The 68,320-nt window shown below is 48.1% G+C and overlaps 11 protein-coding genes, 1 non-coding gene and 1 pseudogene across 14 annotated transcripts in view; 7 read left to right on the forward strand and 6 right to left on the reverse strand.

The window, feature by feature from the left end:
* The first annotated feature begins 12,355 nt into the window (after positions 1–12,355).
* LOC125521260 (uncharacterized) lies at positions 12,356–14,807 on the forward strand. Of its 2 annotated transcripts, XR_007289129.2 has the most exons (3): positions 12,356–12,588; positions 12,695–14,288; positions 14,390–14,807. XR_007289129.2 is itself a non-coding variant. In XM_048686328.2 (2 exons), the coding sequence occupies exons 1-2, from the start codon at positions 12,474–12,476 to the stop codon at positions 13,144–13,146; spliced, it is 567 nt and encodes a 188-aa protein (XP_048542285.1). In that variant the 5' UTR covers positions 12,356–12,473; the 3' UTR covers positions 13,147–14,807. The 2 variants fall into 2 exon arrangements, 1 of the variants encoding a protein (XP_048542285.1); XM_048686328.2 differs by having other exon boundaries at positions 12,695–14,807.
* A 1,221-nt stretch (positions 14,808–16,028) lies between these two features.
* Positions 16,029–18,007, reverse strand: LOC147991850 (uncharacterized). Its single transcript, XM_087526501.1, has one exon. The coding sequence runs from the start codon at positions 17,331–17,333 to the stop codon at positions 16,221–16,223; it is 1,113 nt and encodes a 370-aa protein (XP_087382627.1). The 5' UTR covers positions 17,334–18,007; the 3' UTR covers positions 16,029–16,220.
* Positions 18,008–18,243: 236 nt separating this feature from the next.
* LOC147991851 (uncharacterized) lies at positions 18,244–19,456 on the forward strand. Its single transcript, XM_087538842.1, has 2 exons — positions 18,244–18,359; positions 18,808–19,456. Exons 1-2 carry the CDS (start codon positions 18,244–18,246, stop codon positions 19,454–19,456), a joined length of 765 nt encoding a protein of 254 aa, XP_087394968.1.
* Positions 19,457–21,875: 2,419 nt separating this feature from the next.
* LOC125536121 (uncharacterized) lies at positions 21,876–25,981 on the forward strand. Its single transcript, XM_048699274.2, has 3 exons — positions 21,876–23,143; positions 24,516–24,632; positions 25,277–25,981. Exons 1-2 carry the CDS (start codon positions 21,961–21,963, stop codon positions 24,605–24,607), a joined length of 1,275 nt encoding a protein of 424 aa, XP_048555231.2. The 5' UTR covers positions 21,876–21,960; the 3' UTR covers positions 24,608–24,632; positions 25,277–25,981.
* A 109-nt stretch (positions 25,982–26,090) lies between these two features.
* Positions 26,091–26,962, reverse strand: LOC147991852 (uncharacterized). Its single transcript, XM_087526502.1, has one exon. It carries the CDS (start codon positions 26,868–26,870, stop codon positions 26,307–26,309), a length of 564 nt encoding a protein of 187 aa, XP_087382628.1. The 5' UTR covers positions 26,871–26,962; the 3' UTR covers positions 26,091–26,306.
* Positions 26,963–30,535: 3,573 nt separating this feature from the next.
* Positions 30,536–31,569, reverse strand: LOC147991853 (uncharacterized; annotated as a pseudogene).
* A 2,081-nt stretch (positions 31,570–33,650) lies between these two features.
* LOC147991854 (uncharacterized) lies at positions 33,651–34,455 on the forward strand. The gene has a single exon (XM_087539278.1). The coding sequence runs from the start codon at positions 33,740–33,742 to the stop codon at positions 34,304–34,306; it is 567 nt and encodes a 188-aa protein (XP_087395404.1). The 5' UTR covers positions 33,651–33,739; the 3' UTR covers positions 34,307–34,455.
* A 5,306-nt stretch (positions 34,456–39,761) lies between these two features.
* LOC125532942 (uncharacterized) lies at positions 39,762–45,749 on the reverse strand. Its single transcript, XM_087538843.1, has 4 exons — positions 45,363–45,749; positions 43,108–44,401; positions 41,023–41,139; positions 39,762–40,444 (listed from the first exon to the last, which is right to left on the reverse strand). Exons 1-3 carry the CDS (start codon positions 45,747–45,749, stop codon positions 41,048–41,050), a joined length of 1,773 nt encoding a protein of 590 aa, XP_087394969.1. The 3' UTR covers positions 39,762–40,444; positions 41,023–41,047.
* Positions 45,750–47,301: 1,552 nt separating this feature from the next.
* Positions 47,302–47,407, reverse strand: LOC147991855 (small nucleolar RNA R71). The gene has a single exon (XR_015614450.1). It is a non-coding gene; the product is annotated as a small nucleolar RNA R71 (small nucleolar RNA).
* A 2,777-nt stretch (positions 47,408–50,184) lies between these two features.
* Positions 50,185–53,855, forward strand: LOC125536137 (uncharacterized). The gene is made up of 3 exons (XM_048699286.2): positions 50,185–51,578; positions 52,149–52,258; positions 53,150–53,855. The coding sequence occupies exons 1-2, from the start codon at positions 50,228–50,230 to the stop codon at positions 52,232–52,234; spliced, it is 1,437 nt and encodes a 478-aa protein (XP_048555243.2). The 5' UTR covers positions 50,185–50,227; the 3' UTR covers positions 52,235–52,258; positions 53,150–53,855.
* A 2,035-nt stretch (positions 53,856–55,890) lies between these two features.
* LOC125536148 (uncharacterized) lies at positions 55,891–57,253 on the reverse strand. Its single transcript, XM_048699297.2, has one exon. The coding sequence runs from the start codon at positions 57,221–57,223 to the stop codon at positions 56,159–56,161; it is 1,065 nt and encodes a 354-aa protein (XP_048555254.2). The 5' UTR covers positions 57,224–57,253; the 3' UTR covers positions 55,891–56,158.
* A 6,483-nt stretch (positions 57,254–63,736) lies between these two features.
* Positions 63,737–67,147, forward strand: LOC125531060 (uncharacterized). Its single transcript, XM_087539279.1, has 3 exons — positions 63,737–65,081; positions 65,899–66,004; positions 66,798–67,147. The coding sequence occupies exons 1-2, from the start codon at positions 63,815–63,817 to the stop codon at positions 65,967–65,969; spliced, it is 1,338 nt and encodes a 445-aa protein (XP_087395405.1). The 5' UTR covers positions 63,737–63,814; the 3' UTR covers positions 65,970–66,004; positions 66,798–67,147.
* A 1,050-nt stretch (positions 67,148–68,197) lies between these two features.
* LOC147991856 (uncharacterized) overlaps positions 68,198–68,320 on the forward strand; it is a 3,496-nt gene continuing 3,373 nt past the window's right edge. For both annotated transcript variants that reach the window (XM_087526504.1, XM_087526503.1), the window contains exon 1: positions 68,198–68,320. This exon is cut by the window's right edge and continues 1,281 nt beyond it. In XM_087526504.1, coding sequence (XP_087382630.1) covers positions 68,302–68,320 — 19 coding nt within the window. In that variant the 5' untranslated portion in view covers positions 68,198–68,301.

The following is a 68,320-nucleotide window of genomic DNA, read 5'->3' on the forward strand; positions in this document are numbered from 1 at the left end:
AAGTAAGTCTTGCTTGGGAGTCAAGTAAACCTCTCTATATAAAGAGAGGAGATGTATCAATCTAATCAAGCAAGAATTAAGAAGGAAATCCCTTCCATCTTGCCCGGCCGTGGGCAAAAGGCCCCCGGCAGGCCCTCTCGCGCCCTCCTTCTAGCAGCGCCATAACAATTTGGTATCAGCTAGCTTCGGTTCGATCATGTCTTCACCGCCGCCCAACCCGTCTCTTTCGCTGCCGGTCACGACCGTCGCCCCGCTCCTGCCCGCGCCGGGATCCTCCGTCGCGCCCGCCCCCGTCGTCCTCACCCCGGAGGTGTCCGGGGCGCTGCGGGACCTAACACAGGCGGTCCAGGAGATCCATCTGTTCTTGGCCGGGTCCTATGGGCCGCACCCGGCTGCGCCGCCCATCACCGCCACCGCGCCGCCGTGGCAGCCGCCGCACCAAGCGGCCCCCGCCGCGCTCGCCAGGCTGCTGCAGCAGCCGCTGCAGCTGCCATCCATCGCCCCGTCCTGGCTACGTGGCAGCCACCGCACCAGGCGGCATCCGCCGCGCTCGTCGGGCTGCTGCAGCAGCCGCTGCAACTGCCATCCACCGCCACCACCGCCCTGTCCTGGCTGTCGTGGCAGCCGCCGCACCAGGTGGCCTCCGCCGCGCTCATCAGGCCGCTGTAGCAGCTGCCATCCACCGCCCCGCCCTGGCTGCAGTGGCAGCCACCGCTCCTGGTGACCTCCATCGCACCCGGCGCTCCGCCGCAGCTGCCACTGCAACTGCGGCAGCCATCACCGGTCAGCTCCGGCCCCGCATCGACCGCGCCGACGGGAGTCCCGATCCACCAGATCAAGTTCCCGCCGTCGCCATCACCGCTTCCCCAGGGCGTCCCCATCCAGCAGATCAAGCTTCCGCCGTCGCCGTCACCGCTTCCAGCTTGGATCACTACCCGCCACGTGTCGGCGACGGTGAGGCTGCAGGCTGCTGCACGCGGCCTCCTAGCGCGTCGGCGTGTGCGGGAGTTGCGTGGTCTGCAGCTGCCGCTCCTCCCAGTTGCGCTTCGCTGCGCAAAGGACCTCGATCTCGTCCGCTGCGTCGGGGATCTTGGGCATGCTGTTTTCCCCACGGACAAGGCCCTCAAAGTCTGCGACATCGGCGGTTGGGGAGGCGCACCCCTCCTCGCCATTGTCCATCGACAACCCTCCACTCTTCTATGTGCGGTGCCGACCAACAGCCGTCCGGCGGGGAGAAGGCATGGTGTCACCGACAAGAGCGCACCGCGTAGCACCACTGCATTCCGCCGCCGGCCGCCGCGAGGGCGCCTCTGCTGGTCGCTCTTGCGACCACTTCCAAGTGGCCATACATATGCACTGTTTTTATCCAGATGGTGTCCATGGGATCCAGGTGGCTGTACACGTGCACGTCCGACGTGCGGATGGTATCCACTTTTTGTTAAGAGGTCCAAAATAAATCATCCCAGTCCATTTCAGGTTGAGAGTAATAAAACAAGCCGAGATGTAAAAGGCTTGTTTTTAGGTGTTAGGTTGGTGTTGCCTCGAGTCATGGTTATAAGTTGGTTAGGCTGCAGCTTGAGGACAAGCTGCATGTCCAGGTGGGGTGTAGTGTTAGAGTACGTAATGGGCCTAATGGCCTGGGCTGGCGGTATAGCCAGTTAGTCTTAGGGTTAATTAGAGATAAGGGTCGCTTTCTTAGGGGTCAAGTAAGCCTTGCTTGGGAGTCAAGTAAACCTCTCTATATAAAGAGAGGAGATGTATCAATCTAATCAAGCAAGAATTAAGAAGGAAATCCCTTCCATCTTGCCCGGCCGTGGGCAAAAGGCCCCCGGCAGGCCCTCTCGCGCCCTCCTTCTAGCAGCGCCATAACAATAGTCCGATAGTAGAACTGCATTAAACTTCGGTGTTCATTAGTAAGAATATGTATTAATTTTATGATCCAACCGTGCCTTTACCGAGCCCCGCTCTTGGAACATCAACGCTTCCCGACTCCCGAGTGTGGCTTTCGGTAAAGATATGGCTGCCATCAAACTTCAATCCCACCTCGCCCTAATACAAGCAACAGAACATATTTAAATAGTGGAATAGTCCAGATGCAGTAAGCTTCGGTCTTCATTACACCCCTGTTAAGATGTACCCTCACTTTGAATCTTCACCCGTTTCGGATAGAGAAGATTCAAAGTGATAGGCCATCTTTCCAATGATGGATCCTGGTGCTTTTTATTAATTCAACAACACCATCTCGGAGCTAGTCTCTAGGTATCGAGAGGTTTGTGCAGGAAGTGCAGGTCCTGTTGCTCCGTTGGCCTCGAAACTTCTCGTGCTCTCAAAGGAGGCAATGCATTTTTCAGACACACCTGCAATATTCCGGAAATTTATTGCTCTGATAGGGTTACTGTCGTGGGGGATGCACGATCACCTATGGGGCAGGGCCGCCCCTTTGTGGTTCGGTGAGGGGGGTGGTCATATCGCACAAAGAGCAGAAACGATAGGGCGATACGGCGAGGGACAACTCTCTTTTACCCAGGCTCGGGCCGCTTTGCAGCGTAAAACCCTACTCCTGCTTTGGTGGATTGATCACGAGGAAGACTAAGACACGGAGCGCTCTAGCCCGGCAAGGGTGCCTCGGGAAGAGCAACTGCATGCATACAAGTGTTGGGGGTCAAAATGTTCGAACCCTTTGCTCGGTTGCCTCGGGCCTCCTTTTATAGGTTAAGAGGTGACCATAATGGCAAAACAATCATTTTGGTGTGATTGGATAGCTAACAGTGCTATCATACCTAACTTTAGCAGTTAGGACAAAGTGCATTAAATGCACTGCTAGGTGTCATGCTGAGGTTGAAGCCCGGCATGCCTGCTGCGCCGCTTATACATTTTCTCCTTATTAGTGTGACACGCCATCTGGACAGGTGTCAATAAAGTTAATCTTCTCTCCAGCAGGCTGCCACGTACCTGATAGGATCCACCTAGCCACCTGAGAGCTCGACAGCTCACTGATAAGTGACTGGCGTATGATGAGGTGGAGCTGTGGTGTTCTAGTGAAGGTTTTGCCGATGTGAAGCTTGTCGGTGGTTGCCTTGAGTCTTTGCTTCGACCTTGGTGGACCTCAGAGGCTTCGCAGGGGAGGGCTTGGCCTTGGTCCCATTCCCAGTCTCGACCCGCAGGGCTCGCCAGCCCGGCAGGGGAGACCTTCCTAGAGGATCCTTTGGTCGCCTTTGTCTTCTTGATTCGCTCCTTGACCTCATGAAGAGCGGTCTCTCTGGCTCGCCTTGTATCAAACATTGCTGCTTGTAGTATGATCCGTCGTGCACCTGTGCGCAAGTCCGGGTAGCGAACGCGATCGATCGCTGCACCGACAGTTTCATCGCCAGAAATTGCAGATCAGCAAGGCGCCACATGAAATCATGCCCGATAGCGGAATGGAAATCCTTTGTGATGTCCTTGCAGCATGCCTAGGCCCTGCACAGACGAGAGAGGGGCATTCCTTGCCACCGGGTTACCGAAAGTACCTCGATGGCATGCCTGATGCAACAGTTGAAATCCTCGGGAAATCGTACGATGATGGAATTCCTCGAGAGCTGGCACGGTGTCATCACATGGCCCCTGTAGGGTGTGGTAAAAGTTTGGGCGCGTTTCGAATAAACATCCCCTGAGGCTGCTTGTAAACTTCACCGTCCTCGAGCTAGTCTCTGGGTATCGAGAGGGACGGTGTCCGGTTTGTGCAGGAAGTGTGGGTCCTGTTGCTCTGTTGGGCCTCAAAACTTCTCGTGCTCTCAAAGGAGGCAATCACATGGCACATACCACCACCCCCCCTCCCCCGCCACATTTTTCGGACACGCATGCAATATTCTAAAAATTTATTGTTCTCCTAGGGTTTCATCGCCCGAAATTGCAGATCAGCAAGGCGGCAGATGAAATCATGCCCGGTAGCAGCATGGGAAATCCTTTTTGATGTTCTCGTGGCATGCCTAGGCCCTGCATAAATGAGGGAGGGGCATGCCCTGCCACCGTGTTACCGAAAGTACCTTGGTGGCATGCCTGATGCAACCGTTGAAATCCTCGAAAAATCGTACGATGCCGGAATTCCTCGAGAGCTGGCACGATGCCATCACATGGCCCCTGTAGAGTGTGGTGAAAGTTTGGGCGCGTTTCTAATAAGCACCCCCTGAGGCCGCTTGTCAACTGCACCGTCCCCCGAGCTAGTCTTTAGGTATCGAGAGGGAACATGTCCGGTTTGTGCAGGAAGTGCGGGTCCTCTTGCAAAGATGGCCTCGAAACTTCTCATGCTCTCAAAGGAGGCAATCGCATGGCACGTGCCACCCCACCTCCCCTGCATTTTTCTGACATGCGTGCAATATTTGATAAATTTATTACTCTGCTAGGGTTTCATGGCCGAAAATTACAGATCAGCAAGGTGGCACATGAAATCATGCCCGGTAGCGGCATGGGAAACCTTTGTGATGTCCTTGCGGCATGCCTAGCCCCTGCACAGACAAGAGAGGTGCATGCCCTGCCACCGGGTTACCGAAAGGACCTCGGTGGCATGCCTAATGCAACCGTTGAAATCCTCGGTAAATCGTACGATGCCACAATCATGTCTTCTTCTCTCAAGTGGCTCATCATTCTCAAACCTCTCTCGAGATCATGTCATTTCCATCCTAGCCCATCCTCAAATTCTTATCCCCGGAAATATTTCTTTTTCTATTAAAGGAATAGTCATGTTTGCTCTAGGTTGTAAAGCAACCTATATTTCTGCCTTGCCATAAATTCCCAAATAATTTTCATAAATTCTTTCAGCAGTGCATGCCCGTGCGAATTTTTGGTTAATGTAGGGCTATATCTTCTAGTTGAACATGTGTAACTTGTTCCTAATATATAAAGGTACCACCAATCCACCATGGTAGCTAAAATAGACTAGACACATGACCACTAAGGGACAGTGCCGACGCCCATGGTAGGGTTGGACTAGCCTTGGCATGATGATTGAGATGTTGTATGACGTCCACGGGTTTTGTCTTTAATTATGCCAATTTAATACATAAGAAGAGGCTTCAACAGTCATACTGCGAGAATGTTGGTGTTTATACTTAGAACAATTATTGATGTCGGGCTGCCATTTATTTTGATAAAGGACACTTTTATGACTCATAATGTCGCGTGAAAAGAATACAAACATCATGAGAACACAGTCTGTATTTTTATAAAAAGGCAGAAGACTGCCGTTTTCATTGATAAGAAGAAGAGATTGACCGGTTAATTGTTGGAAAACTGGACATGGAACCCGAACCTACAAAGAAGAAAGACATTCGCCGAGGAGTCACAAGTGTCATCGTCATCACCCGTTGGGGACTCCAACTTCACCATAGAGCTCCATCATCAAAACCAACCCGCAAACATTCGTAGAAGCCACGACGGCACATATCAACGGATGGCCACACGCGAAAGCAACCGACAACTCTGACTTTGACAACGAGCATCGCAAGGGAGGCAGGACTTGTGCCGACCATGCCCTACGCAAACAACCACCGAGTGTCTGACATCGTCGTCACCTAGACTCGCTCCACTGCAGCTCTGACTTCAAAGCAACCAACGGAAGGACACCTCGGACACGTCGGGAAGAACCGACTACAAAGTCCAGCCGCGACCTGAGCTCGCCTCGATGCCATCATCGTTGAGCGCCCCCGCCTCAGCAAAGCACGCGGCGAAGATACCACCATCCACTGGTCTCCCAGTCGTAGCCGGCCCCAAGAAGATGCCCCCAAAAACGAGCAAGACATGAAGACGCCACCATCACTCGATCCAGTTGATCTGAGGTTTCCCTTCAGAGCCAAGGCCGTGGAGATGAGGAGCACACCTCCAAGACACCACTTCCAAAAAAGGTCATGGCACCAGCCGGCGCCACCGGCGCCTGCTCAGACGAAGATCGGAACAAGGATTTTTTCCGAAGTTGCGTCGACCACCTGCCGCCACTGATCGCCACCCACCGACCACCATCCCAGCCGAGGATGATCTCACTCTGGCCGCGGGATCCCATGATCACCGCGCCCAGACACTCATAGGCCCCTGGCCGTAGCCGCCGACCACCACCACAGCACCACCGCAACAACCACCACTGCATTGCGAGGAGCAGCAACCAGATCGGTGCACCAGCGCGCTAGATCCAAATCGAGCCGCTCGAGCGAAGCAGCGAGCACCCGCAACACACCTCGTGCCTAGGGGACGTCACGCCTACCACGCCCGGACAGTCGCGGCGCCCGACACACGGCAGCCGCCGCCGCCGCGGCGCTGGCCAGCATCCCACGTGCGCATACAGAGTCGTCGCGAGCACGCTTGCCGTCCACACCCAGGCCGCGCAGGGAGCTTCCTGGGTCACCACCCCCAACGCACCGACACCGACAAAGACTGCCAACGCCTCAGTCGGGAAGATAACTACCAGATCGGACCCGCCTCCCCACCGAACACCGCACAAACCCACCACGGGAGCAGCCAGCAACGCATCAACAGCAGCTGCACACAACCATGGAGGAGAACGTGGCTGCAAACCACGGCCAGGGAGCGTCATCCCTAGTCGCCACGCGCAGACAAGCGCAACTGTCGCCGCCCCAGCCGCTCCAGCAGGCCGCCGCCGCCCCCAACGGCCCCAGCCACCTTCAGCAGCGAGAGAGTGACGGTGAGGAACATTTTTTTGGGATCTGGGTTCGATCCGGAGCCGCCCTGGGGAGCGACCCGAGAGCTCGCTCCACTTGCTGCTAATTTGTTCTGTATGAATATGATGAAAATAGGTATCAACAATGCTTGAGTTGCGGACATATTTCTGTGGGGGAGATTTTACGGACTCTTGTGTCAAAATATGGTTGGAGAAGATTGGGGAGAAGGGGGGCCGAGCGGTGAAAATCAGGAGGGGGTTGGCGAGCAAGGGGTCCGTAAGATCAGCCCGTATCAGATTTCCGTAAGTGTAGCATTTTGTTTTTGAATACGTATCGCTAACACACATGCACGAAAGGTAGAAGACAAAGGAAAAATCCGACCTCCGAATGTCTTGTCGAAGAGAAGTACAACATGCAGCAACAACCAGTAACTTCAACCACCATTAATTATTGGCAACACCTTGAGTAAGTACAAGAAATGTGCTTAAAACAACGACACGCATGCGCGTCATAGTGAGATCCACTACGATAGACATATTAAGTATCACGCCGAAGAAGAAGTCCAAACAAATTTCAGATAATGCCTCCTCTAAGAGCAACTCCAGCAAACCTCACAAAAAGCCTCGACCCGCAAAATAACCATCAAAATACGGATCGGCGTGGAAAATCCCGCCCGAACAGACCCGGTAAAAGCGGCCGGCCCATAATAAATTTCGAGAGGCGCGGCAAAATCTCAGCCCCAACCCGTGAATACGCGGGTTTCCCCCTCGCCGCTGCGGTGCCCTGCATATAAGAAGCGGTTGGTGCGGGGGACATTTCAGCTCGTGCTTTCCCCACCAACCACCTCCCCTCTCCTCCTCGCCCCGCCTCCCAAGATTCCGGCGGGAGCACGCCGAAAGGCCGCCACACGCACGAGGCCTTCCCTCTCCCCGCCTCCTGCGTCGGCGGGCCGAAAAGTTGCGGATCTGCAGCCCTTCATCGTGGGCCGCCGGATTTGGCCTTTCCGGCCGCCGGTGGCTGCGCCAAGCGATTGAATGGTCGGGAAGTATCTCCCGCAGCCCCGGCAAGGTCGCATCGCCGCATGCAGGTATGGGTTCGTCCTCCCGCCATCGCCGACGGTTTGCGGGCATGGATTCGTCTGACTGTCCACCGGGCTTGGCGCTCGCGTAGCGGCTCTGTGGCTCGCCGGTGCCTCTCATACAGTGCGACGACTGCATGCGGACAGTGCTGCGGCTAACTTGAAATACTACTGTACATGAGATGCCTTGCTGCTGACACCTGGAAAAGTAGGGCTGGTAGGGCGGTTAGAGTGTCAGGGGGGAGTAGCTAGGCACGCACGGGAAAGTTTCAGGTGCTACCAAGGATTAGATGATACCATGATACGGACTCTTGGGAGCCGTTAGATCTCAGATCAAACGGCACATTTTGCAAAAAAGTCATTCAAAAGTCTCAAAATTACACGCTTGTAAAATAGCTTCTCCAATGCCGTTGGATCTGAAATCTAACGATCCAAAATCAGGTATCACGGTAGCATACGAAGTCTGGTAGCACCTGAAACTTCCCCAGGCAGGCACGTCCCAGCCCGCACCCCGCTACAGTAGTGAATCGGCCGACCGGCCGGCTATAAAGCAGAGCGTCGCGCGGCATTGCAGCCTGGTGGAGAAGAGTGAATGGAGACCAAAAGGATGAGAAACCCCAGAAAATAAGGGATCTTCCACCCTCCCCTCGCCTCGCTCCATTCTCTTCTCTTCTCTCCCACCGAATCCCTCCCTTTTGGTGGTCGACTGTGTGCACAGGTGCGTCTGCGTACGTACGTCGTCCAAGTGTGGATCTCGTCTCCCTTCCCTTCTTCCTCTTCTTCTTTTGCAACCTTGGATCCGATTTGACGCTGTGGTTTCAATTCGTCGCTGCAAACTACGCACCTTGACGCTCCATCTGGATGGCCAAAAACCCCCCAAACCTTTTTCTTTTGGCCTTTCTTTCTTGTTTACAATATAATTTTGTCAACCCAAACGCGCGCACCTAGCTTGTTTCCTCTGCACCCGCTCAAGAAAAGAAAAAACTTGTTTCCTGTGCCGTGGTCGTCCAAGCGCTACATGCATGCTGCGGACGGGTGGATCTGCCTCTCGCGTCGCATGTATGCGCCACGGCTGCATGCATGCATGCGCTGGTTTCCCGGAGTTGATTTTCTTGCTAGTGTCGATTGGGCCGACTATTTGTGTGCGAGTGATCTCGATCCAGCCCATCCTGCTCCATTTCGGCCTCATACACAGATCTGCATATATCTTCCCTAAAAAAAACATAGATCTGCATATTGGTTCGCTTGATTTATTACTGCTGGGTTGCTTCTAATTAAGTACAGTAGTATTTCACTTCGTTAATTGCTCTGGAGATACGATTATTAGCAAGCAATTATGCGTGTGTGGTACATGTAGATCTCTTCTCTCCAGTCTCCAGCTGAGAAGAGAAAGGCCACCCGGCCGGCAGAAAAAAAGAAAAAAAGAAGGAAGGAAGAAAAAAGGCTGTGCAAGTACAGACCACGGCCGTATTTCTGATTTACTTAGTATTATTTCTTTGCCTGTTAATGCGATCACTTTTTTTAGGCAAGTTAATGCGATCACTCGATCGGTTGGTGGATCCAATGTGGAAGCGGTTAAGCCCAGCCCTCGTTAAAAATCACGCCATCACTTCCTTAATACTACTACTAGCATATATATCATCCGACGTATTCATATTTTGATTCCTAAAGTAGTAAAGAAAAAAAATTGAAGCATCATGCTTTATACTAGTACATCCTTGGTACATGTGCTATTAATTATTTGTCCAGCCGACCATCTAATTTAGGAAAAAACTTAAAATCAACCGACTGATTTTAAGGCCCGCGTCAGCCGCCTTCTCCGCCGTCTGATTAAGCCGGGTCTGATTACGCATAATGACGAGGCGGGCTGGAGATCACAAACAATATGTGTTGCGTTCACACGTGGGTGCATGCCTTCACGTGGTCCCTGCGCTTATGGTTCACACCAGCACATGGTTAGTTTTGACCAGTGGTCTTTAGAGCATCTCCAGCCGTTGTGCTCTCAGAAGGCGTTTTTTTGGCCTCGAAGGGCCCGGCGAAATTTTTGGTATTGGGGGGGTGCATTTTCCCAGCCGTCCCCGATAGGTGTTCACTTTTTTTTTTCAATTTCAGTGTCTGGTCATTCCAACAAACACCTTTTGGGCATGTCCACCACACCGAACTCGAGCTCGCCGGCGACGACCCCAGTCCACCCCGTCCTTCCTCCTCCGCCATGGCCATCGGTGGCGCCGGCGTTCTGCTATGCATGGAGGCCGCCGCCAGCCGTGCCCGTGCGAGGCAGTACGAGCCTCCACACGAGCTAGCTAGCTCCGCTGGATGGCATGGCATCCCACGCGAGATAGCTATCTAGCTTCGCTGCATGGTGGGTGCCGGCCCGTCCATGGCGCCCCACGCGAGGTAGCAGCGCCCCGCCACGCCCGGCCCGGCCTCAACTCGCCGCGCGCCGCCACGTCCGGCCTTGCCCTGGCCGTGACTCCATGGCGCGCGCCTCTGAGATGCAGCGGCGCGAGCCAGCGTGACGCTGTTCAGCGCGTTGTCGACCCATGCATCCGCAGCGACGAGCGCGCGAATAGGGCATGCCATGCGTGCGCGCCCGGACGGACTCGCCTCGCGCCACGCGCCCGGCATGTGCTGCTGCAGCCGTCGACCTCATGCTCGCGCCCGCGCCCGACATGTGCTGCTGCAGCCGTCGGCCTCGCGCTCGCGCCCACGCCCGGCATGTGCTGCTGCAGCCGTCGGCCTCGCGCTCGCGCCCACGCCCGGCATGTGCTGCTGCAGCCGTCGGCCTCGCGCTCGCGCTTGTGCCTGGCTTGTGCTGCTGCAACCGTCGGCCTCGTTTCCGCGCCTAGGCCGCGCCACCCCGACTCGGCGAGCGGCGACAGGGGCGTGCTCCTAGGGAAGTGCTGGGACGACACGGCGTGGAGCTGGCAGATGAGCGACGCTTGAACTCGAGGATGGCACGCTCAGCGAGCGCTGCCCCGGCGAGCAGGGCGCGGTGGCGTGGGCGTCCGCCTCGGCCACACACAGGCGTGCGCGGGCGAGCTCCGCCAAGGCCACACGCAGACGTCGGCCACGCACAGGCGAGCGTCGGCCACGACGCCTCCCCGTGCAGCTCGGCGTGCAGAGTACGCGGCTCGATGTGTGTGCGTGGGGTAGGCAGAAGGAAAGAGACAAGAAAGGGGAAAGAGATGGTGGTGGGTGGCTGACGTGGGCCAATTGGGTTGGTTAAAACAAAGCGCCGGTGCCCCTAGAAGCCCCCCGGTTGCTTGGGTGTGGGCTGGGCTCGCCGGCTGTAACTTTTGCTTTTATCGGCGAAAAATGAGGTCTTGGGGGCCTGAGTGGGGCGTTTTTTGCCTGCCTGCTCAAAAAGTGGCCTGGGGAGGCTTCTCGGGGGCGCGGCTGGAGATGCTCTTACGCCCGTCGTTCACACCAGCACATGGTTACTTTGGACTTACGACGCAACGCTTGTCGGTGATTCCGGTGCTGCGATGCGGCACTCATTGGTGCACGCCGGCGCTACGATGCCGCTCTTGTTGGTGTTGTCGGCGTTGTGATGCAACACATGTTAGTGATGCCGGCGCTGCAATGCCACACTCATCGGTGGCCGCCGACACTACGATGTGGCGCTCATTGGTGTTGTCGGCGCTACAATGCAACGCTCGTTGGTAATGTCGGTGTTGTGATGTGGCACTCGTCGGTGGACGCCGGCGCTGCGATGCCGCGCTCGTTGGTGTTGTCGGGGCTATGATGCAATGCTCATCGGTGATGCCGCCGTTGCGATGTCGCGCTTGTTGGTGTTGTCGGCACTGTGATGCTACGCTCTTCGGTGATGCTGTCGTTGCGATGCCGAGCTTGCTGGTGTGGCCGGCACTGCGATGCGATGCTTGTCGGTGACTGTTGGTGCTGCGATGCAGCGGTCGTTGGTGGACATCGGCGTTGTGATGCTGCACTCGTTGGTGTTGTCTGCGCTGCGATGCGACGCTCATCAGTGATGGTAGCGTTGTGATGTGACACTCGCCGGTGACTGTCGGTGCTACGACGTCGTGCTCGTCGGTCGACGTCAGCACTGCGATGCCGTGCTCGTGGGTGTTGCCGGAGCTGCTATGCAGCACTCGACGTTGCGAAGGGGCAGATAAACTCGTCATGAAGCCAAGTAGTGTGATCTTTGCTTTGCTGGCTTTGCTTCCTGTTGAAAGCAACCCACAAGGAGCAACTACCTTCATACACCGCATCGCGTACGTGTACATGTGTGCGAAAGCGACATGTGAGAGAAATCGGTTTTGTGTGGTTGATAACACCCCATGCACCCAAGCGACGGAAAAATCGTACGGCTGGCTGGATTGGATCGTACGGTACGCGAGGCGGATGAAAAGGCTTAATTATCATTCGGCTGATCCCTAGTACTACTCGCCATTTAGGATGTTTCTTTTTCTTTTTTTTGAGGAAACCGCATCGGCGGTCCTAGTTCTTTTCCCGCATCGTCAGTTTGGTCCCAATTCTTTAAAACGGAACATCCAAGTCCTAATCTTATTTAGATGCTTCACCGCAGGTCCTAAATAAGTCTGACCCGCGTTGACTCGTGCCACGTCGGACGTGGGGGGCGTGCACAGCTTAACGACCGCTCCGGTGTAACTTTGCAGTTAGCCCCCGATCGACCGGCTCTGTCTTATTTCGCACCGTGGAATCATCGATACCTTTCTGTCTCGCGACACGGGAGGCGACCTGGCGACGGCGCTGCTACTCCGGTGATGACCGGAGGCAATGGAGCAGCTGCGGCCACGGCTGGCATGGAGAACACGAGGAACGAGCCCGCTCGCAAGGGGCCGAAGCTCCGGCGACCAAACGATCCTCCTGCCCGCTATGGTGAGTAATCCCTAACCCTAAATCCCCAATTCGTGCAGCCACATCACGGCGGTTCATTTGTAGGTCGAATTGGCGGCATAATCTGACGATTTTGCGTACTATTTAGGTCCGCTTGAGGAGGAATTCACAGTAGAAATCAATTATAGCGGTTTTTTGTGTGGATTTGGGGCCGCGAAGAGCTATGTTGATGGCAAGCAAGCAAGATTTGATGGCTGTGAAGCAGATACTTGGTCACCTCTGTGGCTGACAGATTTCATGGATCAGCTAGGTTATCGTGATCGGGATAAGTATACTTTGTACCGGCTTCTCCCTGGAAAGGATCTCGGATCAGGACTCCGCATTATAGACCGAGATGTTGACACAATGCATATGATTGCTGTTGTTCCTAAATTTCAATACTTTCAGATTTTTGTGGACCACAAAGATATGAATTTTGATGATGTTGTTGTAATTGATGATGTCGTGATTGGTGGCTCTCCTAGTTCGAGGAAGTACGAGCAGCAAGTAGTGGCAAGTCTCCAGCTAGGCAGCAACAACATAGCAATGGGCATGAGCTGAGAAGAAGTACGAGGAAGCTTGAATTGGAAGAAGAAGCACACAATGGTTCAGATGATGACAGTGATAGTGAATTGGATGAAGACTGGGTTGATTCTGACAATGAGATAGCTGCCGATGATGATGATTTGTTTGAAGAATGGGTAGATGAGAAATTTGAGGCAAAAAAGAAGAAGAAATCCAAATGGAAGCAGGACAGTGATTATGATACAGATGAAGATTTGGAAGAGCTGCAAGATTCAGATGTTGAAGCAGTTGATTCAGCAGAAGAAGTAGAAAGTCGTGGACAAGCAAGGTAGAAAGAAGATGAAGAAGAAAGTGAAGTTGAGAAGGTGGAGGCCAGAGAATATGAGACAAGTGGAATTTAGAATTGGCATGGTGTTTTTGTCAGTGATAGAGCTTAGAGGAGCAATACAAGAATACATTGTGCAGCAAAGGGTAGGTGTACACTACAAGAAGAATGATTTGCAAAGGATTAGGGCTTGCTGTGAGCCAAAATGTCCCTGGTACTTGTATGCTGCACCCGACAGCAGGTCTAAAGCTTGGACTGTGAAGAAATATGCAGGCCATCACAATTGTGAAAGAGATTTCAAGATAAAGCAGTTCACGGCAAGGTATTTAGCAGCTCATTATGTGGAAAAATTCAGATGTGATGACAAGATGTCACTGAAGAACTTTGCTAGGATGATATAACAGGATTTCAACATGACAGCAAGTAGAAGCAAGCTAGAAAGGGCCAGAAGAATTGCACTTAAGCAGATCCATGGGGATGAACTGGCACAGTACAATTTGTTGTGGGATTTTGCAGCTGAGATTAGAAGATCAAATCTAGGAAGTAGAATGTTTGTCAATGCAAATGTTGGAGTGTTTCAGAACTGTTAATGTCACTCGATGCATGCAAGAGGGGCTTTTTGGCAGGTTGTAGGCCCATTATAGGCATTGATGGGTGCCATATTAAGAACAGATTTGGTGGAGTGATGCTAGCAGCTGTGGGTGTTGACCCTAATGATTGTATTTATCCCATTTCAATTGCTATAGTCGAAGTGGAAGATACTGTCACATGGAAATTGTTTCTTAACGCACTAAAAGATGATTTAGGCATAGAAAACACAAGTCCATGGACATTTATGAGTGATAGGCAGAAGGTTGTGTATTTCTCCTTTGTTTGTATTTATCTTTTGTTTGTGCATTTATCAACTGTGGGTGCCGTGCATTTATATTGTCCACTTTTGTTGTACATTTGTAGGGTTTGATCAATGTTGTCAATGCAATATGGCCTGAAGCTCAACACAGATTTTGTGTAAGACATTTGCACCAAAACTTTGCAAGAAATGGGTTTCGAGGTGATATCTTGAAGAACAAGCTGTGGCAAATTGCAAGAGCCACAAGACAGTGTGACTGGCAGATTTACATGGATGAGATGAAAGCATTGGATGTTGCAGCATTTGAGTACTTGGATGCAATTGATCCAAGGCAGTGGTGCAAGGCATTCTTTGAGGAATTGCCCAAATGTGACTTGCTGCTGAACAACATATGTGAAGTGTTCAACATGTTAGTAAATGTGAAATTACTTGCATTTACTTGTTCAACACTAGCTATAGCAGACCAGTTTAGATACACACTACTTGCTCTGAAATTTATTGCAATTGTAGGTACATACTTGATGCTAGAGAACTACCAATAGTTACTAGTCTGAAGAAGATCAAAGATCAGTTTTAAAAACTGAACCGGAAATCGAACCGGAAAGGCTGCTGGTTTAGGTTTTTACCGGTCAGACCGCCGGTTCACCGGTTCGACTGTCGGTTTTTTAAGCAATAAAATAATATATTTTTACTAATAAATACACCAATAAATAGAAGGAACAAAGTGTAATCACCTGACAGAGTAACAAGTAACTAAATGTTAATATGTAATTCATATACATGATACTTTGTAACTCTAATATAGACTATATAGTACTGTACTGTCCTATATCACGTATTCACATCATACATGATTCAAATCTTGTAGCAACAGTAAGCAGAATGACCAGGAAGCAAGCAATGAAGCAACATGCCAAATTGCCAATCAGCAACATAGTACCAAGCCAGCAACATAATTCAGTCTCATAAATCATAAATTCATAATAATGCATAGTCTCTCATAGTTTAGTAGCAACAAGAGGTAAGGTAATAACCAAGGTCTGAAGCTGTCAAACATAGTATCAACCTCCCAAACATAGTCTCAACTCTCAACTCTCACACATCAAATAAAACATAGTCTTTCTCATAGACAAATAGCAACAGCCAACAAGCATGAAGGCAGAATAGGAATTAACGATATTGGAAGTTCCAATCAATCGTACTCGGTCCACGTGGTGCGTCATCATCCATATCATTGTCCTCATCATCATGTCTGTCATTTGCACCCTCGTCGGCTGTTGGGATGTTTGTATGGTCATTTGCACCATCCATGTCATTGTCCTCCTCATCATCCTCAATCACAAGATCATCATCTACACCATAGAAGTTTATGTGCTCAAAATCAGGAATAATGGGTAAATAACAGAAAAATGGCCAAGTGAGTGAATAGAAACATTACCATTCATATTGCAATTTATCTCGCTGTCATTGTCATGTGGTGTACATCCTTTGCGGATTAATTCTATTTCTTCCACACTTAGTACAATGGGATCATCTTCAAGAATCCAATTTTCATCAAACTTGCCAATGTCCTCCAAACTAATTGGGTCATAGTTTCTAGTTTGGGACATACACCTAAACATGCAATGAAATTATAAACCGTGCAACATACAAAAAAGAGAATAAAGTAGGTAGTAGGGATAACATAAAGAGAGCAACTTTGCTCCAGCCTTGAGTTGTAGTGCACATAAGCAATATCATTCATTCTTTGATGCTCAAGTCTATTTCTTTTTTTGGAGTGAATATGTTCAAACAAACTCCAATTTCTCTCACATCCTGAAGCACTACAAGTATGACTCAAGACACGAATGGCAAGCTTTTGCAAGTTTGGAGCACTACAACCATAATTCGACCACCATTCATCTAGAGAAAAGAAAGCACGTGCATATTTCAAAATCACTTAATGCTGAAAATGGAAAATGAATAACAAAAGATGAAGGCATTAGACATACCAAGAAGCATTGTAGCTCGGTCAGTAATGGCTGACACTCTACCAAAATAATCTTCTGCACCTCTGAAAATCTTCATCTCTCGTGTCAAAGCTTTACGCAAATCTGCATCATTTGATGCATACCTCTCAATAGCATCTATAACTCCAGAGGTACTGGTATGGTACTTTGACATAAGCTCTTCATCGTATTGGTTGACTGGATTAAACCAAAATCCAGCTGCATGCAGATTTTTATTCAAGTGCTTATCCCACTTATCCTCTATAATTTTAAGAACAGGTTGCTGAATGTCCCTTTTCTTTCTTTGAAACCTCTTCTCAATCTCCTTAACGGCATCATGTAATGCTCCAAACACATACCCCATTGCTGGCCTTTCATCACTATCAACAATTCTTAGCACACGAACTAAAGGTTCCGAGAATTGGCAAACCGAAGCACAATCTTTCCAAAACTGTTGGTCAAGTACATGGTCAACAAACCTTTTACCTTTTCGCTCCTTTGAATTTGAGGACGACTTCCACTCTTTGGATAGAACCATAGAACGAAGAGCATCTTTTTGCTTATAGATACTTTGCAATGCAACAAAATTAGTAGCAAATCGAGTTGGTGCTGGACGAAGTATCTCTCTTCCATTAGTGAACTTTCTCATAAGATAAAGTGGAAAGCAATGGTTATACAAATAACAAGTGATTTTAGTTGCATGATTTACAGCTGATTGCACTAGTGGCAGTTTTCCCAAATCAGTCATGATCAAATTCAAGCAATGGGTAGCACACGGAGACCAATAAAGTGAAGGAAATTCAGCCTCTAATTTCTTTCCAGCTAAAACCATGTTCGAGGCATTATCTGTGACAAAGTGGACCACATTCTCTACTCCAACAAAACGGACAACATCACTGAATAATTTGGACAAGAAATCACCGGTTTTGGAACTAGCAATGGCATCAACAGATTTGAGGAAGATCATACCTTTTGGACAATAGACTAAAAAGTTTATGAGAGTTCTTTTCTTCTTATCAGTCCACCCATCAGTCATAATGGTGCGCCACTCTCCTTCCATGCTTTACGGTAGCTCTCAGAAAACTTCTTGGTATTTTCAACATTTTTTGCTAGCAAAGGACCTCGCATTTTGTACATACTTGGCCCTTTGTAACCAGAACCAACACTAGCAATTGCATCAATCATGGGCTGATAAAATCTTGAAGTTGTTGCATTGAAAGGAATGGATGCATCAATAAACCATTTGTTTATAATCAAGTCAACTCTCTCTACTGCTTCTTGAGATTGAATAACACTCTTCAATGTTGGTTGATCACCTGGAAGGGTTCTAGACATGAAGAATCTGTCCGGTCCTTTGCTTTTGGTAGGAACACGAACAACCGGTTGATTTGGTTTGCCTCTTTTGGCCCTAGTAGCAACATCCTCAGCTGAAACTTCCACACAATCCTCCAATATGCGAACAACAACATCTTGTGACTTCCTTTTCTTCTCCTCAAAGTTTGCAATGCTTTGCTTCATTTCATATCTAACCTCATCAGGAACTTTCATGCATACCTTCGCATCACCTTTTTCTCCAGCTAAATGACGCTTGAAACGATGAATGCCACCGCCTTTGAACAGGTCATTGCAATACATGCAACGGATCATCTTCTTGTTTGCTTCATCAAGAACGTCAACACAATGTGCCCATGATGGATCAGATTTTGCTTTGGTTCTCGATTTTGTTTGTGCCTGTGAAGATTGGTCCTCAAATGACGAGTTGGCCGTGCCACCATCGGTTCCTGTCATGGGCGTCTCGGACGAACCCATCCTACTGGTGGAAGCTTGCAATGCACAAATGAAATGCACAAATATACAATTCGCATCAGCAAACAAATATACAAATCCGACTATATCATGAGTCATGACAGCAAGCAAATTGCAAACCAGTATATCATGAGTCATGGATCCTAGAAATAAACAATAGAAGGATGGAGATTGGGGAAAGACCGATAGAGAAGAGAGGGGATTGCTCTGTTCATACCAGAGTTGGTCGTCAGGGCGTGGCGGCGGCGCGGCGCGGGACGACGGGTGGTGGCGCGGGCTCGTGCTACTGCCCTGCTGCTGCCGCAATGAGGAGGCCGAGAGGGAGAGGCGGCGTCGGCGCGCCACGACGCCATGCAAGGGTAGGGGCGGATGGGGGCGGCGGGGCCAGCCAGACGCCAGAGAGAGAGGTGGCGGCTCAAATTCGAGGAATGCCTCTCCAGATTCAGTGGAAACCCTAGCAAAAGAGGGATATTTTCCCTTTTCCCTTTCTACCCCCACCTTCTCTGCATAAAATAAGTCGATCCAGGGGATTTTCTGGAATCAACATCGAACCGGACGGTTCTTTGTAAACCGCCCGGTTCATCGGTTTTCCCAAAAACCAGCCGGTTCATCCAGTTTTTTCCGGTCCGATTGCACGAACGGTCTGCTGAGCTTAAAAACCCGATGTGATCCTGGTTCCGGTTTTTTCCGGTCCGACCGCCGATCCGGTACGGTTTTTTAAACTATAGGTATTTTAGCAAGAGGAAGGAACTAGAAGAAATGTGTGGCAACATTTGTCCCAAAATTAGGAAAAAGCTGGCCAAAAACATTGACTTTGCAACCAATTATGGAGCTCTTCCGTCTGCGGAAAATCTTTTCAAAGTAAATGGTTTGCGTGGTGAATATAAGGTGCGCGTAGACAAAATGGAGTGCACATGTAGGGCCTGGCAGCTATCAGGAATCCCCTGTAGACATGCTTGTGCAGCTTTTAGGCATGAAAGGATAAAGCCGGAATCAGCAGTCCACAAGTGCTACAGCTTAGATGCATTCAGAGCAGCTTATGGTGGGGCCATAATGCCATGTAGTGATCCCAAAATGTGGAAGAAAATGAATGGTCCTGAAATGAGGCCACCTAAATTTGACAAACAAGTTGGTAGGCCTAGTAAAAGGAGAAGGAAAAGTCCACTAGAGGAGGAAGGTGGCACAAGGCTTAGCAAGCATGGCATAATTGGGCACTGTAGTGTGTGCAATGAGCCTGGCCACACCAAAAGGAAGTGCCTAGAACTTGGTAGAGCTGCAGGACAACAAGCAGCCGCACCACAGGAAGCACCACCAGCTGCAGCACAATATGCACCACAAGAAGCACCACTAGCTGCAGCACAATATGCACCACAATAAGCATCTTAGTAGTTTGATATTTTGGTATTTTTCTAATAATGAATCCTGAAGCTCTAGTGGAAAATGTTGAATATAATCTGGCAAATAAGTCTTCCTAGAAGGAGTAGAACCCATGTCGGTAATAGGAAGTATCTACAATAACAACACCTTAGAACAGTTATGAAACAAATACTCTGCACTTCACTGCCTAGCAACAGTGCACGAAAAATACTTGATGACCTGTAAGCCACACATGATGGTGTAGAACTTCCGTGTAAGTAACCTAAAATAGTTATCGTCCCGACTAAGAGTGGAGGAGAGTACTTATGAGCAACGTTTCTGTCACACACAAGTTGTCATAGCTCTTATGTGAAGTAACTCCTTGTGATTCTGTAGAAGCTATTAGTGTTCCAAGAGTCTAATAAACCAGATTAGTGAATATGATGAGATGGTTGCAACAAAAATAATAACGACTTGGAAGCAAAGAGCGTAAACTAAAGACTTGAAATAAAAGTGTTCTTTTGCAGTTGAGAAATTAGGTGCAGAGAGATTTCAGATCATGTTATACCTCAAGTGTGTCACTTCAGTGGTAATCCCAGTTACCTTGCATCATGAGTTTAATATTTCATTTGGCTGTTCTACAGGCGGATCACCCTAGATTTATGGAACTCCTCCTCGTGGGATTGTATTCCACACTATAGTCCTGCTTTGACGTTGCCACAACGTGGTCATCTCCATAATTAAGGTAGTTAAACTGGAACCATGCATTACATTCGGTAGATAACCGTTATCTCATATTGTCTTCGGTCCTCATAAATGTCTACACATGTTGCGTTGGAGGGCGCAGACTCTCTAAACAATATGTGTTACATGTTTAGATCTTTAGATCATGTTGTCTGGGCCCTTAAATTGGACAACACGCATAGCGTTCACCATAGTATAGCAACTTACTAGACAAATAATAAGACTACAAATACGAATGACAACATATAAGATAGGCACAAATGAATCTTACCATTCACCTACATGCATCTCCCATGCCCAGGGGAATAGCTCACACATCGGAAGAGAATAACCAATCATCATAGAGAATAAATCTATGAAAATCATATCGATAATACCGTAAAGATCCATAATAAGATGAATGATTAAACAAGTCTCAATCTCTAGATGAGTATGAATAGAGTTATATACACTAATCTTACAACTTGGAATTCCTCTTACAATGGCAGTGATGAAATAAAAATGAGTATGGAGGTGATGAACAAAACTAGAATGATCACCGGTGGTTCTTCTTCTCCGGATATCTTCTCTCTCTGGATGCATTAGCGGCGGCTAGGTCTCTCTGGTGATGTGATGCTCTTTACGAATTCCTAGATTTATTTTGGACTTCCGGGGAGGAGACGTTCCCGTCAACTGCGAGGTGCTTGCGGTGACTTCATAAAATCTCAAAATGTTATGTCGGATCAGTCTCTCAGAGGTGCTCATAGGGTAGGGTGTGCGTGCGTGCGTTCGTAGAAATAAGTGTATGCTCGTGTATGTGAGTGACTTCGATTGTATTGTGTTCAAAAGGGAGTTGCTCCTGTAATTGAGGGGGTGCCACTAGATCCTCATACGACTGCCTATACGAGTGGAAGTATGGTTGGCCTTCTTGAGCTTTGGTGGGCCTGATGATGAATCACTTACATGGAACTTGTTCCATTTGGCTCAGTTTGGAGTAATGCACCTTGATTCCCTTCCATATGTGTTTTTTTCCTTCCAAACAATTAAAAAACAAGTTTTTCTCTCTCTCGAAGGATTAGGGTTAGAAATAACCGAGAAATGACAAAAACTTGATGAAGGCCAGGTCAACACTCATTATGAAAGCCACAAATTCTACAACCATCAAATCGAATTGTTGCAAGGATGTGGCAGTGCCATAGTGGTGTCAAGGAACCACGATGATCGCTCATGCTACACCTTCACGCTTTCTAAGATTCATTACCTTGTGAGAGACCATTTAACTTGTATCGTTCTGATGATGTCGTCCTAGTTTGTCATCGTAATTGTAATCCATGATTATTGAGGAACATAGGTTTTCACCTATAGCTAGGCAAATGTGTATGAAAACAAAATATTTCTACTTTGAAGATATTTCCTCTCATGTGTGTAAATCAAAAGACATCCTCCCACAAAATCATTTTTTAACACCTCCCACAAAATCTTTACTCCCAACATTTCCTCACGTGCTTATATTATACTCCTTCGCTATCAAATCAAATATAAGACCGTTTTCCACATTATCATAATGTCAGAAAACATCTTACATTTTGATAAATCAAAAGGAATGGACGTTTATCACTCAAGCTGCTGCAGAAGCAGAGGGGGTGGCGAATTGGAGCAGACAGCCGGGTCAAAACTCAAAAGTAGGACAGGAGAACACCACCAGCCCACACGCCACAGGGCATTCCCCTCGCTGGAACCAGTCCACAGCAGTCCTCCTGTGAACCAAAAGCCGCAGCAAAATCCTCCTCGCCACACGCAGAATGCTCCGCCGCCTCTCCGGCGCCGCCGCGGGCGGACTCCGCCGCTCCCTCTCCTCGTCCTCGGCCGCCTCGCGGCCCCCGTGGGCCCTCATCCAGCTCACCAACGTCGACAAGTCAGGCGCGCCGGCGCCGGGCGCGACCCTGCACCTCGACGCGCCCCCGTTCGTCACCAACCTCACCGTCCCCGCCCACTTCATCCACCCGCGGCCCCTCCCCGACCCCGCCACCGGCGTGTACGGCTCCGTCCCGGGCCACGTCGCCGCCACCAGCAGCCACGGCCTCCTCCTCGTGCGCTTCTGGGAGTCCCGCTTCCAGTTCGACGTCCCCGCCACCGGCGAGTCGATGCTCTGCGCGATCCGCGACATGTCCTTCTTCACCGGCATGGACATCAACCCGGATGTCACGCGCTTCGTCCTCAACCCGCTCAGCGGCGAGCTCTACCGCCTCCCGGACCTCGACGGCACCAAGAGGACCACCATGTACCAGCACCTCGGCCTCCTCACCCAGTCCCAGGGCGGGCACGGACCCCCTGACAGGTATGCGGTAGCCGAGATGTTTACCATCGGCGGCAGCGGCAGGGAGGAGGAGGGCTTCGTCTTTCGGCGGTTTCTCTCGGAGACGGGGAAGTGGGAAAAAATGGCGGGCTTGCCCTCCCCATTGCCGGCCGGTCGGCGGATGCACATCGACAGCGCCGTGGTGCCCTTCGGCGACCGCTTGTGGTGGATCGCCGAGAGCTGGGGCGCCATCTCGGCGGACCCGCTCAGCGAGAGGCCGGAGCTCCGGTTCGTGGAGCTGCCCAGAGGGAGCGTGCTACCTGACCTCGAAGGCGTGGTGTTCATGAGGAAACTCGCGCGCTACCGGCGCATGGGGGAGAGCGAGGGGAAGCTGCGCTACATCGAGGTGTCCAAAGAGAAGCCCTACGTGGTCAGCTCCTGGACGCTGGACCACGAGGTGGCGTTTACCACAGTTTGGGATGATGAACCCTTGAAGGAGATGCCGGCGATTGGCGCAATTGACCCACTGAACAGCCATGTTGTGTACCTTGTGTGCGGCAACCAGCTTCTTGGCGTGGACATGGAGAAGGAGAAGATAACAGGGAGCTCTCGTCTAGCTATACCCAGTGTCCCCATCCTACCATGTGTGCTCCCGACATGGCTGGAATCAAGCCAGATTCCCTCTGCAGGTATACTAACACTCTCATCTCCTTGATTAGTTGTTTGATTGACCTATATATGGAAGTGGTGAAGATGAGTATACTCTGCAATTGTTAAATTAGGCGCCTTTCACAGTATCTTCTGAAATTATGTGCTTGCAGTCCTCTGCTCTGAGTATACAAAGTGTGCTAGAATTTGGGAGTAAATTGAAATGTTTTTGAGGAACTGTGTAGTGCTCCCTTTCTATTGTGGTCAACTACAACTAGATATAAGAGGGGAAGTGCATCCAAGCAAGGAAGAATAGAGTATACTATACAATTGTCAGATTGTGGGCACATTTTTTGTTTTAACACATCTTCTGAAATTGTGTGCTTGGAAGCTTATGTAGGGTCCTCTGTATATAAATTGTACTACTCCCTCCTTCCCAAAATAAGTGTCTTAACCTTAGTACAACTTTGTACTAAGGTTAGTACAAAGTTGAGAAGTTGAGACACTTATTTTGGGACGGATGGAGTATAATTTTGTTGTAAATTGGCTGAATTGAAGGAACAATAGTAATTGTTGCCTTTCTATTGTAGTCCACCATTGCTAAATAGATAGGGACATTGCCGTAAAAAAATAAATAGTAAGAAGGGAGAAGTGCAGCCAAGTTAATAGAAAGGCTGAATCTGTTCTAGTCTGTTCATTTGTACCTTCTTATTTAGCTGCCTTTTAAACCCCATCAGAATGGGCCAAGATCATCCTAGTGGCAGGCACAGCTCATGCCACTTGTGACTGTCTATTTGTGTTACATTTCTTATTTTTCTCGGCTGTGTACATCCAATGATGCAGAGGCCAGGGGGTTTAACTTCCTTTTCGATAAAAATATGGAGAAAATATCAGCCTATTAACTTGTGTTGGTAGGTAAAGGTTTCCCTGATACTTCAGTGAGTTGTCATACCTGCTGCATCCTATACCAAAGATTCCATTATGTATTGCTCAGTATCTGAATCATGTCGATGTTTAAATATTTGAAACATGCTTCATAATGTATACAAGCCTTCCTCTCATGCACAATGTGGACATGCTCCCCGACCATTGCTGCTGGCTGCTTGATGGCATCTTTCCGCATGTCCACCCCTTTTAATGCTGCTCCTTAGAGATCTACACCGCCTTGTATTATCATTTCAGACCGATGATTGCTGTACCCTTGTTTTTGGAAGTGTCATGTCACTGCACCCGTATCGTGTATCAAAACAGCGTAGGGGACATGGTATTTTCTTTGTTATTGTTTTGATTCGACACTTATGCGTGTCATTCATCTAATTACTGTAACCTGTTCTGCCATTTCAAGCCATATATACTATTCAGAGAAATGTATACATTGTAATTGACTGTTTATTCTTGTTTAAATGGTTGAAGATTGGAGCAAGAAGACCGCTGTGAAAAGGGAGACATCGCCTGACATGGTCAAAAAGGAGACTTTGTGTGTGGAAGTAGAGCTGATGAAGTGAAGTGTACCATCTAATTCCTATCTTGGTACTTTCGCATAACCTATCTTTCATGTATTATCCATCACAGTCCATTTCTCTTGCAATGTCAGCAGTGTGTTATTTGGAAAAATAAGTACTATTTGATGCACATGTCTGCCAGCTGCCAATTCTATTGAGTAACACTAGTTTTTAATGCACCTGAGCGATTTATTATTACAAATTTAAAGTTCAGAGTGTGAAAACACGGTGATAACGGTAGTTGAGGTTAGCAGATGCCCAGATTTTTGGTTATGATGAGCCATTTTCATTCATTATGGTGAAATGTTATCAGCAACTGATCTTTGCTAAACTGTTCCAAAGATTATGGTGAACCTTCTTGCTTCATTTGTTGTCCCAACAGAAAATAAACATAGCATATTGCAGCGTTCATATGGCATCTCATTTTTGTAACTGTTCCAAAACAATGTGGATGGGATCATGCGAATGTGCTTGTGCTGTTATTTATGTCTGAACTCATGTTTCTGTTTACTTTTACTTATATGGAGCTCAAGAAGAAAAGGGGGGAAAAGCAGTTGATTTCATGTCACCCATTCCCTCCATAGGATTATTCACACGCCCCTAGTGTTTAATCCATTTTCAACATTATTGCAAAGAGATTGGTGAGACTCATGTTTACAATTCGCTTTTCAGGTATCTCTAAATTGTCAGATCAGAGTTGTTTTGGAGGCGTAGGGTGGTAGTTTCCTGACAGATCATTTTGGGGACTGCTGTGAGACTCATGTTTGCAACTTGTTCAACCACACTCTGTGCAAAATCTGATGGATGTCTTGCATATTTTGGTTTTCTTTTTTTACATGGCTCAGTGTTAATGCCCTTTTAACTTTGGATAGATCAGTATCTTTTAGAAGGTGATGTTAGGGCTATTAGCGTCTTGCCTTAGACTGTTCTGGGATCTTGTTATCATCAGCTATTACATGTATGCCGTTGCGGAATCTGGAGTTTAGCTTAATCCTTGGCATTGTAATGTTGAGAGTTGGAGGGGTTTAAGATGCTTGAAGTGTTGCTGGCCTTGGAGACTTGGAACCCTGGCATGACTCAAACCTGTATGCTTGCTCTGTGCTCCCCAAACTGTCCATTTTACTACTGGTTCTAGCAGGCAACCGTTGAATAGAGAGCTGCTACATGATTGAGCGAACTAATTAAGCACAAGGTTGCCAACATTTGGTATTCAAAGCCACCCTTACACCACCACTGATTCATCAATTTCCACCATCGAATCCGGCTCGATCCGTGAGACCTGAGCGAAGAGTGCGAATTCACCCCGTGAATTTGCCAAAGTTTCTTCGGAACACCTCAGCGATGTTCAGTCGGACCGGAATTTCACCTATCAATGGTTGGTTTGACGAAATGCCGACTCACGTTGTGCTTCATGTCAGGGTGAGCAGAACCACGGAGACCCTTCGCCATGTATTCTCAGCTCAGTTCAATATACGAGCAGATTCGAATCAAAAATAAATGTGAGAGGCACACAATGCTACAGCATTCCAGAAGATGACATGTTTCAATCAATTTTGCGGTTTTGCCACTAGTTTTTTTTTAAAGAAACACCTTTCAGTCAAATCCAGTCAACTACAAATACCACCGCATGTCACTAGGTTACCACCGAATTATTACCGACCCAAAATCCATATCTCCACATCCAAACATACTAGTACTAGTACTATTTTGGAAAAGAAAGCCCCCCCAGGATGAAAGCGAGCAAGATCCTCTCCCTGTCCGCCGAGACCGTGCGGCGGAGCACGTCGCCGTCGACGAGCCGCAGCTTCCCCGTGCAGTGATCCACCGAGGCGAGGGCGCCCTCCCAGAAGCTCCGGAAGTCCGCGAGCGAGCAGGCCTTGAGCGCGCCTTCCATGGCGGCGACGTCCGCGTGCGCAAAGCCGTACATGTCCACGCAGCTCTGGTACACCGCCCGCGCGTCCTCGGAGATCTTCGGGTCCTGCGCCAGCTTCTTGCCGGCGCTCTCGGTGGCCTCGGACGACTGGAGGGCGGCCCTCACGGCGATGACGCCGTAGGCGCTGGCCGTGAGGCCGTCCCGTGCGCCGCGCAGCGTCTGCCGGCAGAGCTCCAGCTCGCGCTGGCCCTGCCAGGCGCTCGTCTTGTGGCACGCGTCGGCGACGGACATGGACGGGTCGCCGGCGCATGCGCTGGCGTCGGTGCTGCCGGAGAGCAAGGAGATGGCCCCGAGAGATACCGCGACGACGCAGATGATTGGTGTGTTCTTCATGTTTGCTCGATCTCTGTATAAACCTATGCGCGCTCTGCAACCTCTGTGTGTATGGGAAGGAACACAAGGATGGCTTTTATAGAACGGCCCTGCCAAGGAGTGTAGTAGCCAAACTGAAAATATACTGTACATGCAGCATATCTAGAGCAATTAATGCGTATCATTATGCAGCAAGCTGTAGAAGCCAATGAATCTTTAATATCAATGTGTAGCATTAGTTTTCGGGTGTGGCTAGTATCTCTAATCTAAATGAGAATTAAATGTGTAGCATCAATCTTAATCTACTCCCTCCGTCCAGAATTATTTGTCTCGGATATGGATGTATCTAGAACTAAAATACGTCTAGATACATCCATTTCTGCGAGAAGTAATTCCGAACGGAGGAAGTAGCTCACTTGAGTACATATTTATCTTTCCTGCTTCCATTTTTTTCACTTTTATATTTCCCCCATTTTATGTTTTATTCTTGATTTTTTTATTGCATTACTATTTTAGAAAATACGCGAATACAGTAGTGGCTGGCATGTGGACATACTGTTGCGCACAGCCGGCCAGTCATGCAAGTATAGTTACATGCGGCGTAAAACTAAATAGAACCCAAATAAACTAATTCGGAACAAAATGAGCAAAAGAAAAAATAACTTTAATCTGTATCATTGCACAGTAACCTGTAGAGCCCAATAAATCCTTAAAATAAGTGTGTAGCATTAGTTTATGGGTGTGGCTATCTCTCGTCTAAATGAGAATTAAACCTCATCAAGCCCACTCGAGTATATATTTTTCTTTCCTCCTTTTCCATTTTATTTCAGTTCTATATTTTTCTCATTTCACGCATTGTTCTTGACTTCTTTATTGCATTTTTATTTAGAAAATCTCCAAATGTAGTAGTGGATGGCATGTGGACATATTTTTGCACACAGCTGGGCAGTCATGCAAGCATAGTTACGCCCGGTGTGAAAAACAATAAATAGAACCCAGATATCAGTAGAAAAGCGAAAAATCATTAATGTATATCGCCATGCAGTAACCTATAGAGCCCAATAAATCCTTAAAATCAATGTGTAGCATTAGTTTATGGGTGTGGATTTCTTTAATCTAAATGAGAATTAAATCTCATCTAGTTCACATGAATATATTTTTCTTCCCTCCTTTCCATTATCTTTCACTTATATATTTTTCTCATCTTACGTTTTATTTTCAGCTATTTAAAAAATGCAAATGCAGTTGTAGACGGCTTGTGGACATCAGCGGGCAGTCGTGCAAGTGTTGTTATGTGCGGCATGAGAAAAATATAGAACCCAGATAAAATAATTCGGTGGAAAAGGAAAAAAAAAGAACAAAAATCATTAATGTGTATCATTATGCAGCAACCTATAGAGCCCAATAAATCCTAATAATCAATGTGTAGCATTAGTTTATGGGTGTGGCTATCTCCGATCTATATGAGAATTAAATCCCATCTACCTCACTTGAATATATATATATTTTTTTCCTTCTTCCCATTTTCTTTCACATTTATATTTATCTCATTTTACATTTTATTCTAGACTTTTTATTGCATTTCTATTTTAAATTATATATGCAAATGCAGTTGTGGACGGCCTGTGGACATACTTTTGTGCACAACTGGAAAGTCGCGCAAGTGTATCTACACGTGATGTGAAAAAAAAACCCAGATAAAGTAATCCATTAGAAAAGGAAAACATGAAAAAAACATTAATGTGTATCATTATGCTGCAACCTATAGAGCCCTATAAATCCTTAAAATTAATGTGTAGCATTAGTTTTTGGGTGTGGCTATCTCCGATCTAAATGAGAATTAAATCTCATCTAGCCCACTTGAGTATATAATTTTTTTCCTCCTTTCCAGTGTTTTCACTTTTACCATTTTTTGTCCCATTTTAGGTTTTATTCTCAACTTGTTGCATTTCTATTTTAGAAAATATGCAAATGCAGTAGTGGATGACATGTGGACACACTATTGCACACATCATGGCAGTCATGCAAGTGTAGTTAGGCGCGGTGTAGAAACAACAAAAATAGAACCCAGATAAAGAAGACAAAAGAAAAGCAAAAAAAAAACATTAACGTGTATCATTATGCAGCAACCTGTAGAGACCAATAAATAAATTCTTAAAATCAATGTGTAGCATTAGTTTATGGGCGTTGCTATCTCTGATCTAAACGAGAATTAGACTCATCTAGCTCACTTGAGTATGTTTTTTTTCTTCTTTTCCATTTTCTTTCAGTTCTATATTTTTCTCATTTTACGCTTTATTCTCAACTTTTTTATTGCATTTTTAATATATTTTTTAACATCAGTACAGACACAAGCGCTCATATGCACGCGCATACACTCACCCCTATGAACGCACACACGCACACCCTATCCCTATGAGCACCACCGAACGACTGAGCCGGCATATTATCTTAAGATTTACGAAGTCACCGTAGGCACCTCGTCATCGACGGGAACGTCTCCTCCCACTGAATGCGCATCGCCGGAAATCCTGAAATAAATCCAGAAATAAATGCAAGCACCAGGATTTGAACCCTGGAGGGCTGGAGATACCACAGTTCCTCTAACCATTCAACCACAGGTTGGTTCGCTATTGCATTTCTATTTAGAAAATGTCCAAATGTAGTAGTGGATGGCATGTGGACATAGAAAAATATTGTTCACCATAAACTTATCATTTTGGTGGATCCATTTTATGGAATAATAGACCAATTTTTATGACCACGTGGATGCTTCCTAATAATGTGTTGGAAGGTTTATCTCTTGCGGACCGAAAGCTCAATAAATGTGGAAAGATCATATAGAAAACTAATTTTCCATCAAAACATTCAATTTTTTTATGGATGCTTAGATTCTAACGAATATACATACAACTATTTTCTTAAACATGTGCCAAAAACTATATTCAATGGCATGTAAATAAATTTAAAGATGGTTTCGATCAACATCGGATAGCATAGCATGCATGTTTAAGTAGGCAATGACATTTCATCCGAAGTGAGGTCATCCAATCCTACTAAACTATCCTCATTTTTTCCCCATAATTTTTGGACGGCATAATGCAGCGCGTGGTACCAGGCGAAGATATACAGAACATTCACCATAAGAAAACATACGATGTGATTTCCTCATGAAAAAAAAACTAAAGCTCTTTGAAAGGTACTCACTCCGTCCCAAAATTCTTCTTAGATTTGTTTAAATACGGATGTATCAAGTCATGTTTTAGTATTAAATACATCCATATCTAGACAAATTTAAGACAAGAATTTTGGGACAGAGGGAGTATATAAGTTCAGCATCCTATAAGGTTAAAAACAACAACAAAAACATGTTAATGACTGATCACTTGCAATAAAAACTGTTATGATCAGCAGAAGAGAATCTCTGCAATTAACCAAAGATGTAGTGATAGACAGACGGACTAAGAAGAGGAGCTTAAGCAAGTTCTAAAATCATTCAACCAAGTTGTCTAACACAGTCAGGCACTGCCAGATGAAATGCAGCAGCATATGACATATCAAGACCTAGAAAACAAGTGTCCAGGCATCCAACTAAATAGGAAAAGAGCAGAGTAGAGATTACACACTTAAAGCTAGTTCGAAGGATGAGCCATTCTGCCTCCAGGCAATCAACTTAAATGGTTCGGTCAAAGCACACAGTTGATCCTATGAGATCCAAGGCTGCAGCGTTTCGACAGGTGCTTGATCACCCGGAGAGGACCATCGCCATTGTTGCAGGGCTTCACCTCCACGCCGGTGAGGACGACGAAGCCGCGCTTCATGGCCTTACAGAAGGAAACTATGCAAAAGCTCCCCGCGCCCAGGCTCACCAGGTGGCGCTTGTACGGTGACCACTTCTCCTCCGGCAGGTCGAGACAATCAAAAGTATGCCGCAATGCCAGCGGACCGGCACGGGCAGACCGCATCGCAGTGCAGTCCATAGCACACAGGCGGTGGGGTCTGAAAGCAGACAGCGCGAAAGAGAGGCCGAGCTCGGGAACATGCTCCGCTCTGCCGTGGAAGGGCAGCGCCCAGTCGCTCTTCTAACACAGGCATCATCATCGGCTAGTAGAAACGGCGGCGGCGGGAGCGTTTCCCAGTGGAACGAATTGATGTAGTTGTGGTTCAGACTTTCAGGTTCACAGACGGAGAAGAGATTCTTAGAGACGTAGCTGAGGACCTCGAAGGAGAAGCCGACGGTGGCGGCCGGCGGCGACAGGTCGAGGACATAGAGGCAGGGTCGAGAGCCCGAGTAGTGACGGTGACCGCCGGGGTCGGCCTGCGGTGGCGCGGAGAAGCAGACGCAGTTGGGCCCCCTGAGAGGATGCATGGGGTGAATGGGTTGGACCGAGTTGAGGTCGACGTCGTAGAGGAATGGGCTGTTGGTGTTGGCCGCCAGCAGGAGGCTGTTCTCTTTCATCAGCAGAGCCGAGAAGGGACGCGTGGGCTTGGCGCGGAGGTTCGATTCGAACCTGAATCGCGGCTTCTGTTGCAGCCTCAGGCGATCTATCGCCGGCGGCGCCCCTCGTTTTGCCTTCTCCGGTTCTGCGTCTACTCTTTTATTATTTCCTGTTGTTGATGATGGCGGGTGGAAGAGGTGCTTCCACGGGTCGATGAGGTAGAGCGAGTTCACGCGAGTGTTCACGTCCTGCGCTATCACGTTCAGAAACCGACGATGCATCGTCCTCTTCACAAAGTCCAGACTGAATAACAATCAAACCTTCTGTTGCAGCAAATTCCTACGTTCCTCCAGTTCCTGATTAGTTATCGAGGGCCGTCAGAACGCGAATTACTTGGTGTATCTATCACCCTTGGCAACAAGGGCGCCGGCAAAGATGTGAATCACGGAGGGACAACTGAGAGATCAATTCAAACAAGAGCAATACCTGCATATATGCATCTGCTGATGAACAGCGCGCGGGAGCATCTGGTCGACTGCTGCGCTTGGAGACTGACTGACGGTAATGGAGGGGCGAGGCGAGAACGAGGAGATGGAATAGGCACACGCGTACGTGTAGGGAAGAAGCAGCGGGCGGCTGCGCTTGGAGACGAGGAGATGGTGATGGAAGTCCGGCGGCGCGCGGCACCGGGCTGGATGAGGAGCCGCTTCTCTTTCTGTCTCGCCCTGCCAGCAGCCAGGTTTTTTACTAGATCCGGCAGCGTACGTGGCCTGCTTTTCTTTCTTGGATTTTTTAGAAACACATTGCACGTACACTCACCACCCAATGAATGCATGTATACACGTCAAGTTATTCTTTTTTACCAAAGAAACTTTCAATCTATTCATTTTCAATCTTGACAGAACAAAACGCTAAATGGTGAATGTTCCGTGTATATCTTCACCTGGTACGACACGCTGCATTATGCCGTCCAAAAATTATGGGAAAAATTGGGATAATTTAGTAGGATTTGATGAACTCACTTCCGAGAAATGTCATTGCCTACTTAAACATGCTATGTTATCCGATGTCGATCGAAATAATCTTTAAATTTATTTACACACCATCGGATCGGCACATGCTTAAGAAAAGGGAAATTATTCCCTTCAACCGGCAGATTCTACTTGCTCGTCGACCACATCCCTCGTGTGACGCGTGTCCCCATGGGACCCGCCACCACTTCATCTCCTTTGTGAGCTTATCTGCAGCTCTCTGCTCTTGAACAAACCCCGGCCACTTGTCCACCTCATCCCGATCCCTTCTTCCTCTAGCCCAATGCAAGGAAGGATAGCTGCGCTGGATCCCGCTCTGGCTGGAGCCGTCCTTTTTCGCCGAAGCTCGCTCCAGCAGCCGCCGCAGCCTCCTTCCTCTCCCTTCCCTTCCTCTTACCCTCCAACGAGCTCCCGTCCTATTCCGCGGCCTCCTTCCTCTCTCTTCCCTTCCCCTTACCCTCCAATGAGAAAAAAATGAAAGAAAATGGGAAAGGAGCAAAGAAAAATATATATACTCAAGTAAGCTAGATAAGATTTAATTCTGATTTAAAACAAAGATAGTGGCACCCATAAACTAATGCTACACATTGATTTTAAAAATTTATTGGACTCTATAGTTTGTTGCATAATGATACGCATTAATGATTGTTTTTCTTCCTTTTCCCTTTTACTGAATTACTTTATCTGGGTCTATTTTTATTTTTTCCGCGCCGTGTGTAAGTACACTTGCACAACTGCCCGGCCGTGCTCAACGGTATGTCCACATGCCACCCACTACTGCATTTGCATATTTTCTAAAATAGAAATGCAAAAAAGGTCAATAATAAACATAAAATGAGAAAAAAATATAGAAGTGAAATAAAATGGAAAAGGGGGGAGAAAAATATATATACTCAAGTGAGCTAGATGAGATTTAATTCTCATTTAGATCAGAGATAGGCACACCCATAAACTAATGCTACACATTGATTTTAAGCATTTATTGGGGCTCTATAGGTTACTGCCATCCACTACTGTATTCGGTATTTTTTTAAAATAGAAATGCAACAAAAAATTCAAGAATAAAACGTAAAATGGGGAAAATATAAAAGTGAAAAAAAAGGAAGCAGGAAAGATAAATATGTACTCAGGTGAGCTAGATTAAGATTGATGCTACACATTTAATTCTCATTTAGATTAGAGATACTAGCCACACCCGAAAACTAATGCTACACATTGATATTAAAGATTCATTGGCTTCTACAGCTTGCTGCATAATGATACGCATTAATTGCTCTAGATATGCTGCATGTACAGTATATTTTCAGTTTGGCTACTACACTCCTTGGCAGGGCCGTTCTATAAAAGCCATCCTTGTGTTCCTTCCCATACACACAGAGGTTGCAGAGCGCGCATAGGTTTATACAGAGATCGAGCAAACATGAAGAACACACCAATCATCTGCGTCGTCGCGGTATCTCTCGGGGCCATCTCCTTGCTCTCCGGCAGCACCGACGCCAGCGCATGCGCCGGCGACCCGTCCATGTCCGTCGCCGACGCGTGCCACAAGACGAGCGCCTGGCAGGGCCAGCGCGAGCTGGAGCTCTGCCGGCAGACGCTGCGCGGCGCACGGGACGGCCTCACGGCCAGCGCCTACGGCGTCATCGCCGTGAGGGCCGCCCTCCAGTCGTCCGAGGCCACCGAGAGCGCCGGCAAGAAGCTGGCGCAGGACCCGAAGATCTCCGAGGACGCGCGGGCGGTGTACCAGAGCTGCGTGGACATGTACGGCTTTGCGCACGCGGACGTCGCCGCCATGGAAGGCGCGCTCAAGGCCTGCTCGCTCGCGGACTTCCGGAGCTTCTGGGAGGGCGCCCTCGCCTCGGTGGATCACTGCACGGGGAAGCTGCGGCTCGTCGACGGCGACGTGCTCCGCCGCACGGTCTCGGCGGACAGGGAGAGGATCTTGCTCGCTTTCATCCTGGGGGGGCTTTCTTTTCCAAAATTGTAGTATGCCTGCCTGGATGTGGAGATGTGGATTTTGGGTTGGTAATAATTCGGTGGTAACCCGACCATATGCGGTGGTATTTGTAGTTGTTTAGATTTGGTTGCAAGGTGTTTCAGATGATAAAAAACCTACTGGCAAAAAATTGATTGAAACATGTCATCTTTCTGGAATGCTGTAGCATGCGCCTCTAAACTGTGATCCAAGATCACCCCAAGATCACCAGACACAAGGGCCGCTTTTGAGTCTAGTCGAGGACAAGAGAATTGTTTTCCGTGGTTACTTGCTGGCGCACGCTGATCACCCTGACATGAAGCACAACGCGAGGGCACACGCTGATCAGTGATCACTCATCCGTACTATCCTACTCCTCTTCCCAGTTTCCCAAGACTGAAGAAATCACGTAGCGGTAAGAGCAGTAGTAAAATGGACAGTTTGTGCCCACGCAAGAGCAGCAGCTTTACCATCTTTACAGCTCAAAACTCACAGCTTCTTAAAGGAAGGGGAGAAAACTGGCACGGATCAAGCATACAGCACTGAGTTATCCGTTGCATAGCACGCCAGGGTTCCAAGTCTCCAAGATCAGCAAGACAGCAACACTTCAAGCAGCTTAATAAACCCCTCCAATATACAGGTTCCTCTCAACATTACAATGCCAAGGATTAAGCTAAACTCCAGATTCCGCAACCGCATACATGTAATAGCTGATGATAACAAGATCCCAGAACAGTCTAAGGCAAGATACTCGAAGCCCTAACTTCACCTTCTAAAAGATACTGATCCATCCAAAGTTCAAAGGACATAACACTGAGCCATGTAAAAAAAATGCAAGACATCCATCAGAATTTGCCCAAAGTGTGGCTGAGCAAGTTGTAAACACTGTTGAACGCAATGTGGTTGCACCACCCGTGCGCCATGAGGTCCACCCGGCTGCATGAGGTAGTTAGGATAGATAGATAGAGATAGATTATTTTCCTTGATCTCCAAGTTCTATCTCTTCCTTGAATATCTCATTCCCTCATGTAATCTCAATAATGTATGCGCTATGGTTGGGAGATGCGCCCCAACTCTATATAACACGAACCCGTCGGCCTCAACAGGCTAAGACGTTTCCAGCTATCGCACATGGTAGTCAGAGCCATCCTTTTCCCATCTAAGCTCCAAACAAACTCCATCTAGTCCTAGCCATGTCTTCATCCTCCGGCGCTTCCCAAGCCAACCTCAATGGCCAAGTTACCGAGAAGCTGACGCGCACAAACTATGTGCTATGGCGCACGCAAGTGATCCCCCGGCTGCGTAGCGCCGGTGTCTTCGGCTACGTCGACGGCACTCAGCCGGAGCCGGCGAGACTCCTCGTCACCACCAAGGAAGGCAAGGAGGAATCATCGCCCAACCCTCTCCACCCAATCTGGGTCAGGGAGGATCAGCAGATTCTCGGATACCTGCTGAACAATCTGACGCGCGAGGTGCTGCTCACGGTGACCACGGTCACCACCGCGGGCGCGCTCTGGACGACGCTCGCCGGCATGTTTTCCTCGTAGTCCGCCAGCCGCATCAACAACATCCGAACCTCCCTCATCAACGCGCAGAAGGGCAACCTCTCCGTCGCCTCCTACTTGGCCGCCATGCGCGGCTACGCCGACGAACTCGCAGCCACGGGAAAGGCGATCCCCGACGATGAACTGGCCTCCGACATCATCCACGGGCTCGACGCCGACTATCAGCCACTCGTCTCTGCCCTAGACGCCTGCGTGAGTCAGGTAACCCTTGATGAGCTTTTTGCCATGCCGTCAAATTTTGATCAACGCATGGCACAGTTCCAAGGATCTGGCGGCGGCGGCTTCAAGTCGTCCGCAAACATGGCCACTCGTGGACGGGGTGGCGGCTCCCGCTCGCGTGGCTCCTCTCGCACCAAGGGCAGGTCCGGCGGCGGCAACCGTGGCCCCACGCCACCTCAATCTGGAGGCCGTGGTCGCCGAGGCCGCGGCACTGGTCATGGCGGTAGGAACCGCCCCGACGCTCCTCGGTGTCAGATCTGCGGCAAGCCTGGCCACACAGCGAAGGACTGCTGGTACAGGTATGATGAGGACGACTACGACTCGCAAGATGAGGAGAAAGTTGCTGCAGCGGCCGATGGCTCCTATGGCGTCGACACCAATTGGTACGTCGACAGCGGAGCCACTAATCACATCACCAATGAGCTCGAGAAAGTCACCATGAAGGAAAAGTACCACGGCAAGGATCAAATCCATACTGCTAGCGGAGAAGGTATGAGTATAAGTCACTTTGGTCACTCAATATTTGGTGCCCCTCATCGCAACATTCATCTTAGGAAAATTTTGCATGTCCCTAATGCTAATAAAAGTCTTCTTTCTGTCCATCGTATTGCCCTTGACAATCATGTTTTTTTGGAATTTCATCCTTATTATTTTTTGATCAAGGATCAGGCAACGAGGACAATTCTCTATCGAGGTAGATGCATTGACGGCCTTTACCCGTTGATTCCGGAGTTTCGAAGACAAAATAAACAAGCTTGTGGTGCTATCAAGCTGTCATCCACACGTTGGCATGATTGTTTAGGACATGCGTCTTTTTCTTTAGTTGAAAAGTTGCTTAGGAAAAATAAACTCCCGTTTGTTGGTGAGCATCATAATGAAACAATTTGTGATTCATGTCAGAAAACTAAGAGTCATCAATTGCCTTACCCAATCTCTATCAGCATTTCTACCAAACCATTACAGTTGATTTTTTCTGATGTTTGGGGCCCTGCTCCCACTTCTGTTGGTAGACACAACTACTATGTCAGTTTTATCGATGACTATAGCAAATTCTCTTGGATCTATCTCTTAAAGAAACGTTCTGATGTGTTTCAAGTTTTCAAAAACTTTCAAGCTCTAGTTGAACGAAAGTTTGACAGCAAAATTATTGCTGTCCAATCCGATTGGGGAGGGGAGTACGAAAAGTTGAACTCCTTCCAGACACTTGGAATCTCACACCACGTGTCATGCCCACATGCTCACCAGCAAAATGGGTCAGCTGAACGCAAGCATCGCCACATCGTTGAAGTTGGCCTTGCTCTTTTGGCCAGCGCTTCCATGCCTCTCAAATTTTGGGACGAAGCGTTTCTCACTGTCGTCCATATCATAAACATGCTTCCTGGTCGTGTCATTCACCATGAAACTCCTATAGAAAGGCTTCTTCACACAAAACCAGACTATAAGTCTCTACGTGTTTTTGGGTGTGCGTGTTGGCCAAACCTACGTCCCTACAATACTCGTAAACTGATGTTTCGCTCAAAACAGTGCGTGTTCCTTACCTATAGTGCTCAGCATAAGGGAGTCAAGTGTCTGGATGTTTCCAATGGACGTGTTTACATATCCCGTGATGTCGTTTTTGATGAAACTAAGTTCCCTTTTGTTGTTCTCCACCCTAATGCCGGCGCACTTCTTCGGGAAGAAATTCTTCTCTTGCCTCCTCATCTCACTAGCTTTGATCAAGGGGGACGAAATAGTGATGATCAATTGTTGGCTAACTCATCTAATGGCATGCATGAGTCCTGTGTTGATGCAACAGGTGAAAACGGCAGAGAAAACGGCAAAGAAAATGACGTAAACAGAGAAAATTTTGGGCTATATCCCATGTGTCCCGTGGTAGGGGACAGATCTGCCTCGGGATCAGCAGCGGTGCAGGCGACTGGATCCACCTCGGGATCGATAACGGCGCAGGAGGGAGGATCCTCCTCGGGATCAGGCACCACAGGCGCAGGCGCACGCGCCCCTGAGCCAGACTCCCGCCGCTGTGACCCCGTGCCCGACACGCGGTCTCCTCCAACTGGCGCTCGGTACGGAGCCCAACCCGTCACGTACAAGCGGCGGGACTTGGCGCGTGCCAGGGAGGACGCGGGTCCAGCAGGCCCCGCCACGAGCAGCCGACCGACCGGCGTGCACGCAGAGGCGCGGGGCTCGGGATTCTCTGTGCCAAGTGCAGACGCCGCGCTTCAGCCGTCTGCCACAGAGGATCAGGGCGACCCGGCGGGCGCTGGCGCCACTATGGCGACATGATCTTCATCGGGCACTGGTGCGGCTGCAGCGACAGGATCCGCCTCGGGATCAGCAGCGGACGATTCTGCGCAGCACCCTGGATCCTCTGTGACTACAGATCCTGTGGCTCCACCATCACGGCGTACACGACTGCAACAAGGGGTAACTCAACCCGTAAATTATAAACATATGACTAAATATGGTTTGGTCTGTTCCACAAGAGAACCAGATGAACCAAAAACTCTTGCTGCAGCACTTTGTGATGATAAGTGGAAGAAGGCAATGAATGAGGAATACATGGCACTCAAGGAAAATAAAACATGGTATCTGGTTCCACCACAGCAAGGTAAAAATTTAATTGATTGCAAATGGGTTTTCAGAATTAAGAGGAGATCTGATGGAACCATTGACCGTTATAAGGCTAGACTCGTTGCAAAAGGTTTTAAGCAACGATATGGCATAGACTACGAAGATACTTTTAGTCCTGTGGTAAAAGCTACCACAATTCGTCTCGTTTTGTCTATTGCTGTTTCCAGAGGATGGAGTCTCAGGCAGCTTGATGTGAAGAATGCATTTCTCCATGGTGTTCTGGAAGAGGATGTGTACATGAGACAACCTTCTGGGTTTGAAAGTAAGAGTACTCCTTCTTATGTGTGTAAACTTGATAAAGCTCTATATGGGTTAAAACAAGCTCCAAGGGCATGGTATTCTCGCCTCTGTCACAATATGCAAAAACTTGGATTTGTTCCTTCTAAATCAGACATGTCATTGTTTATTTACAACAAGTCAAATACGTGTATATTTGTTCTCATCTATGTTGATGACATAATTGTGACAAGCTCATCTGATGAAGCAATCAGAGGACTCTTAAAGGATCTAAGTGCAGAGTTTGCATTAAAGGATCTTGGAGACTTGCACTTCTTTCTTGGGATTGAGGTAAAGAAACATCAAAATGGACTTCATCTCTCTCAAGCAAAATATGCAGCTGATCTGGTTAAAAGAGCAAGATTGCAAGGTTGTAAACCCTCACTCACTCCATTATCCAGCTCCGAAAAATTGTCTCTTGCAGAAGGTAAAATTTTGAGTCAGGAAGATAGCACGAAGTATAGAAGTCTCGTAGGAGCTCTTCAATATCTAACTCTTACCAGACCAAATTTATCTTTTGCTGTCAACAAAGTCTGCCAGTTTTTGCATGCACCTACTGATGTTCACTTGACAGCTGCCAAGCGTATAGTCAGATATGTTAAACACACTCTCAGTATAGGTCTAAATTTCAGCAAGTCATCTTCTACTCTTGTCAGTGCCTTTTCTGATTCAGACTGGGCAGGGTGTCTGGATGACAGACGCTCAACAGGTGGTTTTGCAGTCTTTTTTGGACCTAACTTAATATTATGGTGTGCACGCAAACAGGCTACTGTATCCAGGTCAAGCACTGAGGCAGAGTACAAGGCATTGGCAAATGCTACAGCTGAAATCATATGGGTTCAGTCCATGTTGAAAGAGCTTGGGGTAAAAAGTAAACAAGCTCCATGTCTATGGTGTGACAATCTTGGAGCTACTTATCTTTCTGCTAATCCTGTGTTCCATGCTAGAACAAAGCACATAGAGATAGATTTTCATTTTGTCAGAGAAAGAGTTGCTCAAAAGCAACTTGATATTCGATTTGTGCATTCAAAGGATCAACTTGCAGATGGATTTACAAAGCCTTTGCCCTCAAGAAGTTTTGAGGAATTCAAGCATAATCTCAACTTAATGAAGCTGTGATTACGGGAGGGTGTTGAACGCAATGTGGTTGCACCACCCGTGCGCCATGAGGTCCACCCGGCTGCATGAGGTAGTTAAGATAGATAGATAGAGATAGATTATTTTCCTTGATCTCCAAGTTCTATCTCTTCCTTGAATATCTCATTCCCTCATGTAATCTCAACAATGTATGCGCTATGGTTGGGAGGTGCGCCCCAACTCTATATAACACGAACCCGTCGGCCTCAACAGGCTAAGACGTTTTCAGCTATCGCACAAACATGAACCTCACAGCAGTCCCCCAAAATGAGATGTCAGGAAACTACCATCCTAAGCCTCCAAAACAACTCTGGTCTGATGCCTGCAAAGCGGACGAATTGTAAACATGAGTCTCTTTGCAATAATTTTGAAAACGGTTTAAACACTAGGGACATCTGGATACTCCTATGGAGGGAATGAATGACATGAAAACAACTGTGTTTTTTTCCCACTGTTTTCTTCCTGAGCTCCATATAAGTACAAGTAAACAGAAACATGAGTTCAGACATAAATAACAGCACAAGCACATTCCCATCCACATTGTTTTGGAACAGTTACAGAAATGAGATGCCAAAAAATTCAAAAAAAATATATATGAGATGCCATATGAACGCTGCAATATGCTATGTTTATTTTCTGTTGCGACAACAAATGAAGCAAGAGGGTTCACCATAATCTTTGAAACAGTTTAGCAAAGATCAGTTGCTGAAACACTCTGAACTTTAAATTTGTAATAATAAATCGCTCAGGTGAATTAAAAACTAGTGTTACTCAATAGAATTGGCAGCTGGCAGACATGTGCACCAAATAGTACTTATTTTTCCAAATAACACACTGCTGACATTGCAAGAGAAATGGACTGTGATGGATAATACATGAAGATAGGTTATGCGAAAGTACCAAGATAGGAATTAGCTGATACACTTCAATTCATCAGCTCTACTTCTACATGCAAAGTCTCCTTTTTGACCATGTCAGGCGATGTCTCCCTTTTCGCAGCGGTCTTCTTGCTCCAATCTTCAACCATGCAAACAAGAATAAACAGTCAATTACAATGTGTACATTTCTCTGAATAGTATACATGGCTTGAAATGGCAGAACAGGTTACAGTAATTAGATGAATGAAATGCATAAGTGTCGAATCAAAACAATAAAAAAAAATACCATGTTCCCTACGCTGTTTTGATACACGATATGGGTGAAGTGACATGACACTTCCAAAAACAAGGATACAGCAATCACTGGTCCGAAATGATAATACAAGGCTGTGTAGACCTCTAAGGAGCAGCATTAAAAGGGAAGGACACGCGGCAAGATGCCATCAAGCTCCCAGCAGCAATGGTCGGGGAACATGTCCACATTGTGCATGAGAGGAAGGCTTGTATACATTATAAAGTATGTTTCAAATATTTAAACATCGACATGATTCAGATACTGAGCAATACATAATGGAATCATTGGTATAGGATGCACAAGGTATGACAACTCGCTGAAGTATCAGGGAAACCTTTACCTACCAACACAAGTTAATAGGCTGATATTTTCTCCATATTTTTATTGAAAAGGAAGTTCAAACCTCCTGGCCTCTGCGTCCTTGGATGCACACAGCCGAGCAGTCACACAAAAAAACAATAAATGTAACAAAAATAGGCAGTCACAAGTGACAGGAGCTGTGCCTGCCACTAGGATGAGCTTGGCCAATCTGATGGAGTTTAAAAGGCAGCAAAATAAGAAGATACAAATGAACAGACTAGAACAGACTCAGCCTTTCACTATCTTGGCTGCACTTCTCCATTCTTATTTATTTTTTACGGCGATGTCCCTTTCTATTTAGCAATGGTGGACCACAATAGAGAGGCTACAATTACTATTGTTCCTTAAATTCACCCAATTTACAACAAAATTATAGTACAATTTATATACAGAGGACCCTACATAAGCTTCCAAGCACACAATTTCAAAAGATGTGTTAAAACAAAAAATGTGCCCAATCTGAAAATTGTATAGTATACTCTATTCTTCCTAGCTTGGATGCACTTCTCCTCTTATATCTAGTTGTAGTTGACCACAATAGAAAGGGAGCATTACAGTTCCTCAGAAACATCTGAATTTACTCCCAAATTCTAGCAGAATTTGTGTACAGAGGAGAGGACTGCAAGCACATAATTTCAGAAGATAAGGTGAAAGGCACCTAATTCTTCCGATGTGAAGTATCAGGGTAACCTTTACCTACCAACACAAGTTAATAGGTTGATATTCTCCATATTTTTTTCAGAAAGGAAGTTCAAATCTCCTGGCCTCTGCATCCATGGATGCACACGGCCGAGCAGTCACAGAAATCCAATGACAGTAATAAAAATAAGCAGTCACAAATGGCATGAGCTGTGCCTGCCACTAGGATGAGCTTGGCCCATTCTGATGAGGTTTAAAGGGCAGCAAAAGAAGAAGATACACATGAACAGAGTAAAACAGACTAAGCCATACACCTAAGCTTTAGCTCTACTCCTTCAAAATCATATTCTTCCTAGTCTGTGCACTTCACCCTTTCTGTTTAGCAGTGCTGAACCACAATAGAAAGGCTACAATCACTATTGTTCCTCAAATTCACCTCAATTTCACCCAATTTCCAACAAAATTATGCTACAATTTATATACAGAGGACCTACATAAGCTTCCAAGCACACAATTTCAGAAGATGAGTTAAAACAAAATGTGTCCAATCTGACAATTGTATAGTATACATTATTCTTCCTAAATTGGATGCACTTCTCCTTTTATATCTAGTTGTAGTTGACCACAATAGAAAGGGAGCACTACAGTTCCTCAAAAACATCTCAATTTACTCCCAAATTCTAGCACAATTTGTATGCAGAGGAGAGGACTGCAAGCACATAATTTCAGAAGATACGGTGAAAGGCGCCTAGTTTAACAATTGCATATATGGGTCAAACAAACAACTGATCAAGGAGATGAGAGTGTTAGTACCTGCAGAGGGAATCTGGCTTGATTCCAGCCACGTCGGGAGGACACACGGTAGGATGGGGACACTGGGTATAGCAAGACGAGAGCTCCCTGTTATCTTCTCCTTCTCCATGTCGACTCCAAGAAGCTGGTTGCCGCACACAAGGTACACAACATGGCTGTTCAGTGGGTCAATTGCGCCAATCGCCGGCATCTCCTTCAAGGGTTCATCATCCCAAACTGTGGTGAAGGCCACCTCGTGGTCCAGCGTCCAGGAGCTGCCACCGTCGTCGAGGGAGAAGGAGCTGACCACATACGGCTTCTCCTTGGACACCTCGACGTAGCGCAGCTTCCCCTCGCTTTCCCCCATCCGCCGGTAGCGCTCGAGTTTCCTCATGAACACCACACCTTCGAGGTCAGGCAGCACGCTCCCTCTGGGCAGCTCCACGAACCGGAGCTCCGGCCTCTCGCTGAGCGGGTCCGCCGAGATGGCGCCCCAGCTCTCGTCGATCCACCACAAGCGGTCGCCGAAGGGCACCACGGCGCTGTCGATGTGCATCCGCCGACCGGCAGGCAATGGGGAGGGCAAGCCCACCATTTTTTCCCACTTGCCCGTCTCCGAGAGAAACCGCCGCAAGACGAAGCCGTCCTCCTCCCTGCCGCTGCCGCCGATGGTAAACATCTCGGCTACCGCATACCTGTCAGGGGGTCCGTGCCCGCCCTGGGACTGGGTGAGGAGGCCGAGGTGCTGGTACATGGTGGTCCTCTTGGTGCCGTCGAGGTCCGGGAGGCGGTAGAGCTCGCCGCTGAGCGGGTTGAGGACGAAGCGCGTGACCTCCGGGTTGATGTCCATGCCGGTGAAGAAGGACAGGTCACGGATCGCGCAGAGCATCGACTCGCCGGTGGCGGGGACGTCGAACTGGAAGCGGGACTCCCAGAAGCGCACGAGGAGGAGGCCGTGGCTGCTGGTGGCGGCGACGTGGCCCGGGACGGAGCCGTACACGCCGGTGGCGGGGTCGGGGAGGGGCCGCGGGTGGATGAAGTGGGCGGGGACGGTGAGGCCGGTGACGAACGGGGGCGCGTCGAGGTGCAGGGTCGCGCCCGGCGCCGGCGCCCCCGACTTGTCGACGTCGGTGAGCTGGATGAGGGCCCACGGGGGGCGCGAGGGGGCCCGGGACGAGGAGAGGGAGCGGCGGCGCCGGAGAGGCGGCGGAGCATTCTGCGTGTGGCTTTTGGTTGCGGTGCGGGAGGACTGCCGTGGACTGCTTCCAGCGAAGCGACTGCCCTGTGCTCTGTGGGCTGCTGGTCTTCTCCTGTCCTACTTTTGAGTTTTGACCCGGCTGTCTGCTCCAATTCGCCACCCCCTCTGCTTCTGCGGCAGCTTGGGTCAGAAACGCCCATTCTTTTGATTTATCAAAACTCTATTCACACTCACCTGGAGATTGAGACTTGTTTAATCATTCATCTTATTGTGGATCTTTATAGTATTATCGATATGATTTTCATGAATTTATTCTCTATGATGATTAGTTATTCCCTTCCTATGTGTGAGCAATTCCCCAGGCATGGGAGATGCATGTAGGTGAATCCGTGAATGGTAAGATTCATTTGTGCCTATCTTGTATGTTGTCATTCGTATTTGTAGTCTTATTACTTGTCTAGTAAGTTGTTATACTATGATGAACGATATGTGTGCCTCCGGGGAGTCCCCGTCCACACCGCCCTCAGCCATCCCCTTCCATCGCCTCCCACTACCGCCACCGTCGCTGAGGACGCCGCGGGGCGAAGCCCCTGTGGTGAGGAGGCGGCGGCGCAGTCCTCGGCCGGCGGTAACGCGTGGGGGCAGCGGCGTCCATCTCCCTCCTCCTCCAACGGCAGTGCGCATCAGGTTGGCGGTGGCCAGGAGATCTCTAGCGGCCGTGGGCGGATGAGATTTTGGCTGCGATGAGATCTGATCTGCGCCCGAGGGGTTTAGACCGAGATCCACTGCGGCCGCGCCTCGTCTCAACAACGGCAAGAGGAGATCTCCCCTGGGTTATCTTCGCGGCACGAGGACGTCCGAGTCTCTTGACCCGAGCATGGTGGTGGTGGCTGCCTTCTCCACCGAAGGCGGTTGGCCAGGCTCGTAGTGATGGATCTTGGATCTCACTATTAGCACCGGTGGCGAGTTGGGGAGACATAGTCGCCGGTGAAAACCGAGCCGACTCCGGTCATGGCAGGCGATGGTGGCGTCTATGTCGTTACCTTGATGAAGGCATCGTCAAGCAACTATCGTCAACCTGCTCGTGCCGCTCCGGGAGAAATCCTAAGATCACCGGATCGGACGATGGCGGCGATGCGGTGTCGTGTTCCTTCTTGGGGGCATCGTTTGTGGAGCGGCGCCGGATGGAAGAGGCGTGAGGTGGTGTGGCGTGCCTTCTCTTGCGTCGACGACGGCGGGTCTCGACGGCATGGAGCAGCGGGGTCTCGCCGGTGGGCGTGTGATGATGGACGAGCGCAGAATGGTGGCGTTGTCTGACGTCGTGGTAGTGTCGACGGCAGCTAGACCAGGCAAGGTAGATGCAGCAGTACAACACTGAAGATGGATTGGTGGCAGGTGGCTGCGGCGGTCTCATACCCGACAGGTGTCCTGGTTGAGGAGTGCGCCGGACTGGTGGATGCCCCATACCCGGTAGGCGTCCTGGTTCGGACCTCACGTCTTAGATGTTAGGTTTGGCTGTGAGGTCTATTTGGTATTAGGCCCAGACTATTAGCATCCCTTTATCAATTGGATAGGAGTAGCGACAGATGTTGCCTAGACAGTGGCTTTAGTCTTACTGGTGTATGACTTTGTAAGGTCTTATGTGAATAATTAATAAAGTGGCTGCATGCATCATCCAGATGTAGAGGCCGGGGGTCCTCCTCCATTTCTAAAAAAATGTGTGTTGTCCAATTTAAGGGCCCAGATAACATGATCTAAAGACCTAAACAGGTAACACATATTGTTCAGAGAGTTTGCGCCCTCCAATGTGACATGTGTAGACATTTATGAGGACCAAAGACAATATGAGATGATGGTTATCTACCGAACGTAATGCATGGTTTCAGTTTAACTACCTTAATTATAAAAACGACCACGTTGTGGCAACGTCAAAGCAGAACTATAGTGTGGAATACAACCACACGAGGAGGAGTTTCATAACTCTAAGGTGATCCGCCTGCAGAACAACCAAATAAAATATTAAACTCACGATGCAAGGTAACTGGGATTACCATTGAAGTGGCACACTTGAGGTATACCATGATCTAAAATCTCTCTGCACCTAATTTCTCAACTGCGGGAAAACACTTTTATTTCCAGTCTTTACTTTATGCTCTTTGCTTCCAAGTCGTTATTATTCTCGCTGTAACCATCTCATCATATTCACTACTCTGGTTTATTTGACTCTTGGAACACTAATAGCCTCTACAAAATCCCAAGGAGTTACTTTACATAAGATCTATGACAACTTGTGTGTGACAGAAACGTTGCTCATAAGTTCTCTCCTCCGCTCTTAGTTGGGACAATAACTATTTTAGGATACTTACATGGAAGTCTACACCACCATGTGTGGCTTACAGGTCATCAATTATTTTTCTTGCACTGTTGCTGGGCAGTGAAGCGCAGAGTATTTGTTTCATAACTGTTCTAAGGTGTTGTTATTGTAGATACTTCCTATTACTGACATGGGTTCTACTCCTTCTAGGAAGACTTATTTGCCAGATTATATTCAACGTTTTCCACTAGAGCTTCAGGATCCATTATTAAAAAAAATACCAAAATATCAAACTACGAAGCTTAATACTTTTATTTGCATAAATGATGATTCCTCAGAAAGAAAGAAAAATTTGTGAGGGGATACTGTGCTCTATATATGGGTTCAAGATCTTCCATAGTCTATCCTACGAATTATGCCATTAAGTATTCGATTGACCGTGATCTTATTCAGGAAGTCGGAAAGCATGCCTTTTCAGGGACTAAAGAAGAATACCCTCAAGCACATCTTATGTTCCTTGATGCTTTATGTGTGACTTTTAAAATCAAAGATGTGTCGAGAGAATTTGTTTTATTGAAACTCTTCAACCCGTCTTTGAAAAGGTAGAAGAATGGTATAACAGATTACAATATTGCAGCACAACCAGCTGGAAAATGTATGGAGAAGTTTATGGCTAAATTTTTCCCCTTGCTCTAAAATAGCAAAACTCCGAAGTGAGCTCACTTCTTTTGTCAAGTAAATCAGAGATAACCTATATGCAGCTTGGGGAGATATTCTAAACTCTTGAATCTTTGCCCTAATCATGATTTTTGCATAACATGTTACACTTCATATATTCTATCATGTGATTAACGATGAAACTAAATCTATCCTTGATTTAAGTGCAGCTCGATGCTTTATGTCCCTTACTCTTGAAGAAGGAAAAGAATTGATAGAAAAAATTATGACTGCCAGGGAGAAATGGAATATTGAGAAACTAGTTAAATACACGGGAAAAAAGTATCATGCTGAAGACATGGAGGAATTTAAGAAGGTGAATGAAAAGGTAAAGCTGTTGAACAAGTTATTCATGGAAACATGGATCTATTTAGTATCTACCAGCATAAAGACGAGCTCGGGGAGACAATAATGAATAGGTTTAAGCACCATCAAGCTGGGTTCAATCGAGACCTGAAATGATGCATTTACCACAATGAAATATTTGACAGCCATGTTGTTAGCTCTTTTCAGTTATACCAATAATAGTGTCATCCGACAGGACAGGTACACATGCTTAGTCAAAGAAGAAAGAAGGATATTACTCCTATAAAGCTTGATGGTGTAGGCAATCTATAGTTGTGGTAGTATTAGTAATCTTTGGTGTAGGCATCGACGATCAGAGAAGGGTTGTCGTCGTCATCGTCGCTGGTGGTGCCTCTGCTGTCGGACGAGCAGATCCTGGCAAGACGTCAGGCTGGCGCCTTTTGCCGGCGCGGTGGCCTTCTCCTTCACGAGCCACTTGGACTCCTCGTTGCCAAGCCAAAGTGGCTTGGTATTCTTGTAGCGGCGGCTGTAGGCATCCATCTCTGTCGAGGTCAATGGCCGGCGCAAGACGTCACAGAGGAGGTCGCCCTCCTGCTCGGCGGACGCGAACTGCAGCCAAAGCGGCTACAACCCGCCTTCGCCGACATACACGCCAGCTGTTGCCTCGAGTGGTGTGTGGCATGTGCCTCCGATTTGGGTGTCCGCCTCTGCGGTGCGGGCAAGAGCACCCCATCACCGACAGGGAGAAAAGGTCCTGAGTAGGGCGGGCGAGCGCAGAGGGCGATGGACCTAGACAAGCGCGGAGGACGACGGGCTGGCGTGGTCAGGCACGGAGGCTTGCCGAGCGACCGGGGATGGCGAGGAGCTCGAACTTCCGCCCATGTCCATCCATGAAGAGAATTCCTTATCTGGCCCTTTCTTAAAATTTGATTCCCTTTTTGGTCTCAAAAAAGTTTTTCTTCCCATTTTAACACCCAAACTTTATTTTGTTCTCTACATGACATTTTCGTCAGGTTTAGCCACTAACACCGTTATGTGCCACATGAAAAGTCTTTCTTACCCCTGGTGTTTGCAGGCTGAGAAGGCACAAGTGAATATGACCGAAGCGACGGAGCAACACTGCTTATAGGTTGGACGGTGACGGAGGAGTTGCTGCGGTGAGCGCCCTATGCGCGATAGGGGAGAGCCACGGCCATACAGTGGACTCGGCCTCGATACGCATCAGGTTGACTTGACACTTGAGCGAGCGTCGATACGCATACGGACCCTCCCGTGGCGGTTCAGGTCAATAGGCAACGGCGGTACGCAGCCACCTCGCACGACAGCTACGACCAGCATGTACACGCCCGGCAGTCTCGGCAGACTAGGCGAGCTGCACACAGCGGCCATTGATGGACGCGACGGTGGCACGTTGCCGGCTGCACAGCCAACAGCACAACACAGCCGGTGTGGCCGTGTGGGCACGCGCGACGGTCAGCACTCAGCAGTGTGAAACAGCTACAGCCATGTGCTTGAGTGGGTGGCCTAGGCATCGACGGTGCAGCTAGCATGTATGGGCTGGGCATCGTGGCAAGGCAAGATGATGCCGTGCCATAGCCCGCCTATAACAGCTGCGTGGTGGTGAGCACATAGCATGTGCTCTCCGTGTGTGTGCTCCTGAGTCCTGAATGCATGTGCTGGAGATGTGGTATTTTATTTTATTTAGACTTTCATTTTAGAGTTGATTGGCTTCGGTCTATTCGTGAACAATAATGATTTGTAGTAGTATAGGAGTTTGTTCTTCAGTTGTTGTGTGCAAAATCAAAAAAATTGGTCACATAGTGTACTGGGGGTAAGACTGTCTTTTCATGTTACACTTAACACCGTTAATACCTAAAATTGACAGAAATGTCACATAAGGAACAATTTTACTTTAAGGATCATATAGGGAAGAAAAATATTCTTAGAGCCAAATAGGGAGGCATATTTTAAGAAAGGGTCAAATAAGGAATTCTCTCCCTTCTATGACCGACAAAGGACAATATGGAGAGCAAGCTCCTCACCGTTCGGGGTGGTGCTCGATTCCTCCGCCAACAGCGTGCCCCAATTGATGGGTTCTGCCTCATTGCTGGAGTCGGCCATGGTGTCGTGGGGAGGGGAATGGACGAGGACAGGAACATATGGAGTGGAGTGAGCACAAAACGGAGCGGACAAGAGTGAGCTAACATTTAGGTCCAAATAGGGGTTTATGTGGGGATGGATGAACCAGCATGAGCCGATCCAACATAACACGCGACGTGATCGATCCGTCTTATTTCAGTCTGGACTGGGCTTGAAGGATGCCACACACACCAAGATATTTGAGCTGTATATGAGTGATTGTTTTTTTTTTTGCGGGTGGTATATGAGTGGTTGTTGACTGTCAATTTCTTTACCTGCGGTGATCGAGCTGTCCCGACGAACATTTCGTAGCGGGTTGGAGGAGCCCAGTTGGTTGTACATGCTCTCTTTTGAAATTTTGAAATTTTGGGAGTTTGAACTCATCTTCTCTTGTCGTCTTCTCTGCGAGACGATTGGAACGATTCTGCCTTTTGGCTAAAGCTGTCAGAGCTGCGTGGACCGAGTCCATGTGCACCAACCAAACCACGATACCGCAGGCCGCTCGCTCGCTCACGGGCAAAGCAGAATCGCAAAACCCTCTCCCCTCTCCTCCTCCGCCCACCACAAGCGAAATGCTCCGACGCCTCGCCGGCGCCGCCGCGGCGCCCCTCCGCCGCTCCCTCTGCACGGCCGCGGCGGCCTCCTCGCCCCCTCTTCGCCCTCCTTGGGCCATGCTCTACGCGAAGCCGGCGCTGGACGCGTCGGGGGCGCCGTCGCGCGCGTCCCTCGACCTCCACGAGGACCTGTGGGCCCAGCTCTCCGTCCCCGCCCGCCTCGTCGTCCCCGACGCCGGCGACGCCGCGGACTTCTTCGCCGGCGCCGTCCGCGCCGCGACCCCCGACGGCCTCCTCCTCCTCGACTTCTCCGACACCCGCTGCCGCGCCCCGGTCGACCGCACCTTCCGCCCCAGCTGGCTGGCCGAGTTCGACGCCGCCGCAGAGTACGCCGGCGAGCCGGACGTCGCGCGCTTCGTCTGCAACCCTCTCAGCGGCCAGCTGCTCCGCCTCCCTGCCCCGGGCGCGGAGTTCGCGAGGTCGTCCACCGCAGGCTGCTCCACGGGGTTCGGCCTGCTCACCCACTCCGAAGGCTCCCGCGGCCCGCCCGACAGGTACGTGGTCGCCCAGCTCAGCCGCAGCCGCCGCGGGGGAGCGGATCACCCCGTCGTGCGCCGGTTCCTGTCGGAAACAGGGGAGTGGGACGAGCGGCGGTTGGCCGGCCCGTCCATGCCGGCTAGCCGGGACATGCGCATAGACCCGAACCTCGAGGTGGTGGCATTCGGCGACAGGCTGTGGTGGCTCGACCCGACCTGGGCCGTCTGCTCCGTCGACCCTTTCAGCGACCAGCCGGAGCACCGCTTAGTCGAGCTGCCCCCGGCCAGCGTGCTGCCTGACCTGATTGACCTGGCGGGGACACCGGTGCTGGGCAGGTACCGCCGTCTCGGGGTGAGCGAGGGGAAGCTGCGCTACGTGGAGGTGTCTAACAGCAGGAAGCCATTCGTGTGCAGCTCCTTCTCGCTCGACGAGAAGGGCTGCTGCTGGACGCTGGAGCACAAGGTAGCATTCAGTCCTGTTCTCCCTGAAAGGTGCAAGGTTCTGGAAGACCACATACCGTGCATTGCCGCCATCGATCCATTCCGGGCGAACTTTCTGTACCTCATCTATGGTCACTTTCTTATTGTTGTGGACATGGCTAAGGGGAAAAGCTTAGGGGGGCAGCATTTTCCAGAAAGAGCCGGCGATCAAAGCCTGTGCCCCTCTGGTTTTCTTGTGCCCTGCACGCTCCCAACATGGCTAGAGTCGAGCTACATCCCCTGTGGAGGTACATTTATGCTCCATTAACATGCTTGTTTGATCATTGTCAGATTGTATAGATCTTTGTTTGATCATTGACAAAGTGCTCATGTTTACTCTGCTATAATTCAGATTGTATAGATCTTTGTTTAACATTGCTTTGAAATCTCTTGTGCATACTGCATAGCATCATGTTTTGTGGATACAAACCAACTGCATTTGTATTTGAAAGTTCTGAAACTAGTGTTTCACTTATCATCAGTGGCAACCTAAATGTGGTGGAGAGTTTCATTGCCCATAGGCTCATAGATACCTCAACTAAATTGACCGTTATTATCAGTAAGCCTTTCTATAGTATTGCAGCATTGAAGGTGGAATTTGGAATTGCTAGAAAATCTGATTTTCTTTACTGCATTTGTATGAGATCTTTGTATGATGTAAAAAGTGTTTTGCTCCTCTATTTCTAGGTATACCTATGCAATTGTCTTGTTAAATGTCTAAACTGTGTTTTCCAATTGAACTCTTACTGTAATTAAGGAACATATATCACTCTCTGTCGTTTTCTGTCATTATTTTGAAAGTTCAAACATAATTGAAGGAACACTTCCAAGCAAGAAGACCAATTCCAAAAGGAACAGTTTGGCAGAGACGCTGGTTCGTGCAGACAGGGGGCAGAAAAATTGAAGTGTGCCAGCTTACTTATCTGCGGTACTTTCTCTTAATTCTTCCTTGTTTGGGTACTCTTGTTGTTTCCTCCAATATTGGTCATGTCTCATTCTTTCTTCTATTGATGATTATGCATTTCTCCTGCATGGCTCGTGCTGTATGTTACATGAAAAAGCAACTCTGACCATGTTTCCAAGTTACCATGTTGAACTAGTTACCTTGATTGTCCAAGTTATACAACAATACTATTGTCATCCTTGATTCCAGCTCTTTTGATTTTATTGTTTTTATTTACGTATATATGGCTCTGAGAATATGATGGTCGTTTAGTTTATGGACTGTATAAATTGTTGAAGATCACATCATCCAATTGTTCCTTTTTTCCAAGCATGCTACATTTTTTAAAGTGGAATAGGTAATGCTGCTTGAATATGTTCTTTTTTGGTACTATCGTCAGTTCTTGGTTATAGGGGGTGGGGCACTAAAATTTGTGATCTACTCAATTACCTGGCTTCCCTTTTCACCATGATAAGCTTTTGCCTTTCACTAATTACTATCCTGAAATGTTATCACCTAATGAAGACTGAACTGAAGTACAGTATGTTGCCATTTCTTACCAAGTGAGCATGCTGCAAACTGATTGTCATCACGAAATTTGAGATATTATCACCTAATGAAGACTGAACTGAAGTATGTTGCCATTTCTTACCAAGTGAGGATGTTGCACATTGATTGTCATCGCGAAATTTGAAATATTATGACCTAATGAAGACTAAACTGAAGTATGTTGCTAACTCTTACCAAGTGAGCATGCTGTAAATTGATTGTTATCGCAAATTTTGAAATATTATCAAGTACGTACTTCATAACCTAAAGTATCCGTGAGACATTAGAGCGTTTCTGTTTGCCTAAGATTACTCTTTGGCCTTGCAGATTCCTTGAAATTGGCTGCCACCAAAGCTGATGCTAGCACCTGCAGGACATGGACTCTCTTGGGAAAATTCTGGGGTAATTTTGGGCTTGTTCAGTTGGCCGGTGCTCTGTTTGAGACGGGTTATCTTTGGATCTTTCTAAGGCGCGCAAACTTGTTGGATTGCATTCCATCGTCAAGTTACATGGAACCACCTCAGAGACGCGGCATCTTTATTTTAGCAAACCTCGGAAATGCAATTTTGCTTGCACTACGTCGTGCTTATCTTTGTGAAATGTTAATGCGACTAACGTTTAGTTGTTTTTCTTAGATTAAGGGCTTAGATGTTATCTGATTTCTTTGCTCGTCACAAAAGTAAGATATGTTTGAACGAACTGTTTTGGCTCATAGTTATTTGCATGCTGATGATAAGGTATAGTATGTCTCCAAATTTTGTTAGTGCACCGCGCATAGCAAAATACTCTACGTTTGAGAATTTACCGGTTCCTTTCCTATGGAAAATCAATTGTTCCATGGCATAAAATGTTTCAAGTGATGTCGACATGGGCTGTTGGGCTGTAGAACAGCCCAGTCTACTATAGAGCGGCATTTCTATCATATTTTCCACGCAGGGGATTCAAACAGACAGTTGGCCGGGTCAAAAAAATAAAGAAAAATAATAATTCTCCACAAGGCATTCGGCGGGTGAACCAGGTCAACCACAGCGGCACTCTTTGCACGGCGCTTGCTCACTCGCTCCCCGAAAAAAATCACACCCAAAACCAAAACCCTCTTCCATTCTCGCCCAAATTGCCGAGATGCTCTGCTGCCTCTCCGCCGCTCCCTCTCCAGGCGCCCCCTGTGGGCCCTCATCCAGCTCAAGGAGAAATGTATGACATCCTTCTCTTTTCTTTTGAGAAATATGCCATACATTTCATGTCATGTTTACTATGCAGAGAAATGTATGCATTGTTATGATTGTTTAACTTTTTGATTGCATGGTTGAAGGTTGGAGCAAGAAGACCACTATCGAAAGGGAGGCATTGCTAGACACTGTCCAGAAGGAGACTTTGTGTGTAGAAATTGACCTGATCAAATGAAGTGTACCAGCTAATTCGTGTTTTGGTGCTTTTTCACATCTTTGCTTCCTTCATGTATTATTTAGCAGATTCCATTTCTCTTACAATGTCTGCAATTTGTTATTTGGAAAAAGTAAGTACTGTTTGCCTGGTTGGTGCATATATATGTCTGGCTGCTGCCAAACTCTATGGAGTATATTTTCTGGTCCGCCAGGTTACAAAATTCAAATGGGTGTGTGAAACATCATAAGAGTAATAGAGCTTAGCAGATGCCCAGTATGTCGTTGAGATGAACCATTGTCTTCCATTATTCTGAAAGATTATTACAAACTGATCTTGCATAAAGTGAACCATGCTATTGCTACCTTTGTAACATGGCCATGTCGTTATTTTTGTTGCAACAGAAGATAGAAAGTAAACAAAGCATATTGCAGTTTTCATATATGGTATCTCATTTGTGTCATTTTTCCAAAACAATGTGGATGTGAATCTGGCTTTGCTGCTGTTTACTTCCGATCTCATGTTTCTGTTTACTCCTATATATATACTGAGCTCAAGAAATGGAGAAAAAATATCTCTGTTCCAAAAACAAAAGATTGCACCCATTTGATTTCGTAACAAAAATTTCTCCAGTAGAATCAGTAGAAATCTTTGGAGAATGTGAAAGAACAGAGATGGTGAACAAGATTGGAGTAGGCATAGTTTAAGCTTACAATGTTCTGTTGGCTGATATGAGGGAAAATTGCTGCTCGTTCTATCACCCAGTTACGATTGATTCATTCTTCATCGACCAATTTGGTAGGGTAAAAATTGCTGATGGCACATTGCTGAGGCTTGCCAGCAAAACAAGCTCTGCACTTTGACACAATTTTACCAGCTAATGTATTGGATCAAATCCTATCTCATGGATGTAAGAACTCTGTTCAGTTACCAGAAGTGTATGACTTGCTGGAACAAATGAGGAAAGCATGGGCTCATGGTTATGCTATTCTAATCCATACAAGTGATATGCCTCAAGATGAACGAGGACATGCTCTGTTGAATGCATTTGAGCTGCTGATGCATGACATGACAGAAGGTCTGAAATTTGGTCAGGCGGATGGGGTGATGATGCGCTGAGCAACCTGGTGCTGACACAATATTATTATTACGGTGATAGCGAGTTCAATCCAGATGACCCTGAAAAGCAGCTGGTTTACTACAGAAATTCAGAATGTCATGTTTTGTCAAACCTAAGGAAGCTTAAGAAGATGGGTCTCGTATATACCAAGGAAGATCATCATAGGCTAATGCATGTCAAGTTCTGGAGATTACTTTGCCAAATTTATCAAAAAATTTGGGATCACCGGATGTTGAAATGGATCAAACCCGAAGATCACTTGTGTAGAGGAGCCTGTTCTCCACTCTCTGTAGGATGTGTGAGACACAGGTGCTTCCTTAATGAAGTCCAAGGAAAGAGTAAGCATGATGCTGAATGGGGAGATACATGTCTAAGAATCGCTCATAGAATTCAGAACAAAAATGTAAAGGTAATAGCTACTACAGAATTACCAGAGAATTCTTTACATGCATTAAAAGTGTTAGCTCTGGTTTTGAGCAGTGAATTATCTGCAGGCATACAGTTCACGGGATGGGATTGGCGATCCGGATCTTGAGTGCACAGAGATCGTCCGCAGAATCATTCATATAGCTCAACCTAACAAGGTATGGTTCAAAATAATCAACTAAACGTTTTGCAGATATTAGGAAATATTAGATCAAGTACTGAACAATAAATTTCATATTTAGGTATGTCCTGCCACCAACATATATTTCAAGGTCCTTGATGCTCCTTACAGTTTCAAAGCTTGGAACGATTTACCGGCTTTTGTTCTACAATCTAAATCCTGTTTCAGGTGGACATAGACTGTTCGCTAAGAAGTTTCATGTGAAGTACGTACAAATCATCATCATTCACAGCGGTATGACAAGGTCATGGCCGAAGACGTAACGCTCCGACTTGTGCTTGACCATCCGGAGCTGAGCCCACCCAGCCTTTAACAATTTGACGCCCTCGAGAACAGCAAAAGTCTCTGTTTTCTCAAGGGCATCGCCATACACATCCTCAATGCTCTCCTCTGGGCAGGTATCAAAAAACCTGGCAACGCAGACATGACCGGAGCCAAGCGGCACAATGCTGGCGTCTGTCAGGGTCCAATCTTCTGGCCTGTTCATGTCCGCCCACACGTCGTGCAGCACGGGCGGCCTCAGCTCGCACGAGGCAGTGAGGTCTGCTGTGCAGAGCTGCAGATCGTCGGGCGTGAAGCCAAGCCAGAGGTTGTGCTCAGGGATGTACTCGGCGCGACCTCTGAACGGCAGTGCCCAGTTGCCTAGTTTGCTCCACGCGCCGCTCGCGATGTCATACGAGTATGTGCCGGCGCCAGACGTGGATATCCAGATCTGTGAATCGTCAACCACGGCGTAGGCACCGATTTCAAAGCGGCTGGATCGATCCACCCCGTTGTCGTCGTCGGCAAAGAGAGGCGGTGGCTGGAGGGAATACCAGCACCAGTCTTCGGCGCGGCTACCAGGCAGGCGGGTGTGGAGGAGAGCCTGGAAGCAGCCCTGGCCGGGCAGCTGGCCAGGGTTGCCGCTCATGACGTATAGGCTGTCGCCCACGGCAACGGAGATGGGGTCGCTAATGGGCCCGCGCATCTTGGGCATCCCAGTGCGGAGCAAGCGCGAGTCGTGGTTGTACAAGAAGCTCCTGCCGATTTGGTCCACGGCGAGGAGATTTTCCCGGTCAAGGCCGAAAGCCATGAAATTCATCCACGCCCATTCGTCCTTCCTGCAGGGCCAGTCGAATGACAGGGACGGCGGAGGCAGCGGGGCGTCCGCTGGCCGTCGATGAACTGCTCGAACCGCTGGCCGTGACCGGGCTGGGTGAAATAAGCTTGCCGGGTTCAAGCAGTGGAGGCTGAAGTGTCTGGGGCCGCCGTTGCAGCTCCTGGCCAACAGGTTCACAAACCGGCTGCCCATGGCGATGGCGGGTGGACTTCCTGATAATCAGAGGAAAGAACAAGGAACTCGTTGGATGTTTGTGATGATGATTCTCGTTTCTTCTCTTGGTAATATCAAAGATCCATGTACAAGACACGGAGATTATTATCAGAGATTGGCGGAGTACCTGAGGAGTGGGGTTGGGATTCAACTGAACCAGAAAATTTCTGGACTATCGGCACTGGCCCTGTTTGGATACTCTAATTAAGTTAGAGGCTAGAGTTAGATTCTAACTCTAAACTAACCTTGAACTAACTCTAACCAAAGTGGTGTTTTGATAGCAAGGTTAGATTGACAATAAATGCTCTTTCTCAATTATTTGGCTACTTTAGACCCTATTTTCTGCCGGATTTGATGTGGCCGGCTCTTGTGTGGCCTCCTCCCGCTCACAATTGACATAAACGAACCATGTTTACAAATCAAGCATGCAAAACTTGATAAAAAAAATTGTCCATACAAATGAGATGTCCCACTTAAACATAACTTAAACATACAAGTCGTCAATCGAAGCTTCAAAAAATATTACACTCCATAAAACAAAGCATGAGCTAACTCATCACGGAAGGCATTCATGTTGATATCTTCAACAAGAGGTTCGTCTTCTGGCCATGCGGATGCAGAAGAACTAGGCATTGGGTTATAATTTTCATCTGCATCACAAGCATCAAATTCCCTATCCGCAATTCTGCTCTCTCGAATGAAATTATGAAGAGCCATACAGGCAACAATAATTCTACTTTGCTTGTCCTCTGGAAATTTTGACATGTTCAATAAAATCCTAAATTTCATCTTCAACACTCCAAAGGATCGCTCAACGACATTCCTAACTTTGGCATGTGCATGGTTGAAGGTTTCTTTCATACCTTGTGGCGGCGGGCCATTTTGCCATTGTTGCACATGGTACCTTGTACATCTGTATGATGAAAGGTAGCCTGGCCGGTTTGGGTATCCCGCATCAACCACATAATACTTCCCTACATATTATGAAAGGCACAGAATGAGACTTAGATGAACTAGTGTAGTTGGATAAAAAATATTGCAAGACAGTTCAAGTCGCAAACCTGGTGGTGGATGTGGAAATTTGTCTTGATGAGTAGTTACGGCATCTTTGAAAACTCTCATGTCATGTGCTGAACCAGGCCATCCCGACATCACAAATGTAAATCTCATGTCAAAATCACAAACAGCAAGCACATTCTGACTGGTTTCATTGTGCCTGTTCAAGTATGGTACCCTCTTACTCTTATCCACCACAACATTCACATGTGTCCCATCTATAGCTCCTATGCAGTCATTGAAGTGTGGCCAGAATACTGGATTTTCTAAGTTTGGGTGCACCTCTGAAAATGTTGGATCCTTAGGTACAATTATGTCATGTGCTAACCTGAGGAGGCATGCCAAAACTCTATTAAATGTCCTACTTACTGTCTCCATAGACCTTCTGAAACGGTTCTCAGCCTGTCTAACTGACTGTGGTGATCCAACAATCCATAAAAACCGAGCGAGGGCGAGCGGCGGCCGGTGAGGAGGGAGCAGCGGGAGCGGCGACCGAGGGAGGGCGAGCGGCTGACGGAGGAGGGCGAGCGGCGGCCGGTGAGGAGGGAGCGGCGCGAGCGGCGACGGAGGAGGGCGAGCGGCTGACGGAGGAGGGCGAGCGGGGCCGCAGGAGGGCGCTCCCGGGGTTCCGACGGCGCGGCGCTGCGCTTGGGCGAGCGGCGCGATGGGGAGGAGTCGTGCGAGGTGGGTGGAGATGAGGGATCTGGTGCGGGAGGGGTGAGTTTTTTTACTATTTTTTTAGTGGGCCCAGAAAAACTAACCCAAATAAGCTCCTCTAGTGTGGGCTAGTTTTTTGGGGTGGGTTAGATCCAACTAACCTAAACTAACCCATCATGTTTAGATCCTTTTGGGTTATTTGAGCCCAATCTAACTATATCTAACTCTAACTTAGGGATCCAAACAGGACCACTGAATCACGCAGCCAGGATCGATGTGTTGTTGGCGAAGAACTGGGGAGGAGCGCTGTTTTATACTGGTGGCGGCGCAAGGACGACTGAAGAGGGGGATCCGGTGCGATTCCTACCCTAACGCCTTCTACCGTGGGGTTGCTGGACCAAATAGGGCTAAGTGGGCCAAATCGGCGATGTCCTATTTTCTTTTCCGTTTTTCCTTTTCTTTTCCTTTTTTTTTCCTTTCTTCTTTATACTTGTCTACTTGTTTCAAAAGACCGTTGTACATTTTTCATGCACATCGGAAGCATTTTTTTATGCACATTGAACATTGGCGGCTGCTACAAATCAGCCGATTGATTTGTTACGAATTTAAGTCGCCCCGGAGCCGTCCGATCTGACACTCCCAGCCGCGGGATCAGACAACACCACGACACAGTCATGGCAGCAGCTCCATGGCGTCACCGACAGCCCCCGGTGGCGCTCCATTGCACCTCCGACAACCCCGCCGCGGCGCTTCATTGCAACTTCAACGATCCCTGCGGCGCTCCACTGCAGCGCCGGCCGTGGCGCTTCATTCCAACTCCGGCGATCTCCGCGGCGCTCCACTGCAGCGCCGACCGCGGCGCTTCCTTGCAACTCCGGCGATCCCCGTGGCGCTTCATTGCAACTCCGGCGATCCCCGCGGTGCTTCACTGCAGCACCGGACGTGCTCCATTGCAGCGCCAACTAAGCTTCAACAGCCCCATGGCGCTTCATTGAAACTCCGGCGAGCTTCGTTGCAAGTCCGGCGGCGCTTCATCGCAGCTCCGAAGGCGCTTCACTGCAGCTCCGGCGGCCCCATGCTGCTTCATCGCAACGCCGGCGAGCCCGATCTACTTCACCTGTTGCACGCAGCTCCCGCCGGCTATGACAGCAGCTTCCGCCTAGCCTAGCCTATGGCAGCACGAGGTGAGCGGTGACAACGATTTGCAGCAGCGGTGCAGCGACACTAGGCGACGACAGTTTGTAGCAGCGGTGCAGCAACACGCGGTGGTGGCGGCGCTGGTCTACGGCGACGGGCGATGGCGCTGGTGTGTGGGGCGGTGTGGAGAAGAAAGAAGAAAAGGAAGAAAGAACGAGCGGCTCGGCGCATCGGGAGGAAGAGATAAGGGAGGAAGAGAGATAAGCGGCGCGTGGGCACAGCGGACGCGTGGCGCGCGCTGAAGACGGCTTACGAAGCGCGTTCATCATCCGACTGATTTCAATGCTTTTCCTTGAACATTTGTCAAATACATGATTAATATGTTTTCGAATACATGTTTTCAATAAGTGTTAATAAAAATCAAATACACATCATAACATTTTCTGAATGATATGAAATTTCTTTACACTACACAAATATAATATTTACATCATATAAAAAAAATGTCACGAACAATTTTTTGAAACATGATTTTTAGTGTAGCATACATTTTAAGTGGTGCTAATTTTTTTTAAAATTATACAAACATCTTTTACATTGTATATACATTTTAAAAGATATCATGTACATTCTTTTGACACGCATGAAAATTATTTTAAGATAATTTCATCCCTCAACTACTATACCAAACAACTTGCACGCTCAACAATTGAAACCGGATAAGTTTCATGCCTCCTCTCGGTTTTGACCGATTGGTGTTGACTCGTCCTAATTTTGAACGCTTCATGCTGACATGGCGAAAAAGGCCCCCAAATTGACCCCTCTCCCCCCCTCTCATACTCCCCCTCTTCCTCAAGCGACATTTGGGGCAAGGAACGCATGGAAGAGCAAGCTCGCGGTGTTGTTCTTGACGGCGCGAGGGAGGCGCCAGGAGATGTGGGATCAATGTGGCTCAACCTGCTCGTCGCCGGGATGGAGCACATCGCGGTCATGGTTCAAGCTGGGATGCATCACAGTTGTGGTGGTGCTCACCTCCGTCGCCAGCCTTCATGTGCGAGCACTGCTTGGATCAAGTAATGTGATGCATGTGGAGGCGTAGGCAATATCACTCGTCATTGGCATGAGGGTGTTGAGGTAGATGTCAACCTCGTCGTAGGTAGCAAAGGTCGAATCAGGTTAAAATAAGTTGTGTCGAAAATGGCCTTGTTAAAAGATGCCCCTCGTTGCCTAGAGTAACGATAACGCAAACTTATGTGTGGTCGTAATTGAAGGAGAATATGGTGAAGCATAAGTAGACCTCGGATCCGAATATAACCTCAGATTTAAAAGCCGATGTGGGAAGATGGAACTCACCTACGAAGCTGAAGACCAGAAAGATGAATTTTTCCCAAGGGAGGATCCAAATCCCTCGGCTTGAAGACTAGTTCAGGGTTACTGATGGTGTCCTGGATTAGGGGTGCACACCACTTCAGCTCGCCATTCATGGGCCTCGGCGAGGACCCGCCAACAACTGAAAAATGGGACATGCAGGCCATGGCCCTCGGCGTACTCAAGATGGAATCCTTCGAAGATTTGGCGTACACTTCAAGGCATATTCAAATGATCGACATATTATCCGTAGTTATACCCAACATACTTGTAACCTTAGATACCCCAGGTGCCTATATAAGCCGAGGGGTTTAGTCTGTAGAGGCAAGGTTTTTAGACTAGAACACATTCATACGATCTCAGGGTAGATCATCATGTATTTTGTACCCCATCCACAATCAATACAATACAAGCAGGACGTAGGGTTTTACCTCTTCGAGAGGGCCCGAACCTGAGTAAATATAGTGCCCCCTTTACTTCATGTTACCATCGTACCAAGATCACCAGCTCGGGACCCCCTACCCGAGATTCGTCGGTTTTAGCACCGACAGGAGGGAGGCGGGAGGGCAGAGGTTACTCTATTGGAGCTCGGATGGCGGCTCATTTTGGCGATGCCGGACGGCGACGAGGAGCTCCTCTCCTAACGGATGGGAACGGAGGGGTTTGCGTGGCTGTGGGCTACTTCTGGGCGCCAGATGGGTTTTGAGGGGCCTCCTCGGTCCAGGCGGGTTGCGACACTAGTGGGAGGCTGCAGGGGATGAACTAGGGCATTGGGTCCCCCCCCCCCCCCCCCCCCGATCTGGATCAGATGATCCAGATCGATGGGGGCTGGATGGGTTAGGGTTCCAGCTCGTTAGGGAGATCCTGAGGTGGGAGATGACCAGGTGGCGCCTAGGGTTGGGGGTTAGGGTTGGGGGTTAGGGTTAGGAGGCTAGGGTTTGTTCATTTTTGGTAGGGGTTGGCTACCTTAAATAGAGGGGGTAGGAGGCTAGGGTTTGTCCATTTTTGGTAGGGGGTTGGCTACCTTAAATAGAGGGGGTAGGAGGCTAGGGTTTGTCCATTTTTGGTAGGGGGTTGGCTACCTTAAATAGAGAGGTTAGGAGGGGGTTTTGAGCTGATTTTTGAGGCTCTTGGGCTTAGAGAAAATAGGGAAGTGGTTGCCTCGATAGCAATCTTGTTCTTTCAAAAATTAATTATTATTTAAACGGTACTATGCCTCGCATATTCAAATATTCGTGTAGCAAACGGACTCCGAATCAGACAAGATTTGATGTGTAGCTGACATAAAATATAACAAGATCACACACAAGATTCAAATATTTATTTTGCATTTATAAAATAATTTTAATTAGTGTCTCGTGGCAATGTGCAAGTGTCCAGTTGGTCTCCGAGCAGAAGGGCAAAAGATCAAGGGGTACTATTCACCTTTGTGAAGAACAACAAAAAACAAAATAAGGCTATAGTTTAATAAAAACACCCGGATAATTTGATACGAAGGCGACGTGCTGACGCTGCAATAATATGATGTGTTTTTTAGAAATTAGTGAAATATGTTTCATAAATTTTAAACTCATTTAAAATCTACTCAAATTTGATTTTGTTTTAAAGATCTCATCGACGGAAATTCAAATACTCCCTCTGTTCACTTTTATAAGACCTTGAAGACATTTCAGACAATGTGTAAAACAGTCTATTTTGAGTTGTCTGAAACGACTTACAAAAGTGAACGGAGGGAGTACGTAACATTGGACATTTTATTCAAAAGTTATTAATATCTCACAAGAAAAATAAAGTGCTAGCTTTTCCACGGAGTGGTTTGAGAGCATGCATGCATGAGTAGATTAAAGTTTACTTTTTCTTAGGGAATGAGTAGATTAAAGTTAGCGAGACGCTCCTCAGCTCGTATACGTATGAGATTAAAGTTTATTTTTTCTTAGGGAATGAATAGAACACAACGATTTGTTCCTTTATGCACAAAAGAGCAACACGCATCTTAATGCGAAGAATGGATGTTGGATTTGTTTAGCGTTAGACGCTAGAAGTTTTTTGGCGGGAAAACGATGACGTATGCCCATCACAGGCCGCGCAGCCAATGGGACGATGCAGTTCGAAAGCAACTATACATAGACAAGGTCCATGTAGACCTAATCGCTGAGCTGTGGGCCCCGAATGAGCTGTAACTGGAGTACGCAGTGGAACTAACCCCACGCAGCTTTCATCGGCGGCTGCCACCACCCCCCGATACCTCAGCTGTGTGCACCGAGCCCACGTGAACCGAGAGCCCGAGAAGCATCTTTTACCATCGGAAATCCTTCTGCTCTCCCTCGTCACCTCACCGGCCGCATCACCACCATGTCGCTCCGGCGCCTCTTGGGCCTTTCCGCCGCCGTGTCCGGCCGCCTAAGCCGCTCCTTCTCCACCTCCACGGCCGCCTCCTCCCGCCCTCCCTGGATCTTGGTCGACCAGCTGTCAGTGGCCACCGGGTCGGCAGCACCGGGCGCGTCCGTGCGCATCGTCGAGCCCCCGCGCTTCTCCAGCATCACCGTCCCGGCGCTCCATGTCGACACCAGCGCCGGCCCCGACCCCGACAGCGACGTCGCGCAACTCCTCGTCGGCCGCGTGTGCTCCGCCAGCGCCGACGGCCTCCTCCTTATCGTCATCTACGATCTCCGCGCCACGGCTCCCATCCTCGCCAAGCAGGGCGCCAATCATGTCCGCCAGCTGACCGGCCTCGTCCGCGGGCACACCCCGGACACCACGCGCTTCCTCTGCAACCCTCTCACCGGCCAACTGACCCGCCTCCCGGCCATCGACGTCGGCCCGAGGCGGCTCGTGTGCGGCCCTCACATGGGCGTCCTCACCCAAGCCGGTCGCGGGCACGGAGACGGACCTCCCGACAGGGTCGCCGTCGCCGAGCTGCAGGGGAACAGGATGCTCCGCTTTCTCTCGGACACGGGCGAGTGGGACGTCGCGGTCACCACGCCGTGCCAACTCCCGGGCGTCCGGCGGTTTCACTCGGAGACGGGCAGGAGGTTCGACCAAGAGGCGTTCGCCTTCGGCGACCGGCTGTGGTGGGCTGACCTGAGCTGGGGCGCCATCTCGGCCGACCCGTTCAGCGACCGGCCGGAGCCCCGCTTCGTGGAGCTGCCGAGGGGCAGCGTGATGCCCGCACGCCCAGGGCCGGCGCCAGGGTGGCTTGACCTGGAGGGTTTTGAGGCCCTGTCCAAAGACGCGCCGGCAGTGGGCAGGTACCGGCGCATGGGGGTCAGCGAGGGAAGGCTGCGCTACGCCGAGGTGTGGAGCCGGGAGCCGTTCGTGCTCAGCTCCTTCACGCTCGACGACGAGGGCAGCGGCTGGACGCTGGAGCACCGCGTGGTGCTCAGCCGGCTCTGGGCGGATGGAGACCACCCATGGCTGCCCTTGCCGGAGAAGACGACGCCACAAATTGTCGCTCTTGACCCACTGAACGGCAATGTCATCTACCTGAAGGTCGGCAGGCACAGCATCGGCGTGGACATGAGCAAGGAGGAGGTGATTCGGAGCTTTCTGGACAGAGGAGCCGGGTGCATACCATGCGTGCTTCCACCGTGGCTTGAATCCAGCCGGAACTCTGCCGCAGGTAATCGCTACATTGCTTCAATTGCTATTAAGTTCACATATTATGTGCACCTATTATGCAATGCACCCATATACATTTACATGTGCCTAGATGCATTTCCATTAAGTTGTTTTGCAAGTCATCGAATTGATCAGTGTGTGGAAACTCGGACAAAGTCATCCTATTTATATTAACCAAACAATTAGCACTACTGGGCCAGACATAAAATTGCTCTCTCTACAAACAAGCCAAAAATGACTTGGGACGAATTCCTACATACAATGCCTAGACATATCCTGCACTTATACTCTGCAATATGGGAGTAAGATACACTGCCAATTTTATCTAAAATTATTACCATGCTACTAATTATCATTCTCTTCTTGGGTTAAAAATGGTGGTAGCACTTGGAACTCTTGTTTTCAATCCTAAAACACCTTGTTGTCAACCTGAAACTTCTGGCCCCTCCCCACAGAGGCAGCTGAAATGGTTAGATGATAAAATTATATATTTAGATTAGATGTGCCTAGAGGCTCATGTGGTGCTGTGCATTTCCATTAAGTTGTTTTGCAGATCATCTACTACAGAATTTGTGTAAAGCATCCCAATGGTAGGATTTGTTGATCAGTGTGGGCAAACTCAGATAAAGCCATCCTATTTATATTAATCAAACGATCATCACTATTGGGCTAGGCATAAAATTGCTCTCTGTAAGCAAGACAGTAATAACTTGGGATGAATTCTTATATACAATGCATAGACATATACTGCAAGTATATTCTGAATTGTGTTACTTTGTTCAAGTTCATGTATCTTGATCAAAGGAGTTTGCTTCCAGGCAAGGACAACACGGAAAGCAAGACTCTGGCCGGTGTTCTAGTTCGTTCAGATAGACACCACACAAAATGAAAAGTGTGCCAAGCTACCAGTCAGTGTATCTCTGGGTACTATATATTGATCCATCATTGGTTGTATGTCATCCATTCACATGTTTAAGAGTTTGTTTTGTTCTTACGTATATCTCGTACTCAATCCATGAAGTTCATGATTTCGAAGAGCAATCTTGTGCACCTTTTGCCAATTACTACTAGTATATACTGTTGCGGCGTTGCCTAATATCAGCACGTCCTTGTTAAGTTCTAGTTCATGTTTTATGGCACTAGTAATATGTTTCGCATGGGCACTAGCTAAAGAGAATCGCATTTCGGTGTGTCTATGACAAGCGTTGTCATTTATTATTTTATCATACACATGCTCAAATATTTCATCATGGCAGATGTTTCTGTAGAATGCTGGTTGAACTTGTTTTTCCTGTAATACAGTCTTGTGGCAGCACCACAAAGTGCTGCTGAAAACTATCTATGTCTTTTAGCATGGACGCTTCATCCAGGAGAGTTGGTGTTTCCTGAACTTGTTTCATTATCTAAAGGAGTGCATGATTAACATATCAAGTGCATAACTGCAAACTGACCCATATGTCGTTTATATAAATCTGAAGAATGCCTAGTAGCTTGAATCTTGAAACTGAAACTTGCTATTTCATACGCTCTGTATCTCTCCTGCAAATCAAAATGATAGCTCCCTATTCATTTCATTCTAAAAGGGACATATGTACATGGACTATAGTAGCATTTCTGCTTACTCTGTTTTGTTTCCTCTTCTTTTTTATCTGCCACTTGTTCTGTTTAGATGTTTATGTTCAAATGCATCTAATGTTTATTTATTTATTATTTTCAGGTTTCCTAAGGCTAGCAATCAAGTAGTAGCTGATGGCGGCAGTTTGCGGGGCACTCATTTTGCAGGAAATCTGGAGAAGTTTGGGTGTTTTCAGAGTTTGCTCATGGATCTGTTTTGTGGAGAATCTGGGAGTTGCTGGTTCTGACCTTAAGTTCATACTAGAACATCCTAGGATAATTGCTCAGCTAAGCCTATAGTTTTGGTTGCAAGACGTCATTTTGGTACTAAGTGTTCGATGGTGGATATGCTTAGCTGTTTCTACTTGCTAGTATTAAATTTTCCATCGATCTATTGCTACTGTTGAATAAGAAGGCATTGAAAAGCAAATCCGCTAGTATTTGCGACTAGAAGACGTCTTCGCAGTATGAACTCTTTTAGAATGGCTGCAGTAAATTAACTTCTCTAGATATACTTAGATGCACTGAACTGAACTGCATGAATAACGAATCTAGCCAACAATCCTTTGTTTTACAGTTATATTGTTCAATATTTGTGCCGGTTCTTGTAATCTTGAAGCTGCAGGCAGCTCCTAGTCGCCGTGCTCTTGTCAACCGTGCTCAATACCAAACCATGTCTTCCACTTGAAAACTTTGAGCCCTTCCCTGAAGAGACATGCAAGATTGTTCAACTACCAAGATAAACAAAGATGAGTTCAGTCTTCTAGTTTTAGAAGAAAGAAACAAAATATGTGTTTGACCAATATACCATCCCACCGACGGGTGGGGTCGATGCCGAGCACATTGAAAAAACCTCGTGGCAGAGCTGCGCGAACCAAGTCCATGTGAAAGTGAAACAACAGTCCAGAGCCCACCCCTCCTCGGGTTCTCCGATTCCATTTAAAACCATGTCACATTCAGTAGATTGTCGTGTGTCTAAAATTATCCTAACATCTTGATCTGTGTGCCAGAATTGGTGGCCTGGGTCACTGCTGTCTCCTTTCTGCTTGCCGCACCTCCTTGGAGGCCATTGGCGTTGGCCTGGCTAGGGAAGGAAACGGACCTTGTCGCTCCCGGGTTGTTGTCACGGCAGCGACAACGGATGCATGGCAAAGTTTTTAGCTTGTCGGTAGGGAAAGGAGGAACCGGGCTCCCGACCAACGCCATGGTCTGCCGTAGAAAGCACCAATGTTGTTTCGTGCCATCCATGAAATGGTCCTAACATGATCGGCGAACCCGCCCTAATTGTGTTCATGTCAATGTGCTCGGAAATAAACCATGTCTTCCACTTGAAAGCCTCCCCCAAAGAGGCATGAAAGATTGTTGAACTACCTTGATGGCCAAAGGTGTATTCAATCTTCCAGTTCGACCCACTGACAGGTGGGGTCCACGCCAAGCACATGGAAAAGCATTTGTGGCAGAGCTGCGTGAACCAAGTCCATGTGAACCAACCACTCCCCCATCCTCTGCACCAATGTTGGTTCCCCGTCCTCCAAAACCCTCTCCCCTTTCGCCACCCCTACCAGCCTACCACCACCAAATCGACAACCGCCGACTCCTCCGGCGAGATGCTCCGCCGCCTCTCCG

This window comes from Triticum urartu, chromosome 1A, assembly GCF_056163025.1.
Source record: "Triticum urartu cultivar PI428250 chromosome 1A, HENAU_Tu73, whole genome shotgun sequence".
NCBI classification, from domain to species: domain Eukaryota; kingdom Viridiplantae; phylum Streptophyta; class Magnoliopsida; order Poales; family Poaceae; genus Triticum; species Triticum urartu.

Coding starts and splice junctions, on each gene's coding strand:
- LOC125536148 (XM_048699297.2), bottom strand. CDS start 57,223: ATGGGCAGCCGGTTTGTGAACCTGTTGGCCAGGAGCTGCAACGGCGGC.
- LOC147991852 (XM_087526502.1), bottom strand. CDS start 26,870: ATGAAGAACACACCAATCATCTGCGTCGTCGCGGTATCTCTCGGGGCC.
- LOC125521260 (XM_048686328.2), top strand. CDS start 12,474: ATGACCGGAGGCAATGGAGCAGCTGCGGCCACGGCTGGCATGGAGAAC. Junction 12,589..12,694: donor CGATCCTCCTGCCCGCTATG/GTGAGTAATCCC, acceptor CGTACTATTTAG/GTCCGCTTGAGGAGGAATTC.
- LOC147991851 (XM_087538842.1), top strand. CDS start 18,244: ATGGAGATTGGGGAAAGACCGATAGAGAAGAGAGGGGATTGCTCTGTT. Junction 18,360..18,807: donor ACGGGTGGTGGCGCGGGCTC/GTGCTACTGCCC, acceptor TTTAAACTATAG/GTATTTTAGCAAGAGGAAGG.
- LOC125536121 (XM_048699274.2), top strand. CDS start 21,961: ATGCTCCGCCGCCTCTCCGGCGCCGCCGCGGGCGGACTCCGCCGCTCC. Junction 23,144..24,515: donor AAGCCAGATTCCCTCTGCAG/GTATACTAACAC, acceptor AAATGGTTGAAG/ATTGGAGCAAGAAGACCGCT.
- LOC125532942 (XM_087538843.1), bottom strand. CDS start 45,749: ATGGGGCATCCACCAGTCCGGCGCACTCCTCAACCAGGACACCTGTCG. Junction 44,402..45,362: donor TCCCGGAGCGGCACGAGCAG/GTTGACGATAGT, acceptor ACTCAAAAGTAG/GACAGGAGAAGACCAGCAGC. Junction 41,140..43,107: donor AAGCCAGATTCCCTCTGCAG/GTACTAACACTC, acceptor GCATGGTTGAAG/ATTGGAGCAAGAAGACCGCT.
- LOC147991850 (XM_087526501.1), bottom strand. CDS start 17,333: ATGGAAGGAGAGTGGCGCACCATTATGACTGATGGGTGGACTGATAAG.
- LOC147991854 (XM_087539278.1), top strand. CDS start 33,740: ATGAAGAACACACCAATCATCTGCGTCGTCGCGGTATCTCTCGGGGCC.
- LOC125531060 (XM_087539279.1), top strand. CDS start 63,815: ATGTCGCTCCGGCGCCTCTTGGGCCTTTCCGCCGCCGTGTCCGGCCGC. Junction 65,082..65,898: donor CAGCCGGAACTCTGCCGCAG/GTAATCGCTACA, acceptor GTTTGCTTCCAG/GCAAGGACAACACGGAAAGC.
- LOC125536137 (XM_048699286.2), top strand. CDS start 50,228: ATGTGCACCAACCAAACCACGATACCGCAGGCCGCTCGCTCGCTCACG. Junction 51,579..52,148: donor GAGCTACATCCCCTGTGGAG/GTACATTTATGC, acceptor ACATAATTGAAG/GAACACTTCCAAGCAAGAAG.